General features: G+C 52.4%; 2 protein-coding genes across 6 annotated transcripts; one reads left to right on the forward strand and one right to left on the reverse strand.

Annotated features, from left to right (window-relative positions):
* Nucleotides 1-18,155: 18,155 nt before the first annotated feature.
* LOC119107213 (metallo-beta-lactamase domain-containing protein 1) lies at nucleotides 18,156-22,102 on the forward strand. The gene is made up of 4 exons (XM_037230611.1): nucleotides 18,156-18,409; nucleotides 19,405-19,580; nucleotides 19,652-19,891; nucleotides 22,091-22,102. The coding sequence occupies exons 1-4, from the start codon at nucleotides 18,250-18,252 to the stop codon at nucleotides 22,100-22,102; spliced, it is 588 nt and encodes a 195-aa protein (XP_037086506.1). The 5' UTR covers nucleotides 18,156-18,249.
* Nucleotides 22,103-24,539: 2,437 nt separating this feature from the next.
* Nucleotides 24,540-43,359, reverse strand: LOC119103077 (ectonucleoside triphosphate diphosphohydrolase 5). Of its 5 annotated transcripts, XM_037226543.1 has the most exons (12): nucleotides 43,310-43,323; nucleotides 42,329-42,489; nucleotides 41,823-41,885; nucleotides 41,300-41,420; nucleotides 40,468-40,632; nucleotides 40,098-40,177; nucleotides 38,863-39,118; nucleotides 38,231-38,399; nucleotides 37,931-37,966; nucleotides 32,487-32,630; nucleotides 29,071-29,227; nucleotides 24,540-25,176 (listed from the first exon to the last, which is right to left on the reverse strand). In XM_037226543.1, exons 3-12 carry the CDS (start codon nucleotides 41,850-41,852, stop codon nucleotides 24,883-24,885), a joined length of 1,452 nt encoding a protein of 483 aa, XP_037082438.1. In that variant the 5' UTR covers nucleotides 41,853-41,885; nucleotides 42,329-42,489; nucleotides 43,310-43,323; the 3' UTR covers nucleotides 24,540-24,882. The 5 variants fall into 5 exon arrangements, with proteins under 5 accessions (XP_037082438.1, XP_037082423.1, XP_037082430.1 ...); XM_037226528.1 differs by lacking the exon at nucleotides 42,329-42,489 and having other exon boundaries at nucleotides 43,302-43,359; XM_037226535.1 differs by lacking the exon at nucleotides 42,329-42,489 and having other exon boundaries at nucleotides 43,310-43,340.
* Between the last annotated feature and the right edge of the window lie 27,749 nt (nucleotides 43,360-71,108).

Raw genomic sequence — 71,108 nt, forward strand, 5'->3', positions numbered from 1 at the left:
TCATCTGCACCGTTCTCCAGCGCCCTGTCTTGCCAGCTGGAGTCCTTCAGTCCTTCAGCCACTTGGAGCTGGCTGACCCGCCCTCAGACAGACAGCTGACGGTGGACATACTGGTGGGGCTGGACTGCTATTGGGATCTTGTGAAACAAGGTGAGATGAGGCTCGATGGGGGACTCGTGGCACAAGAAACCTCCCTGGGGTGGGTTTTCTCCGGAAAGATGAGTGCGCTGCCCACAGTGGCTCCACCAGTCAGCTGCTCTGTCTTGGAGATATCCACGAGCAGTCTCTCCGCAGGTTGTGGTCACTCGAGGACATCGGTGTTAGTGATCCAGGGGTGGGGAACTCGGAGTCATGAAGGAGTTCAGCGCCTCAGTGGTAGGGCTGACGGCAGGTATGAGGTTGCCCTGCCGTGGAAGGCAGGCGATGCTGGTCAGCTGACGGACAACAGACTTGCCGCTGAGGCGCGTCTGATGGGTCTGTCTCGCCGGTTGGCGAGAGACCCGGAGCTGGGAGCGGCCTATTCAGAGGCGCTCCAAGGGATGGAGCAGGCGGGTTGGGTGGCCACAGGCCACGAGCTGGGTGGTCCGCACCCGAGGCTCTACCTGCCCCACCATCCTGTCGTGAAGGAGTCCAGTGAGTCGACACGGGTGAGGCCGGTCTTCGATGCATCCGCCACCGGTCACAATGGCGTCTCGCTCAATGACTGCCTGGAAGTGGGACCGTATCTTATCCCGAGTCTGGTGGATGTGCTGCTGAGGTTTAGGCGTTGGCGGGTCGCAGTGACAGCCGACATCAGCAAAACCTTCCTTCAAATCAGTCTCAGGAGAGAAGACAGAGGCGTCCACAGGTTTCTATGGATCCATGACGGTCGGAAATGCGTGATGCGCTTTCGGAGGGTAACATTCGGCGTCAGCAGCAGTCCGTTCCTATTGAACGCCACAGTCCGGCATCACCTGTCCACGTGTGCTCCGTCCCGTGCGATAACTGAGATGGCCGAAAACTTTTATGTGGGCGACCTCTTCTCAGGTGCGGATTCGGAGAAGGAGGCCAGCCCTCTATTGACTGAGGCCCAGGTCGTGATGTCTGGAGCGGGATGACACTGACCAAGTGTAACTCCAACAGCGCGGTAGTATTTGACGGGACCCATGCAGCCACCGACAGCGGCGATTGCGAGAGCGCCAAGGTTTTGGGGGTTATGTGGAGCCCAGGCGAGGACACTTTCACGTTTGAGGGCGTGGTGGTTCCCCCTGACCGACTCCGACCAAACGAGTGGTGCTGAGCTGCAAACCTGGGCTGTTCGATCCGCTGAGGTTCTTGGCCCCGTTCGTGATGGTGGCGAAGAACCTGTTCCAGGAGCTGTGGCAGCTGGGGCTCGGCTGGGACGATGCTCTCTCGGCAGACCGCAGCCTGATCTTCTCGGACTGGCTGAGCGGTATTGGGACGCTGAAACAGCTGCGGATCCCGCGCTGCTACTTGAGCCGCGGCTGGCATCTCGGTGAGGACGTGTCGCTGCACAGCTTCGGTGTCGCGGCTCCAAAGGGGTACGGAGCGGCGGTGTATCTCCGTACCGCCCGGCCACACGGCTCCGATGAGGTCTCGCTGGTGTTGGCTAAGGCACGGCTCGCCTCGCTGAAGCGGGTCACGCTGCCGCAGCTCGAGCTTCTGGTGAGCCTGCTGGCGCGCGCCTGGCCGCACTCGTGCGGCAGGCTCTGCGGCTTCCCGAGGACACGGCGACTCGGTGCTGACCGACTCGATGATCGCGCTGGGAAGGATCCGTGGTGAGCCTCAGCGGTGGAAGCAGTTTTTCGCTAACTGAGTGACAGAGATACAGAGTTTGACGGCTCCGTCCGACTGGTCGCACTGTCCAGGTGAGGAGAACCCGGCCGACCTGACAATCCGCGGGCTGTCAGCAGAGGAGCTGGTGGGATCGCGGCTGTGGTTCAGTGGTCCGAGCTGGCTCGCCCCTCCGCCCCAGGGTTTTGGCCCGGCGCTTGCGAGGCGCCGGTGCCTCGTGGTGAGCTGCCTGAGGTCCGTTCAGCTGACAGACGCGCAGTCCAGTAGTAGCGGAGGTTGGCCGTCAGGAAAGGTTGACGACGGTCCCTGTCTGGTGGGCTGGTGCGGGTAGTCATCCAGTGTTTGACACCGCCCGCTGGTCGTCTCTGTCGAAGGCTGTCAGACGTTGTGGGCTGGGTGCGCCGATTTGGTAACAACGGACCGGAGCGCGCCTCAGAAATTGCACCCTCGACTGACCTTGTCCTCGACGAGACCGTATGTCAGCCTGAGAGAGGATGCAGCCAGCGGCGAAGCCCCCGGCACAGCGGGCCGGTGTCACCTGCATCCTGAGAGAGGAGCTCGCGACAGGCGTTCGCAGCAGAGCTGAGAGGCTGCAGGAGGGCAAGGAGGCTCCGAGGAAGATCCAGCGTTAAGGCTGACTCCGTTCATAGGTGAGGATGGACTCCTGAGAATCAAGGGTAGACTGCAGCAGTCTGAGCGGCCGCATGAGGAGCGGCGCCCGGTTCTGCTTCCGAAGGGCCGGGTCTCTGAGCTGTTGGTTCAGGACCAGCATCGGGGCCCATGGGCCACTAGCGGTGTGTCGACGCTTATGACTGCAGTCCGAGCGGCGTACTGGGCTGTGGGCTTACGCTGCCTCGCAAAGCGAGTGAAGCGTCCCTGTGTCAGCTGTCAGAGACAGGACGCTCAAGTCTGCAACGAGCCGGCAAGCGCCGCTGCCGCGCGACAGGGTGACACGAGCCCCACCGTTCGTGGTCACTGGTGTGGATTTCGCGGGGACCCATTTTCGCTGTGGACTGTCCCCACCAGAAGTTCTACGTGTGCCTGCGCACTTGTGCTGTGACGCGCGCGGTGGCACCTCGAGCTGACGGGGTCGTTGTCGCAGGACGAGTTCCTGATTGAGTTTCAGACGGTTCGCGGCCAGGAGAGGTCTCCCGTCCGTGATGTACTCAGATAACGCACGGACGTTCTTGGGAGCTGACGCAATGTCCCCAACCTGCTGTACCGCGAGGGTCAGCGAGTCTGCGGCCACAGCCGCGTGGACGGCGCCAGATGTGCTAAGCTATCTTGCGGGCCTGCAGGAAGCGCTCGCTCGAACAAATCAGCTCCTGCAGGAGAACAGTGTCGCCGCCCACGAGCAGAGCAAGTTGCGTTGCGACGCTCGTATCGTTGAAAATGTCTATGCTGCCGGAGACCGGGTGTGGCTCCGAAAGGAGGCGCTGAAAGGTGGGGAGGTCCGGAAGCTAGCGACGCGTTGGACGGGGCCCTATCGTGTAGTCGCAAAGTTGAGAAACTGGACATATCGAGTTGTGAAGGAAGGCGGCTCGGCGGAGACAGTTGTAGACCATAACAGGTTAAAACCCTGCCACGCAGACCCAGAGGAGCCTCGAGCGGTCGCTCCCGCTCCTCCCCGGCAATCTGAACGTGGGCGGGTATACGTACCTGTCCGAGCGCTCGCTAACGGGTCGGGCCCATCGGGCATTGGAGGAGACGCGGTCCACCTCGCTCCGCATGCCGGGCGTTGGCCGCTGGAGAGAGCTTCAGCCGAGCCAGCGGAGTGCACGAGCGAAATAACAGGAGGCGCTGTGAACGCAGATGGGGTCGAGGATTCTGAAGATTGTCTGTCGCCCGCTTCAGGTCGGGCTTGTGGCGAGGGGCAGGTGAGTGGAGTTGGACCTCCCGAGCGCCAGAGCCGGTCTGGTAGGGTGATCCGACAACCAGTACATCTGAAAGATTATGTGCAGGATTAGTTGTAAGTTTAAGGTGGTAGTTGTCCGCCTGTGTCATGTCGCCACGTATTCGTTGCCGCATTGTTCCAGGTGTGATTGATAAAGGGCTTTACATGTCTGCGTTCTGTTTGGGTTGTAGAGCTCCCAACCCAGGTCGAACACGCGTGTGTAAAAGGGCGGTGCCAGTGGCGGGACTCGAACTTGCTTCCTTCCCGCAGACTGAGCTGATGAACATGCCTCCAGTCGATACAATGCGTCATGTTATCCTAGTTGTGCATGCTGGTGTTGGTTCGGCATTCGTTGGTATATGCCTGGACAGAACGGGTTCAATCTGTGCCAAAGGAATACCAGGTATGACTGATCGCGCTGGCTTGTGTCAGTCACGTGTAATGCGTGTGTGCATAAGAAGTGGCGTAAATATCTAGAATTCAAGACCGTGCGGTGTTCTGGTGCCAATGACGTCGCGATCATCACCGTGCTTAGTTTCTGGGGCGGAAACTTGCCGGTGGGGGGGGGGGGGGTATTATGACTAGTATTTAGTGGCACTGACCCCGACGGCCGTGGCGACGGCCGTGGCGACGGCCCACCCACCCCGGCCGGCAACCATGGTAACGGGCCGAGTGCGCGGGGAAGCGCGCGGAACAAATAAATAAAATAGACTTGAAGCCGAGCTGCGAGTGTGTATGGGTGGTGTGGATGGTAAGTGGAACCCATGACAGAAGAGACCGGGAAAGACAGACGTTTAGATTCCTATCATCTGCACTTTTTATAAGAGCACTGAATGCGGTAGTGCTAATTTTTTATTATGTGACTTCTTCCATTGTTTCTTTTCACCAGGCGCACAGCCAGAAGGAAGGAAGGGGTGGCGGCGCATGGTTGACAAAGGCCCCTTGATAGTGACAGACCCCACCCAAAACAAAATCACCGGAAATGACGCATTTCTCACTTAGGATAGGTTCTTATACTTCTGTTTTTATCTTCTTTCACTGGAATGGTGGCAAGAAGCTACCGCGAGATCGGTTCTGCCTGAAGTTTACAGCCAATAAATTGAAAAACTTCTTTAAACACGATATACTATTTGAAGCGACTGCATGGTATAAATCAACAGTGCAATCCAGTTTTCAATGGTTGAGTGAGCTTTCCTATCCGATAGAGCTCAGAAGCGTGATCAAAACGTTTATCTGGGCTCTACAGACATTACGAACCCCGCGAATGTAGATCGAAATAGGTCAACAATTTATATTGATTTAGCCGAGCCATGCTTTTCAGGTAATATTCAACATTCAGTCGAAGCTCGTAAGTGGTAGAAATGGTTTAATATGGTTTTAAACAACATCTTGGCAGCAAAACCCACGGCATCAGGCGTTGCAGTCTCGATGGGCCACGCGGCGATGACACGTCTGAAAGGAGTACCTTCGAACGATTAAGGACATCAAATATTGCAGTTCAAGGTTAGTCCAGGGGTATATTTCATATGCACGATTTTTGTATTGATAAGACCGGGCTGGCCTTAACAGCACCGGGAAGCGGTACTTGAATCTGGTAGTGGAATTGGAAGAGTGAAGGTAGAGGCTCTATTTTTCATGTTGCTCAATTGTTAATCTATCCGGAATATGACATAAAAGTCGTGAAAAGATACACCGAGCACTCTGAACGATACGCATTAATTTTGAAAGACATTGGTAATCACAATTTCACGACGGGCGTTTTCCCACGCACAGCAGCCGCCTTGTGCCACTTGCAGAGGCCAACGCCGCGCGATTTTACCAATGTAACGCTTCAGTCTTGTGGGTAGCGTTCTTCCTTTCACCAACGTCCATCAGAGAACGGGCGTGAAAAAGTAACTGTATTTGGTCGAGGTCCCCTTCACGAAGTACAACGTCGCGACCCTGGTCGTCGGGCCCGCGTCCGCCTCTCTCTGACCGTCACTGCCCGTCTGACGCTACGCAGGATGCGTCAGGTTATAAACGGTGGGGCCGCTGGGGGGCGCTGGCGGACGCCCTCCAAGCACTGGGGATAGGGCGTTCTCGGACCTTCGACGTTGTGCAATTCTAATGCGCATGTGAGCCCGCATGAAGCAGCAACAGAGACGCGCCATGTCGCAACCCTTGCAAAAAGTGACTACGGCCACGGGTACCCACATCCGGTTTATCAAGTAATTATGATACAGAGTAAGCAGGGCAATGCACCCGCGTCAAACGAGGCGGTCTAAGTGCGTTGTTCTCGTTAGCGAGCCGAGCGTCCCGCTGACGAGTTGACAATTGCGCGGCACCGACGCGTATTGGGTTACGCGTTACAATAGGCCCAGCTAACAGCAAAAGAATGATAGCAGGGCAACAGCTATCATTAGTTGGCAGCAGTGCTGTCAACCAAGTACGTAGGGGCTCGGGAATAACGGCTGACGCATCGCGGACTTCGTGAGCACGCACTGAGACGCAGCATAACCTAATCAGCGCACAGCGCTAGATCTACAAGCCCAAAAACATGTAGCATAATCTAATCGAGCAGAAAGCCAGTACCAAAGAACGCAGGGCACAGAGCGTGCGTTCCGACGCAAAGCATACATACAATACTAAACACAGGTCGCACACGCTCGGGTGACATATGCATACGTCAAATACCTACATTAGTACACCAGACGGTGCGCAGCGCTACATAGTTGCGGCGGTTTGCGTAAACACTGCATATCGATCGCACATGTATCAGACACCGGATGACAGCTAGATAGACGTACATTAACTTAGGCGCGCGGCGGTATATACATTGCTAGCACATCTGGCACGGGAGAAATGCTGGGGAACGGGGGCGATAAACAAACGTGTAGACCTCACATCTCGGGTCGAACCGATCGCGGCGTGGCACGCGGTTGCGCGGGGCGACGAGCCACGGCGGCCAGGACATGATCTGGCGAACCACTCGCGCGGGGAGTAGTAGCGCCGACGGTGATCACTGCAGACCCAGGCACGGTAGACTGAGACGCTGCGTGTTCCGGTGCAACAGGGGCCAAGGGTATTTCTTCGGCCGGTGCTGACTGGGTTCCGGTCATTTCATCGGTCTGGGCTGCAGGGGAGTGGGAATGACAGCGGCGTGAGCGGCGAGTAAGGTACAGGATCAGGCTCCGAATAACTGGACAAATATGACGCATGGCGCAACAGCCAATGACGACAAAACCAATGCTAATTACCAAAACGTATATGCTATATTTGAAGGACGTCGGACTGTCACTGCTCAGCGCGAAAGCGGAAGGCAAATCGAAACATTTGGCAGCGGGTAGGCCATGGACTGTGAGTTCAGGCAATGCGGAAATGTTGGCGGTCGTACGATTCAGCGAGGCGTTCCAAGATGAGCGCCAGATAGGGGTCGGCTGATCAGGGAGTGTAGCTTGTACGTGAAACTGAGGAAGCTGAAGCTGAGATTCGCCAAAGTGATATGGGGGCATTAAAAGTATATCACTATGGGCTGAACATCCCGCATCGAGTTCCAGGACGTTTATGTTATCCTGAACTACGAGAGTTTGACTCGACTGGTTTGCGGCGCAAACCGTAGTGAGCCTAAAAGGGTTGATAGAGACCAGTAGCCACTGACCATGTCCAAGATAATAACCCTTTGGATCGTGGTTTCTAAGTTGTACCATTGGAGAGCATAATTTATGGATAAAAGCCTCTCCTTTCCGAAACAGAGCGACTAGACATGATACAGAAGATGCCATGGAGTACGCAGGTTTATGTAATTGGTAGAATGGCAATTTAGCAAGCAAACATGTTTGGATCTCGCTGTCCTCAGGAAAGACGTATTGTGGCCGATTTTCAGATGCCATGAGGAATGAAGACGTTTCCACGGTATATTCCAGAGAGATATTATGTACATCGTGTGGGACGCGATATTTAAAGAATTTGTAAACGTCAAATGCATGCGTAACATGCAGTCACGGGATATAGAAAAGCACATGAAAGACCAAGTCTTTCTGTACCACTTTAGGTCGAATGAAACGGATGTACTGACCGAGTTCCTGTCGTGGAAACGGTAGAGCGAGAGTCGTGGGAAGTTCTTTTTCAATTGTCCACAGGATTGTTTGGAAATTCCTTGTTGACAGCAAACTAATGTGTAAAATTCCAACTTTTGCGAGAGCCAGTTTCTTGTCCAAACTATTAAGTCGATATTGAAGCCTACGCAAAACTTTAGATAGCCCAAGAACGGAACCTGACACGTATTCGATATACGTGGCAGTAATTATGACGTCCATTGCCTGGTCCATATGATAGATTACGTCATCGCGAGACTTTGCAATTTTCCGTAAAGCATGCGTTACTTCAATTAGCTGTTTGCGGTTCGTTCGGACAGCGATTTGTGTTGAGTTTAAAACAGCAAGAGTTCCGTTGAAACTGCGCTAGAATTTTTTCTTCTTTGCCTAAGACTGAGACTTGGGCTTGGAGATGATTTAACTCCTGTTCGGTAGCAGCGCCAAAGAGGTAGGACATGACGTTTCCTACTCCGTTTATCAATCCTCGACGGGGTCGGCGGGGAAATGGTTTCTGTAATATCTGAGGAAAAGCATCATAAAGATAGACGGTTTTGTCATGTAGTCCTTGGATAACATCTACCAGGCGTGTTATTGCTTGATTGACCTGCAGCGTGGCCTTGCTAGATAATTGTTGGTAAAGGTGGTCCGCGGAGCCTTTAAGGTTATGCGTTGCCTTTTCTACTGAATGTAGCTGTCATTTTATTAACGAGGTGTTGACGGAAAGAGTAATTGCCCACGAATTGTAGCTTGGGTTAATTTTGCCCATTGGTATAAATACACGACCGGGACCACCTGAGGAAAGGGTTAAGGGGTCGGAGGAAGTGATGCATAGCATCAGGATAACTGCTGGCTGCCAGAACATCCTGTAAAAGTCAGAACTTTCTTAGGATTTTGCGATGAACATCATTATCAGAGATATGGCGGTAACGACAGCACTTTGCAGTTTACGCCAGCTACGAATTTGTGCCGGAGCATTGGTCTCAGCATGACCAATGTCTGGGTCGTCTTTTGACTGAACGGCATAAATTCGTGGCCTTTTGTCCTCATGTGTATCATCATCCGGTAAAGGACTGCTCATATCTCATCGTTTGTGACCGGCTAGACGGGTGCAAAAACCATCCTCATGTCGTCGCGCGGGGATTCGCGATCGCAATGCGTAGCCATGTGAGGGTACAGGATTACTGTCTACTCTGTCCGATAACAGTGTAGCCGTCTGATCGGTAGTCTGTTCCTCACAGGGTGGTTCTCCGTCATTAATCGTTTCCTGGTCCATATTGATATCGTCAGCACCATCGTCATCTACTGGTGGTACGTCTGCAACGGGTGTGTCCTGCTCGTGAGCGGTTACCAAAGGATTGTCGTTGCGAAAAGCTAGCTTTGCTAGTCTGGGGGGTTGGACACGAAGCGATTCTGATTCAGGTCTCATATGAATTTCAATGGGACGTTTCACGGTGTTGTAGATATATTCCAAACGTCATTGATATCCTTATTTCGGAGATTTTCAGAATAAACCAACTTGGTTTTATGGGTTGCCATATTTTGATGATATAATTTTCTTCTCCGATTTTTGCTACAATACGAAAGTAAGGTTTCCAATGCAGGGTGAACTTCGAAGAATTCCCTGTCCTGATCGTAGGATCGTAGTAATAAACCGGATGGCCAATTTGAAATGATGCTTGAGCACTTTTGTCAGCTAGCCTTTTGTTGTGATCCCGTGCTTATTGAATATTTTCTGTGACATGCTCGAATGCGTGATGGAGATTTTCGAACATTTGGGGAACATACTCGTTGCCAGAGTACTTGTAACGGGGTTGCATCAAAGTATCTACAGGTAAAATCGGATCTCGGCCGTACATGAGAAAATAGGGCGAGTATTTAGTTGTTTCATTTTTGCTAACCCTGTAAGCAGCTAAACATGGTTGTAGTATTTGTTCCCACTTCGTGTGTTCCTCAATAACCTTTTTGGCAATTGTCTCATTCAAGACCTCATGGAATCTTTCTGTCTTTCCGTTGGTATGCGCATGGTAGCTACTCGTGCGTATCCTTGCTATTCCTAACTCTTTGTTGACAGTATGTATAACCGCGTTGCAAAACTCCGTTCCCTGATCGCTCAGAATTGATCGAGGGCATCCATGGCGGGGTATGATTTCATCCAAGAGTATTTGAACTATTGTATCCGCAGTTTTGTTCGGGATGGGGTAAGCTTCCGGCCATCCAGATAATAAATATACTACCGTACAGATGTACATGTTTCCTTTGGACGAGATTGGGTGGGGTCCTGTCAAGTCAGTGCCGAGGTCAGTCATCGGACCACTTGGCATTGGCATTTCTTGTAATGGACGTCTTTCCTTTTTGAGCTTTTTCATATTACACTTTTCGCAGGTTTGGACGTATATGTTAATCTCCTTTAACATTTCCGGCCAAAAGAATGACTTCATGACCTTGTCAGTGGTCTTTTCGATGCCTAAATGGCCTCCAAAGTGTCCATCATGCGCCTCTCGAAGGATGGTATATTTGAATTTTTCAGGAACAACTAGTTGAGCTCGGGTCAAAGGACGTGTTTTTGTACCTGACGCTAAATGCTATAATAAATCATCGTCCACGTAATATCCTTTTACTTTATCATCGTCTCCCTCAAGTAATTGTTGGATGATTTTTCCTAACAAAGGATCTTCTTTTTGAGCATTCTTTAACTCTGTATCTGTCCAAGCCATAGTAACGCGTTCGATATACGAAACGTCCTTTATTTCCTTCTTTTGTATCTGGAAATTGTCAAGTGCGTTCATTTCTAAAGCATCAATTTGTTGGTCATGCCAATCTAGCCGTTTGCCATCTGACAAAGTCTCTACTTGTTATGAATTTGGAAGTCTAGAGAGGAGATCTGCGGGAACATTTTTAGCACCACTGATATACTCCATATCGCAACCGTATTCACTCATCATGATAGCCCATCTTTGTACTCGAGGACTCTGCATTTCGCTTGTTAAGATATGTTTCAGCGTTTTATGGTCCGTATAGATTGTTAGCTTGGCTCCTAAAATGATAGGGCGAAGTTTTTGTAGGCTGTGCACGATAGCGAACGCTTCGCATTCTATAGTCGGCCATTTCTTTTGTGCATCAGTAATTGATGAGATGCATATTGAATCACTCTCTCTTGATCCTCTTGTTTTTACATCAACGCCGCGCCTAAAGCGTATTGCGAGGCGTCTGTAAATATTGAAACTGGTTGGGTGACGTCTGGAAAGGCCAAAATTGGGGCTTCGACTAACCGAGTCTTGAGGGTATCAAATGCGTGTTGCGTTTGATCACCCCATTCGAATCCCGCATTCTTTCGCGTGAGTGCTATCAAGGGTCTTGCAATTTCGCTGAACTGTGGCACGTACTTTCTGTAATAGGATGCCATTCCAATAAATCCACGGACTTCTCTAAGGTTTCTAGGCGGTTGCATGTTGTTGATGACTTTGACTTTGTTTGGATCTACGCTAATTCCTTCATTTGATACTATGTGTCCCAAATAATTTGGCTGATCTTTTAGGAATTCACACTTTGATATTTTGACGTGCAGGTTCGCGCGTCGTAATCGGTCGAACACTGTTTCGAGATGCTGTAAATGTTCCTCGAAAGTGGCGCTATGGACGATAATATCGTCGATGAAGGCAACTGCAAATTATTTGACATCATATGACTTTGACGGCGTTTATCAGATTTTGGAAGACTGCTGGGAGCCTGCTTAACCGAAAGCCATGCAATTGTGCTTGAATACACCTGCATCTGTCCTAAAAGCGGGTTTTTCTTTATCTTCCTCTTTGATCGGAACTAGCCAAAATCCCACTTTTAAGTCCAAACAGGTGCGGAATATATATTTTCTTAAAAAATGAAGGATGTCTTCGGCGTTAGGTATGTTGGGGGCAGGTACTACGGTAACGGCGTTTAGTTTTCTGAAATCTACACAAATTCTATGTGAGCCATCTTTTTTGGTACTACAATCACAGGCGATAGCCATGGGGAGTTGCTTCGGCGAATGATGCCTGCTTTTAGCATATCGTGTACGTGTTTATCCGAAATGGCCTTTTGAGTCAGAGGAATCCTATAGCGCTTTTGTCTAATGGGTAGTTCGTTTTGAGTGTTTATTACCATTTCGGTAAGTTTGTTGTTCTGCTTCTACATGATTGACTTCAATCTGTTCTTCTCTTTTGAAATTGAAAGGCTTACCTAAAATTTGACCTTTCCGAAAATAAAAATGCCTGCCTGTCTCATTCACAATAGCCCGGGGGACGTGCTTGTTTTTAGCCATTTGAACAATTGCATTTGGTAAGAAAATTCCAGCCTCATCTTCAAAGCATGGGGAATACGTAAGTTGCGTCAGAATAAACTGTTTTCCAGCAGTTTTACTTTTCGACGGTCGACATGTAATTTGAGCTGATGACCTAGGATACAGATGGACGGTTTCTGACAGTCTTACTATATTAATTTCTTCTTCCTGACAGTTTTGTTTTTGCTTTAGAGGAAACAGCGCTTTTCCAATTCACAGTACCTGATTATTGAAATCTAGGGTAGCTTTTCCTTCATTGAGGAAGTCCACGCCTAAAATAATGTCGTGGCCTAGTCCTGTTACCACACAAACTGAATGATACCTTCGGGTTTTACCCAATGTAATTCGAATTTTTGCCATTTTTGTGACCTGAGGTCGGTCGCCTGAGGCAGATACTAAAGGTACTCTTTCCTGACATGCTTCCTTTATTAAAGCGTCGTCACATAATTATGAAAATTCGTCGCTCACCAGCGAGAGCTGAGCTCCACTATCCAAAAGAGTACAAAACCTGTTTTTCCCTTTGCAAACGTCTATGAAAGGACATTTCTTGTTCACGTCTATGTTGCAAATTTCACCTCTCGACTGAATGGAGGTCCTACTAGTTTTCCGAACGTTCCCGTTCGTCTGCTTGCGGGGTCTGTCTACGTAGCTGTGCGGCATATTTGCGACACACACGTTGGATGTGGCCTGGAATGTGGCAAAAATGACAAATGAGCCTATGGTCTTCAGTAAACTGACACCTAGATCGTGCCGAGTCATCTCTATAAAACCTGGGGCTTGGTCCGTGATGGGCTTGCGTCCTGTGAAAATTTCCTTGCGGTGGTCTACCTTGTCCAGAATGGTTGTGCGGCATGAAACGTTTTGGTTTTGGTACTGCTTTTGAGGCATGTACTTGTACTGATCCGCTTGTTGCAGCTGCACTCCTTGGGACGCTTTCGTTTGGTTTCCTTGCTCCATTTTGACTGCTAGCACATTCACTGTCTCCGTAAGCTGTTCAATTTTTTTCTGTAAGGGGTCTGTGGCTAGTTTGACCAAATCGATTTCCATAGGCTCCTCTCTGTCCCGCATTTCTATTTGCCTGTAAAATTTGTCCTCCATGAGTGCAACACCTAAGGCGGCGTTCAGAATCAAGGGCTGTTGGCGAAGTAGTTTGTTGGCAATCCGTTTGTCTACGAATCCTTTCATGAACAATTTGGCCAAAGCTTTCTGTTTGTCTGGGGTGTTTATATGGTTTCCATACACTTCGGTGGCTAATTGGTTTAAGCTCTCATAAAAGGACTGCACAGGTTTGCTCGATTTTTGAGTGGTACGGTTCAGTTTTTGTTCCAAAATGTCGGGGTCACGCAGGTTGGAATAAAAACGTCTGAAGAGGTCTTTCATTTGGAGCCACGTGCAGTTGTGCTCTCGGTTGCATAAAAAAAAGGTGTTGCTGTCTCGGTTACGAGACGTCCTGCCGCGGTGAGCGTGATTTTATCGTTGCCATTGCAATCCTGATGAATGCGATCCACGTCATCCATGGTGCAAGTTTCCAGCATTTAAGCCGTCAAAATGTGCACAACCGGTAATGATGGAAGTTATGTTAAAGAGGTCGCACAGATTTGCCAAGTCTTTTGACACATTATGCGACAGCTCTGTCGAATGCAAGAGTTCCTTCGGCAAGGGAATTTCCTGAGGTGCATGTGCCATGGTGTTTTGAGAGGATTGTGAAATGGAACACAGGATAGTCAGCGCCGTACCTTATTGATGAAGTAGCCCGATGTACCGGAGATCACCAGTCCTGGGCCGCGTGCTCGTAGATAGGGGAGATGGAAGGCTGCACGTCGAGCTCGGGTTCGGCGTATTCAAACTGCGTCGTCCTTCCGGTCGTGTTTTCCGAAGTTGCAGCGCTTGCCTGGATGGTAGAGGCGGTTGCAGCGCTTGCCTGATCGGCAGAGGCGGAGATGCTCGTGGCCTTGTAGGTGGCGAGGAGTCGGCGGCTGCGCTCGCTTCTTGTTTCGTTTACAGGTGGGTAGATTGTGCGGTTCGAGGACCGTTCCGCTCCAGTTTCGATAAAGACGGGTGTTCCTCTTCCTATAGCGATGCTTCTGTTTTCCGAATTTTCTTCATCCAGTAACGAGACTTCAGGAGCTTGATAGTTGTGGTGAAAAATAATAGGATTTTGGAGCTGTCTGAGACATGTTGTGCAGCGACGTTGGGCTTTTTGATAATGTTTTTCAATCAGTTTATCGAGGCCTGCTGCGGAGTGATTGGCCAAGGAGAAGCCACAACGGCGTTCGAGGCAAGGAAGGCAGGAGCAACGGTGGTAGGCGTAACAAGAGGTAGTGATATGATCACAGTGACACGTATGACAAATGCCAAACAGTTGGCAAAACTCCCGCTTGTTGGGATCGTGGCAAGAGCACAAATGCTGCCTTTTCTTTCGGTAGTTTTCTGACTATGTGCAATCATAGGCACACAGATTGTCTAGAATGCTGGTCTGGTCAGTTGCAAAACTGTCTTGTAACAGCTTCCAGCAAGTACATGTACCATAGGCCAGAAAATCCAGTTATTTACCCGTTATCCAGCGACTCGAATGGCTTGCGTGGATGGGTATTCGGTGTTGATAATCCGCAGGTTCTTGATCCGGGTCACGGCACCAATGTAACGCTTTGGTCTTGTGGGCACCGTTCTTCCTTTCACCAACATCCATCAGAGAACGGGAGTGAAAAGGTAACTATATTCGGTCAAGGTACCCTTCACGAAGTGCAGCGGCACGACACTGGTCGTCGGGTCGCGTCCGCCTCTCTCTGACCGTCACTCCCCGTCTGACGCTACGCGGGATGCGTCAGGTGATAAACGGTGGGGCCGCTGGGGGGCGCCGTCGTGCGGCCTCCAAGCACTGGGGATGGGGCGTTCTCGAGCATTCGACGTTGTGCAATTCTAATGCGCATTTGAGCCCGCATGAAGCAGCAACAGAGGCGCGCTACGCCGCAACCCTTGCAAAAAGTAACTACGGCTACGGGTACCCACACCCGGCTTATCAAGTGATTATCATACAGAGTAAACAGGGCAATGCGCCTGCGTCAAACGAGGCGTTCTAAGTGCGTTGTTTTCGTTAGCGAGCCGAGCGTCCCGCTGACACATTGACAATTGCGCGGTACCGACGCGTATTCGGTTACGCGTTACACCAAAGCTGCAACCCAGGCCATCGCCGTTCCTGTTTCTGATATTGCGGGCGAACAAGCTCAAACCCTCTGATATTAATTGTTTCACTAATGGATTTAGCAAAAGAATGAACGTTCTCAGGCGTGCACGGGATGGGCTTGTTCGTTTTTTTTTAAAACTCATTTCGACCCACCCTATTCAACAACAATGACACCCTTTTTTCGTTGCACGCAAGGGGCCCATTTGAGAAGAACACTAGGGACACATTATTGTTTCCGGTAAAGGACTGAAGAGCCATTCTGTCCCACCGAGGGGCGTCTTTCGGCTGCCATTCTGGCGACACGGGGCGCCGGACGGCATCTCCTGGTCTATCCGGAAGCCTTCGAGGGATGCATCATGCCACGTCGTTCCCCTTCCTGACACTGGAGGTCTTTTAACCCGCGCTGTTGACTCCGGATAGACGCAGGAGTCCTGATTGACTAAACAACATTCCCAATTGCTGCAGGTGGTCCTATAATTGTCACATGGACTTCAGTGCTGCAAATGTTGAAAGACTTATTGCTCGGTACTTGGTCCCTGGCTGACAAAGGCTCCTTCCATTGGCTCAATGTGAACATTCATCATCATTCATTCATCAAGTTCTCAGGTTTCCTTTCATTTACAAAGGGCCCCGACCAACACAAGAGGCCCTCTAGTGTTCGGGGTTCCGTTCCCGTCCCCATTCATCAAATGTTCACCCGTCAGACTTGAGTCCCTTTGATGACACAGGACACTCGATTAAGCACTGTAGGCCCCTGACCGATACAGGAGCCCGGACTGTTGCAGGAGCCGCGACCAATGTAGATCGCGGCTCGCTTTTGTCTCTGCTAGGAAAATGGGCCCGACAGCTCATACTGGCACGGAGCAGACTGTTGGGTGTTGGTGACCTCTGAGCGAAATTGAAAACCACTGTGTTTCAGGGGTTCCCAATCCGTGCAGGAGGCTCTCTTACTGACATTTGAGATCACGGCCCTACGGACGGGGTTCCTTAATGTGACCTACAGCCAGCCCACTCGGCCCTTCAGCCATCCAATCGGGTCCTTCATGTTTGGTCTCGAGACCTTTTGGCCCCTCTTTGGCCTCCTCAAACACCACTCACAGCTGACTCAAGGTCACTTGTCATCACGTGACCTCTATTAGGCACTGTGGCCCATGACCGACACAAGAACTCCTCACTGTGTCAAGGACCTCGAGCATTGCAAATCGCGAACCCAGGTCTTCATAGCCTGATTTTTTCCAGTGCCTGTCATTCCTGCTTGGGAAATGGGCCTCCTGGGCTCAAATTAACAGCGAGCTAACTGCTCAGTTTCACTGGTCTCTGGCCGACTTAGACAGCCGCATGGTTTCAGGAGGTCTTCAAACGCTCCAAGAAGGCCGTTCACGAATATTTCAGGTCACGGCCTTACGGGCCGGATTATTTATGTGACCCACAACTAGTCCTTCCGGGCCTCATGCACTCAAAGCCCTTAATAAACCTGGATGGTCGGTTCAGGCGGGCCGCCCGAGCCCCTCTTCGGGCCTCATCGAAGACTGCCCTTGGTAGGCTCGGAGCCCTTCGCGAACACTGGACCCTCTATTAGGCGCCCTGTAAACCTCCTGCGGCCCCGGCCAGTGTAGATCACTGGCTCCGGCTTTGAGGCTGATTAGAAAGTGGGCTCTCGGGCCCACACTGACACGAAGCCAACTAGGCGAAACCGGTGGTGCCAGAGATCTCCGATCGGCGCAAATGACCATCTGACTGTTGTTTGAGGACACGTTCCCGCAGGCCGCGGCTCCTCAATAAGGCTTCGATCAACTCTTCGTGCCGTAAGACCCTCCAATCGGGCCCATGATTGCCGGAGCCAGTGGACCTTCCAGGCTCTTCGGGCCTCCTCGAACACTGCCTTCGGCCGAATCGGGGCCACCTGCCAACACAGGCTGTAAGGCCCTGATAGACACTGGGGCCCTGATGGACGCCGGGGCCAATGTAAACCACTGGCTCCAGCTTTATTCCTGTTGCGAAAAAGGCCCTCAGGCCATGCCGCCACGGAACCGACTGTGCGTTACTGTTGGTGTCTGACCGACTTATAGCCCTTTTCAACTCAAGGGGCCTCTGATCAGCGCGCAGGGACCTCTGGCTGGCGTTAGAGTGCCGGCCCTGCGAGCCGGAGCCCTGAATACCACCTCCGGCTGGCCTTTCGGGCCTTAATTGTAGGCCCCGAAGATGGCATGTGCCCTGCGCGTTCCCTCTCTGCCTGCGGTACCGCATTGGACAGGATATCGTCCAAGCGCCATTGAGTGGTAAACGTTTGGTGCCGACCGGCTCCGTGAGCCCAGGGCGTGGGAATATCAACATGTTTTAACCTAACCAACCAACACAGGCCCCATTAGGCGTTGTGGGGCCTTGATTGACACTGAGGCACTGACGGACACTCGGGCTCAGACCAATGTAAATCGCTGGCTCCAGCTCTGTCCCTGTTGCGAATAGGCCCTCACGCTCATGCCGCCACGGAGCCGACTGTGCGTTACTGTTGGTGTCTGACCGACACATAGGCCCTTTTCGACTCGAGGGGCCACTGATCAGCGCGCAGGGACCTCTGCCTGGCATTAGAGTGCCGGCCGTGCGAGCCAGGGCCACTGAATAGGACCTCCGGCCGGCCTTTCGGGCCCTTAATCGTAGGTTCGAGGGGTGGCACACGCCCCTGCGCCTTCCCCCTGCCTGCGGTACTGCATCGGACAGGACATGGACCAGGCGTCATCGAGTGGTAAACGCTTGGTGCTCACCGGCTCCGTGAGCCCAGGGCACGGGAATACCAACATGCTTTGTCAACCGTTTTGTCCCTTCCTTCTTGAACCTGTTGGCGCCAACAAGGGCCAAGGTGCTAGGGTTGGCGCACGAACGACATTTTGTCCACGTGAAGTTCTGCCGCGCTGGCCATCGTGTTATTAGATCACGCTAGTTGCATTGTGTTTGTTAGCCACATATTTCCTGGATATAAGCAACTACATCGAAAATGTCGGCCCCGAAGGTGCACGTTCTTGTGGATGGATATTCTGTTCTAGAGGGTGACGGGAAATCAATGCGAGCAAACTGCACTTGTTCCGTTGTGGAGGGACCTCCACACATTATTGTGGATACCATGACTGCCTGGGATGCAGAAAAGGTACTGCAAGGTAAATACATTGACGTTAAAAAGGCAGCGTAAATATCAAAATTGAACACTGCCCTTGAAGAATATTGGAATGCAAGCAGGTGTGTAATGAGCTAATTTTACAGGTATCTGTGTGATGATCAGTGATGACAGTGCCCCAGTATGCTATAAAACATGCTTTGTGTAACATGTATAGGGTAGCAGCTGATTCCATGCAAAAAATTCAGAATCATTTCATAGTTCTTCCATGAAACTTAACAAGGTATGCCAACATGAAGTGCTTTCTAAGAATTGTAAGCTGTGAATACTTAGTCTTCAAATGCTATTGTGCTTATATCTGCATGGACCAGGTGAAGCTTTGTGCAGGTCTTATATATTGGATACATAAGTGGGTAATGATTTTTATATCAAACTATGTCTGCAAATGGTGAATTCTCAAAAGTTACAGGTCCTATATTAACATGTTCTGTGTGCTTTAGCTTGTTTATGGACATCTTGTGTTTGTGACAGGGTCTCTGGTAAATGTTTTGTACGAGTTTCAATTAATTATGAGCTTTTCATGAACCAGATCACCCCGGCTTTGGGTCTTGCATGGGTTTTGGTTAATGACTAGTAGGTCATAGGCCTCTAAATGTAGGATTCTGAAGAATGTGGAGTATGGCCAATGTTGTGCGCTTCATAACTGTTTTTGTGATTACCAGCAAGTTAGGCTTGTGTAGCAAGTGGAATTTTATTCTGGAATATGGATGATGATCATTGATGATGGGCATGAAGGATAGTTATTAAGGGTAAGCCTGAGCCCAATGATTACAGATTCTTGGTGCAGGTATCCTTCAATACCTTGCTTACCCACACTTAATAGTGATATCTTATTGATGGTCCCTGAGGCAAGCAGTGGCTGAAATAAGCTATGACCTGTGATGATAGAAAACACCCTTGATGTACCTGTTTTCTCTCAGGGCTATGATCATCTGATATTGAGGAGCAATGCATGTCACGTGACGACACTGTCGGCAGGCCTGTCGTCACTCGGTCTCCAGCCAGAAGACATAAGCTATGCTGTCGCCACACACGGACACTGCGATCATGTGGGCAACCTGAACCTGTTCCAGGCAGCCACCCATGTGGTGGGCACGTGCGTCTCCCGGCGGGACGTCTTTACGCTGCACGACTTTGATTCTGGTGGGACTGTGGTGGCCATCCATCCACCATCTTGGATAAAGGCACTGATGCTAAATTCAGACACAGACTACGTTGCTAACAGTTTCCTTTGTTTCATGTCCTCCAAAGCCGTCAAACCATGCAACAGTCGGTGGCACCTGTGGCAAACCCAGCATTGCTCCCCTGGTTTGTGACGCCTCTGCGCCCGTCCGCAGAGCCGTACAAGCTGTCCGAGTTTGTGGACGTGATCGCGACGCCGGGCCACACCAGCGAGGACGTCAGCGTGCGCGTGCGGAGCCGCCACCAGGGCCTGGTCATCATCGCCGGTACAGCGTGCGGCACCGCGGGCGGCGTCCGCCAGCTGCCGTGAGGGCGGCGCCGGCCCGCGCCACTGGCACAGTGGTCCCATCGCGGGGCACTGTTGGCACGGCTGTGTCACGGCATTCGAGACGACTGCACGCCTCCGGCTGTACGCTAACAGGTCCACGTCATAGCCCCATCAGGCAGCGGCATGAGGCGGGTTTTGGAGTCGCGAAGTCGCCATTTTCGGCTTTGGGTCATTTTCGACGGTTGAACGGCCTCGACCTTGTTTCATTTCAAACGGCAGGCTTTGGCTTTGTGTCGTTTTTAGAGATGGCTTTGGCTTCGGCTGAAAATTTATTTTTATGAGGACTGCAATTTCGATTGCATGCGATCTTGAGCTGGTGGCTTCTGCCTTCTCATGGTGGTTTGTTTGCTGCAGTCGCAACGTTGCCTAAAAAAGACTGCTGCCGTCAAAACACTGCGATATGCGATACAGTTTGTCGAAGCTTCGACGTGTACATGGTCGGAGACCCCCACATACCCGGCCATTCCAGGACCAATGAACGTCTGACGATGGCAGGGGAGCGAACTGTCCGATGAGTTGTGCACAGACTGACACGCCAGACGAGAACGACGTTTCTAGGAATATCGTCGGTAATGCTAACGAAACCGCCAACTCGGTTTGCAGAGTCTTTCCATGACATTGTCCGATTCCATCCAGTTTTAGCCAACTGCGAAAAGAGTTTAATATTCCCAAAACACTGCGGGAGTGGTTGAATTTTCCTACAACAACGCTGTGCACTTGACTCCGCTTCGGCTTCGGCCTCGTAATTTTAAATTGTTGGTCCGCTTTAGCTTTCCGTTTTCTAAAATCAAAAGCGCTGAGCCCGACTTTGGCCCCATGTGTGCAGAGTTCAAATCCATGCCCTTGCCTTAGCTTTGGATTTGACTTCGAAGCCCGAAGTCCGGATTTATTTCGATGCCTGTGTTCCACGCACGTGCTTTGACGTATCGTCACGGCAGACGGCACGACTTCCGTTCATGCATTTGCACTTGCTCACTTCCTGAACGCGTCTAGCGGGGCGGGCGTTTGATGTCCTCGTCATTGAAGCTTTACGGCGCACACGGTCTCAGCTGCTTAGACTATCCGGCGTCACCTGCCTCTCACCCTGGCAAGAAGGGGCGTGTTATAGGTGTCAGGGGCGTAAGGGCATCAGACGTTAATGAATGAGGCATCGGTCAACGTACGTAGTCAATTGTTCCCCTCCATTTGATATATTTCTCCTATTGTCTTGTGATCCAAATTGATGCACGTGGGACCTTTCTCTAATTTCAGCATGTTAGCACCGAAAATGTATCCTCATACGACTTATATAAGGAGTGGGCCCGAGTGGGCCCGGCGGGTGACCTCCTTAAGGAGGCCCTGGATGGTCCCAGCGGCTGACCCCTCTAAGGAGGTCCTGGTTGGTCCCGGCGGGTGACCCCTTTAAGGAGGCTCTGGAGGGTCCCAGCGGGTGACTTCCTTAAGGAGGCCCTGGTTGGCCCCCGCGGATGACCTTAGAGAGGCCCTGAATGGCCCCAGCGGGTGATCCCTTTTGACAAACCTGTTTGGCTGGTATTGGACTCTGCGACCCGACACTCTGCGACCACGTTCGCGTCTCACCCGAGCGGAAGTGCCACCTATGACATTGCTGTGACCGATGTAGACTGTTGGATTAGGAGGGTCAGTGTGACCCCAGTTTATAACCGATGCGGCCTTATGTTCGAGCATTGCGAGCGTGACTCCTGACCTTGGAACTCCACCCTCTCTGCGGTGTGGTGAGAAAGCCAACACCCCCTCAGTCTGCGGCCTCAGGTGACCCGTGCAGCCCCAGTCTGAGGCCTCAGGTGATCCGTGCGGCCCCAGTCTGTGGCCTCAAGTGATCCGTGCAGCCCCAGTCTGTGGCCTCAGGTGATCCGTGCAGCCCCAGTCTGTGGCCTCAGGTGACCCGTGCAGCCCCAGTCTGAGGCCTGAGGTGATCCGTGCGGCCCCAGTGTGTGGCCTCAGGTGATCCGTGCAGCCCCAGTCTGAGGCCTCAGATGATTCGTGTGGCCCCAGTATGTGGCCTCAGGTGACCCGGGCGTTCCCAGTGTGTAGCCTCAGGTGACCGTTGCGGCCCCAGTCTGTGGCCTCAGGTGGCCATTGCGGCCCCAGTGTGTAGCCTCAGGTGACCGTTGCGGCCCCAGTCTGTGGCCTCAGGTGGCCGTGTGAGCGGACCCGGCCCCTGTGTAGCCTCAGGTGACCGTTGCGGCCCCAGTTGTGGCCTCAGGTGACCGTTGCGGCCCCATGTGCCTCAGGTGTGTGCGGCTCATGTCTCAGGTGACCGTTGCGGCCCAAGTCTGGGCTCGTTGCTGCATGTGTAGCCGCATGTGACGTTGCGGCCCAGTCTGTGCCTCAGGTGCCGTTGCGGCCCATCTGTGGCCAGTTGCGGCCCCAGTCTTTGGCCTCAGGTGACCGTTTTCTGCCCAGTATTTGACCTCAGGTGACCCTTGCGGCGCCCCGGTCTAGTTACTGCACGGCCCTCATTAGTAACCTCCCGGTGGCCGACGTGAGCCCACAGATGCCATAGCGTGACCCGGGCCACGTGACTGCAGGCGACCGGTTTGAGCGGGAGGAAGACATACGCCGGACCCGAGCCTGTGCCGGTGGCCGGCCGGCAGTCAGGACCCGGACCGCCAGATGGCGAACCGGCGCCGCGTGCTGGCCGAGGCCGACCTCGTGGTGCCGGGACACGGCCCGATGTTCGCCGTCACAGCCGAGCACCGCAGGCTGGAGAGCGAGCGCTAGCGCCGCGTGACCCTGGCCCCGAACCAGCGCCAGATGTGAGGAGAGCGTAAGGTGAGGCCTCATGTCCCCCGTGAAAGAGCGCAGGAGGCAGTGATGTGATGCATTTTGAAAAAGGCGTGGGAGGTAACCGTGTACTTATGCGTGTTGGGCTTTGTTGGCGTTCGTGGTAGCATGCTAAGATAGCTGGGGCAGCGTGATGGTTTGCTTGTCCTAAGTTGTGCTAAAGTGGTGCAAAAATGGATACGGTGGATGCCGGCCGGGCGTTTTTCGCTTGTGTTGTTCATGATGTTAATGTATTCGTGTTTGCAAGGCGATAACCACAGCAGCAGAATCGAAAAGTGTGTGAAGGAACGTAACATTGTGTATACTAGGATGTGAAAGGAAATAAATATCAAGCAAAAAAACAACAAAGAACTACGTTAGGTGGTTTGACCGAGTCAACCGGAACCGTGCAATTATTGGCTTGATCCCCCCAGTATTGATTTTGCAGGAATTTTCGCGGGCCTTTGCTTCTTGTTGCCTCACCGACACTGTCTGTTTGTGTCATGTCATTGGGGCTTTACAACGCACTCAGCTGCTGAGGCTATATGGCGTCGCCTGCCTCCCACCCTGGCGGGAAGGGCGGGCACCGCGGGGAATCGAACCCCGTACCTCTGGTTTCCTAGGCGTGCAGTGGTTAACGCATACGCGTTAGCCACCACACTACCGGCACTCCTACATTGCCTGTTTAGTCGCAGGATTTTCAGCCAACTGGAAGCGTGCTCTTGTAACGGCTTGACGGACAGGGGAGAATGAAGCCAGTGCGTCGACCTGGCGGCCCATTTCCAAACTACCCCTTACGCGGGAAAAAGGCTTGAACTACTCACCATCTCCATGTCACCGTTCGTTTAGACCAGAATCACCTGTTTTTGTTTTGTTCTTGTTTGTTCTAGCACGGCTGCAGACGTCATCCAACCGTGTCTGCCTTCATTATGCTGACGGACCGCGCGCGACGTGCGGTGAACTCTGGCGACATAGTCATGCGGGTGTTCCTGATTCGTTCAAAATGTAGTAAGCCACGGAGAATGACTCAACAAGCCAGCTTTGTACAACGTGGACAGTCCTTGGCTATACAGCGATTCTGACCGACATAACCGATCAGAGCAGCTCGGAGGACGGAGTGAAACCCTAACCGGCATCACTGCCAGACAACTGGCGTCTGTCGAGCTGGAGACCCGAGCTGTTCATTGTGTTCTATTTAATCGAACGAGATGAATTGGAATACCTGGAATTCCAATGGCTCCGTTTGCCGACGATAGCTGACGGCCTGTTGCAGCCTAAAAAGGCAGGTGACGGATATCCGTACTCACAGGATAATAGACATTTGCGGGCATTACCACCGGCCGTTCAGAAAAGCACCGCTCGATAGATACGACGGACGAGAAGCATGGCCAACACCAAGAAGCGGAGGCTCGGCCACAAGGCTGCAGTGTTTTTGTTCCCTGCTCACCGTCATGCAGAACATCACCCACGCGCTTCGAGGCATGCCTGAGTCATCTGCTCCGGGCTGATCAGCTAAGGATGTTACTGCGCAGATTTGTGCGTTGTTAAATAGGTTGATCGCCAGGCTGTCTCCTTATGCACGGTTTCTTTTTCTATGTGCTCATGATGGCCTCATGAGCCGTGAAATCCGTGATGTGCCCAGCATTTCAGCTGAACATCTCACTGGGACGCTCCACAGCAGGCGGTTCAAGCACCATGCCCGCGCGTTCCACTCCAGTGACGTCGGGGTTCGCAGGTGTACGCGAGGGTTATCAACACCTGTGCCGCGGTGAACACGCGTCGGCGGAGAAAAGGGGTGCGTGGAGTGGTAATGGTTACGTTTTATGCATAAGGTAACAATATATTTTCTGACAAGATTGTGAACAGGTAATCAAAACGATATTGCATAGCGATAACAGGAGACCGCATCATAAAGCGGGTCGGTTACGAGGCACTTGATTCGCCGCCGCCCCTCGCAGCGATCCTCCGCCACACATCTGATCAGGCACGGGCTCTCCGCCGGGGTCCGACGACACGTCTGAAACGTCGCCGCGCCGCGCCAACTGCGGCGCGGGCGGCGCCACCCTTACCGCGGCCCACCCGAATACGGGCCAAGACGCGGCGGCTGGCGCGCGAGTATTGCGGCCGCCGCCGGGCGGCGGCTGGGCTAGATGGGCGCCACGTCACGACCGGTTGGTGAGCGTGTGGAAGGCGGCGCCCAGCGCCCAGCTCGTCTCGTGGTCGTCGATCTTCTTGTGCAATTGGAGCCGGTGGTCACCGGGTAGGCCGAGCCCGGCGTGCAGCAGAGCGGCGATGTAGGCCAGGTCCAGACAGGCGAGCGGCTGCTCCACGTTGGCCGTCTCGCAGACGTGACGCGCCGCGCGCATCAGCTGTTCGACAGTGACCACGCCGCCGTCGAACGGGTCGATCAGGCCCGCCTCTGTCGCCCGGTCAAAGTAGTAGCTGATGGCGTACACCTGCCGCAGAGGAGGGGGGTAGGGGTCAGGCCCACTTCTGGGCTCCTCGGTGTGACGTGATGGTGCGGTACGTCACGCCACCATGATCAGCTTCCGACTCCACGGATCATCGCGCTGCCCTCCGCCAAGGTCACACCCAGACTAAGGATGCCTCGGTGTTTCCGTATATGTGAGCATGCCCCAATGTGTCGGCTATCCTGCCACCTCGTATTCATAACCAGCGAACTCTGACCGCAACTGTGAACGGCTTAAAGCCCACAGCACTGCTTCACGAGGTGACGCAGCGCCCATTTTCAGAGTTGGTTGTCCGCCCTGAACCAGTGCGGAAAAGCACGCAAGCTCCGCTTCCGGTTTCGGGCGGTAGGTGGCCGGACGGCCGGCTGGAACTGGCGCCAGCCACGGCCGGTCGCGGCGTCTGCGCGGGCGTCAGCCGAGGCCGTGTGTCTCGCCCGCACTATTTGCGGCGGAAAACCGTCGTTTGTGACCGAGCCAAGCGCCATGCGTCTGGCACCATTAACATGTTTCCGCAAACCGACCTAGAGCGGGACGAAACTGGAAGCTGGCAGCCAGCAGCAGCTGGGCAGCTGGGCCGAGGAACCATGATGCGCTAATGCAGCCTTTGCGATTTTCTAAGAAACACGTTAGCGGACACCGCACAGCGAGACGTATACCACGAACCACTCCTTACGAGATACACATAACAGCCGCGTACTTGTTTTTCCCGCTTTTAAGCACCAACGCCAAAGATAGCTACTTTCTGCCTACGAGGGGTATAACCGCCAACACGTCAAGCGACCGTAGAAAGCAATCATGGAGACATTCAAACCAGTCACTGAATGCAAGTTCAACGTTCACTACAGCGCACATCACATATTTAATGATTGTTTGACGCCTTTTAACTCGCACCTCGTGACACAATGACGGCCGGTTATCTTCGGCGGGGGCAGCCAGCGCCCTGCGCGAGGCAGGCTCCGGCGGGCGCCGCTCGGTGGCACTCGAGCCGCCAAGGTTGCGAGTCGGCGCGGCGCACGGGCGGCCGCGCCAGTCAGCATGACGCGCGACAATTGCCGGCCGCCGCCCTGAGCGGTGTTCCGTCCCAGCCGGCGGCCGGCTGCGCTGCCCGCCAGCGGATCGCCCCCCCCCCCCCGCCCTCCCCTGCCCAGCGGCCCGATTACAGGCGCCTGAGCATCGGAACCAAATACATCGCGGGTGAAATGCATCACTTGCGCTTTCCCGGAAAACGGCCTGCGTGCTGATCAGGCTTGCCGAAGGCGCGCATGCTCGCGCCCTTTCCTGTCTCTGTATTGTAGAAATTTGGCGCAGGTAAGGACAGGGGCAGAGGAAGGTGAGCATTTTACGAGACTATAAGAGACTTTGTACTGAACTATCATATTCAGCGTCTTCATAGTCAGTTTTTGCCAGGGCAACAGCTACACGGTTTTAATCAAATCATGCCATGGTAAACCTAAAGCCATGGTTGATGTTTCCCCAAGTGGTCGAAAATGTGCGCCTCATTGCGGCTAGTTGTGACGCGTGGGGGCCTACTCAAGCCGCGTCCTACCCTGAGAAAATTCAAGATACTCCTAGAACGGCGACATGTTCTGGCCGGATGGCACAGAGAACGAATGTTATTTTCTTACGCTAGTGAGCTCACTCTTACAACTTTCTCCACGGGAATCGCCAAGGTCTATTTTGATCCGGTATCCCGCGGCGTCCAGCAGTGCATGGTCCACCAAGTGCCGGTACACTATGACATCCAGGTGTCACCAGCCCGGATCGACCCAAGAACGGCTGGTGCCGACTGGTTCCGCGCGTTTCTAAGGTGGCGTCCGGCTCTGTCTCTGATGCTGCCGAAGACGCATGTCCAGGCCGAGCGCCACCGCTCAACAGAGGCACTGTGTCGCTGCTCTTCGCCAGCCTGACTGATGCTACGCAGCGATCCGCATCTGAGCACGGCCAAGTCTGGAGCACAGATCAACAGCCGTGGCCACGGCGTAGAAGCCGCGTAACCTCGGCTGACCAAAGACCGGAATAGGCTGATGCCAAGACCTCAGCGGAATGTGGCCAGTTCCCAGCGCGCGTGCGGCGGTGGGCACCGCCCGTGACGCCACCCCGCCCATGTCTGTATTCCCGAGGATCGCTCCCTCCGCGGCGGCCCGACAGGCTGCGTCCCGACCCTCCGCGGCGGCGGCCGCACAGGCTGCGTCCCGACACTCCGCGGCGGCCCGCCCGACTGCGTCCCGGCACTCCGCTGCGGCGGCCCGCCCGGCTGCGTCCCGACACTCCGCGGCGGCGGCCCGCCCGGCTGCGTCTCAACCTTCCGCGGCGGCCCGCCCGGCTGCGTCTCAACCCTCCGCGGCGACCCGCCCGGCTGCGTCCCAACCCTCCGCGGCGACCCGCCTGGCTGCGTCCCGACCACAAACAAAAGAGAATGGATAGCCCGACAAAACTTCGCAGTAGCCCCTGGCTACTGGCACCTTGCCCGATGCGTAAGGCCCTGCAAAGAGAATCCCGTGCTCCTGGTCCTCAACAACCACAGCTCGTACTTGGGTATTTGAGCTTTGGACTATGTAAAATGCAAAAATTGTGCATTTAGTGCCGGTCTCCCTCATTCCTGATATGTACGCATAGAAAGTTCTCAGACTGGCCGCGCTCTGGCGTGCAACGGTCCCTGTCGACTGACTGAGCGGTCAGGAAAGCTTTCTGAAAACGCGAACAGCGAGAGGTGCAAGACGATAGCTTCTTTTCGCAACGTTCGGATATAAATATCACCATTTCCCACCATACCATGCCACCACTGTCCCATGGATACGAAGGAGGGGCAGGCTGTCATCGATCGTCCGTCACGAAACCCTCGGATTCTTGGGCGGACACTGACGGATTCCTCGCTCAGTCGCAGTCGAATTAGTCGACATAACAAAACGTGACGGATGGCCTCAGAGTGGTGCCAGCTGAGACCATCTGTCACGTCTCCTCTCGGCAGGGGGACCTGTGACACGTGCCGGCGGCGACAGGTGCCGAGGCACGGCGGGCCGCGGAGCTGGCTCACCGCGCCCTGGTCACAGCAGCCGATCGAAACGCAACCTCACAGGCCACCACCGAGCCCTGCAGGCTAGCGCCCATGAGGTTCACTGATAGCGGTCTTGTGTGAGCTCATCTTATATGGGGTGCACTGATAACAGCCGTATGCGAGTGCGTATCATCCTCAGTGCGCTCACCGCCTCTGGGGCGAGTTCCGTACATGCTGTGGCAGCCTCCTTTGGAAGCCAAGGATAATGCCCGGAGAGAAGGAGGCGGGGTGGGGCCGTGGCACACTTCTGTTTCGGAGCACTGTGACGGAGCGACCTACCCTATCTCACGGAGCTCTGTGGCGTACGCATTTCTTCCAGGTTTTTGTTCCTGCACATATCCGTGACATACCTTCCAGTTCCGAAGTTTTGCAACGCACTTCTCGTGAACTACCTCCCTTCCAGAGCTCAGTGATATAGCCCTGCCACGGAGCTCCGTCTTTCATCTTCGTGTTTGTGAGCTCTGATCGTACTTACCTGCTCCCAGGCTCTATCGGCGTGCCTGCCTGTTCCGCAGGTATGCAGCGAACCTTCGTCTACAAGCTCTATGAGCTGTGACGTACCTCTTCACGAGCTGTGACGTGCCTCTCTGTAACAGAGCTCTACGAGCTGCGGCTTACCTTTGTGTTGCTCGGCTCTACGAGCTGTGACGCACGTCTCTGTACCAGAGCTTTACGACTTAGGACGTACCGCTCTGTACCAGAGCTCTAGGAGCTGTGACGTGCCTCTGCCACGGAGCTCTAAGAGCTGCGACGTACCTCTCTACCAGAGTTCTACGAGCTGTGGCGTACCTCGCTGTTGCGGAGCTCCACAAGCTGTGACGTACCTCTCTGTTGCGGAGCTCCTCGGGCGCGTGCACCTGGCCGCTCAGGAAGCGCACAGCTGACTGGTAGCACTGGACAAAGTCCACGATCGGCTCCGTCTTGTCGAGCAGGCCGCTGATGCCCTTCACAAACTTGTAATTTTTCTTCGTCTCCACCCCGCTGCGGGCGGCGGGACGAGGGGTTACTGCACAGGCGTCTGACGTATATCGAGGGCATGCTCCGGTGAGCCGGACCGCTTTGGCCTAGGGCTCGGCCATGCTGACGCTCCGTGTCGGCATGGCCGGGTCCGGTCCTGGTGGGGCCACAAAGGAGGTCAGGCCTCAAACCCCACCAGACGGGCCCGGCGCGTCAGACGCACCAGACCCGACTGTGTAGTCCAGTATCGGCCAACAGTCCAATAACGAGATTCACGCATCCGCACACACGTAGTAACACCATCACACAACAATGACTTCAGTCATAAAGGGCGAACCCATCAGTGGCAGTCACCTCGTGACAGTTTCAGTTAATGTGATCGCCTCACCCCCTTCCCCCTCATTTGTCCTTCTCGTGAAGAGGGAACCTACCCGATCCGGGTGGCGGTGGCGACGTGTTTTGACATCTATCCGCGTTTACTGTATACAGGCACATCCACGCGGTGGTTGCTCTGCACCTATTCGTCCAAGAAAACCACAGACACAGTACTCAGAGATACACATATACGCACAGGTGAGAGCAGCTGCTGTGAGTGAGACGCCGATTTAAACCAGTCAGGAACGTCCACGCGAGGGGGCGCGGACGGCCGCCGCAGGCAGCCGGTTACGCAGCTGCGGCGCGGCACGACAAATGCCGCTGGGTGGCCGTTCGGACGCGCGGCAGATGTAGCGAGCCGACACCGCCCAACATAAGCCGAGTGTAACGTTGGGAAGGCTCGGCGCGCGTCACGAATAGAGCACACAATGTACTGGCGGATTCGGGGACGTCCAGTGCCCTGTACACATTCAGGTAGTTCCGGTGGTGCACAAGGTGCGCGACGCTACACCAGCCGAGTACTTCCAGAACTGGTGAAATGTGATCGCTGCAGCGGACACCACTCACAAGCTTGGTTGCAAAATGCATCACCCTTCGCATCCTGTCTAGGTGGGCTCAGCCGCTCCATCCCAGATGGACAGGTGGTGAGTAGGACGTGAATTTCGACAAGGAGCTCCCGGACCTAAGGAGTGAAGTGGTGTAGAATTTTGAACAGCGACACGAGGACTGCATCACAGCGCCGAGCGAGAGAGGAGATGTGGGGCTCCCAGGTGAGGTGGTGGTCGAGGAACACACCCAGCACCTTCACTTAAGATGATAGATGAATGTCTGTACCAGAGGCGGTACTGTGACAGTTGCCGGTGCTTGTGATGGAGGGTTTGGCGCCCGCGGCGCCATAACTACATAATTTTAATGAATCACTGGCAGGAAGAAAAACATACAAAACAGATGCCTGTCTGGGCAGGAGGACTGCAACCTAGACAGCAGGCCTGAACAACGGATGGAAACTGAACCCAGTGTCCCTCTGCCATCCCTGCCGTCCTCATAATTGGCGTCATCACTGGATGCTTGGACAGGAGCTTACGATCCTGCACGCAGCAAATTGTTGAGAGATGTCCTGTTTGGATGGCTTGAATGCCATTGAGTAGTCTGACAGTGCGCCAGTCAGAGGCCGTTATACTAGACAAGCTCAGATTATGCCCTCTTTGCGGCCTTGAACAAGTGTTATCTGTTGAAGTGGCAGCACGCCGGCTGGCCATAACATATATCCCAGTGGAAAATGACAGTGAAAAAGCCGATGCCAGAAGATTAAGATCGCACGAAGCTGAACCTGGAGTCATCCTGAAAAAGTCAAGCAGAAGCCGATGCCGAACAAAGTCTGAAGAATGACACTGAGCCAAAGCCGAAGCCAAAGCCAACCATGTAAAAGGACACGAAGCCGAAGCCGGATCCAGCCACGGAAAATGGCTTAATGCCGGAGTCCAACACGAAGACATTGGGAGAGAACCGCGGCTTCGCAAAGTCGATGCTGACGCCGAACCCAAGCTCGGCTTCGCCCCATGTCTGTAACCCTGGTACCGGATTGTCCGGGTTCCCGTCCCCTTTGCTACCGGATGAAAACATTTAAGTACACCAGAACAAATAATACATGGCTCTTGAGCCGTTGGCACTTTTTGTGATTGTAAGCATTTCAGACGAGCTGAGGCAACCCGTGGCGCCATGGGTCCGGTGACATTCAATTCAACGATCCCTGGGTGAGAATGACCAGTCGGTAATTATCTTTTCAGAATATCCCATCCGTCAATAAGACCACGTGGGAGGGGTGTCTTTACCCCAGACAGGCGCGATGAGCGAAAGATCACGGACAGCACAGGGTAAACCAACACTGAATGATTTATGGCCTGGTAATTAGTGTGCACTTAGCGAGACGTATCCATCATTATCTGGCCCTAGCCTTTAGAACCTGCTGAGTCATGTATCCCCGGGATCAGGCTACTCCCGGCGACTGTAACGGCTGCCTTCCGCCCGAAGTGAACCATCGCTGAGCAGAGCGAGGAGGAGACTGCCGAGGCTCTCCGGCCCAGCTCCGGCCTCAGCCGACCGTTCGTACGCGGCTGGCCGGCCGGTGGCGCCTGGCGCCGCGCCACACCCATTTGTTGAGGCGCGCCATCCGCCGACGGCGGGACACACACAGCAAGCCGGGGAGGGGCCGGCACGTCTAAATCTGCTGACGGCCGGCCGCCGCCACTCACAGCGGGACACACGGCGAGCCGGGAGGGGAGGGCGGTCCACCCCGTCTGTGACAGCGCTGAAGGCCCGCTGACGGCCGTCGCCGGGCGGCGATAGGGCCATCTCCGGTGGACGTGATGATGGCGGCGACGTCAACCTCGCCAGCGATGATGGCGGCGGCGTTAGGTTCGCCAGCGATGATGGCGGTGACGTTAAGCTCGCCAGCGACGGCGTCTCACCTCGACAGGCTGAGCCAGTGTGGCACCGACGCTGACCACCCGCCAGCTACACGACCACCTCCGGATTTGATCACGCTCTGGCACGCTGAGACGCTCGCCCCGAACGAGCCACACATCCTCAGGCGAGATAAGAGTGCGCGGGGTGTCGTCGCCGGCTAAAGCAGGCGCCGAGTGGTCGGCATCCCGTGCCGCCCACATCACCTGATGTTGGTCGTGATGCCGCCCACATCACCTGATGTTGTACGTGTTGCCTCCCACATCACCTGATGTTGTACGTGTTGCCGCCCACATCACCTGATGTGCGTGTTGCCGCCCACATCACATGATGTTGTACGTTTTGCCACCCACATCACCTGATGTACGTGTTGACGCCCACATCACCTGATGTTGTACGTGTTGCCACCCACATCACCTGATGTGCGTGTTGCCGCCCACATTACCTGATGTTGTACGTCTTGCCGGCGTAGCTCCACGTGGTGGCGACGATGGGGTTGACGCAGTCGCTGACGACGGAGCGCTGCTCCCTGGGCAGGCCGGCCGTCAGCAGGCTGTGCCGCGCCGCCATCAGGCCCACGCCCAGGTAACTGTCGACGCGTCACAGTGTGACACACTGCCGTCACGCGCGCACGCACACGCCCGCGCGCGCGCACGCACGCACGCACGCACGCACGCACGCACGCACGCACGCACGCACGCACGCACACACACGCACGCACGCACACACACCACCCACGCACGCACGCACGCACGCACGCACGCACGCACGCACGCACGCACGCACGCACGCACGTCTTTGCGATCTCAAAACATCACACGTTACGCGATGACGCGTCGCCTGGAACCCGCGCCCAGAGCCCGTCAGCAGGTCACATTGTGACGGCTTGATGTCGCATCACAGCACGGCAGACTCCCAGAGTCTGATGAAACTCAAGCGTTGTGTTGCACTTACATATGACACCACTGAGACTGGCAAGGTTAATGGTGTCCCCCGATAGCAGTTGACGTCAAAAATGACCTGCTTTTGAATAAATAATACTGTAATATAACACAAAATGCTCGGAAGGAACAATGGTGATAACTGTCATTAATCTTACCAAAAAATAATAAAGTGAACAACTGTACAATAAATATGCATCGAGCAGCGTTGTATAAAATGCGATCAGGCGTACAAGATGCTCACCTCATTCCACATGTACTTTATTTACGTCGTGGAGAACATGCCCGTGCTCAGAGAAGCCGCATTTTTGCACACCGTCTCAGCAGTTATGGCAATTCTATTCCGAGCTACTTCATGCACCAATACGATCTATTGAACCATAAAAGTAAAGCCATGACTGTATTCTTCAAACTATCCGTTTGCAGTATGATTACTCGGCTATACGAGGACGTAGACTACCAAGACAAGTTCCCAAGAAGCCCAAGCAACATGACGACTGCATGCCAAACCAGCCTGTCAGGGCCACTTGCAAGCTGCGCTCATACTGATTACGGCGCGTCCGCAACGCCGCAGACCGGGGTGGATGTTGCTTTTGGGGTCAGGTCAGGACGCTCTGGTGGCCCAGCCGGCCACCCGCTGGACACGGGCCCGGTCAGCGGCACACTAACTCCGCGTCGAGGGTTAGTGTGCCGGGCGCCGGACCCGCCCTGGCCGACCGTTCTGGGCCAGCGGCGCCGGCGGCGACGGGTCTCCTGTACCGCAACGACGCGCGGTGCCGGGTGGCACCCACACACCAGTAGCCGGTCCGGAGATGCCTCTGCCCATGTCTGCGCCGTGAGCGGCACGTGCGCGCCGGTACATGGCGATGCCGGCGGCGACCTGGCCGTCCGGCACGTGACGAGTGGACCGGCGCCCCGCCCCTGGCGTGTGCGGCGGCGGCGGCAGTCCGTCTAAAAACAGCCGGCCGCCGCCCATTGTCCGGCGGGCCCGCTCCCGGAGCCCGGGTCGACCCGGCGGTGTTCCACCCGGGGCTGCGCCGCCGCCGCCGCCCAGCTGTTTTTGCGGCCGTCGCCGGCGGCGGTGTTGTTCCGAGCGTGGGACGGGGGGGGGGGGAGGGTGCCCGCGAAGGCCCGGTTTCCGACGGGAGCGGAGGGGGAGGCGACATCGCCCGACCGGCTCCGGCCGAGCATGCCCGTCACGCCACGCCAGGCCGCGCGTCCGCCCGCCACACTGCCGGGCCGACGGGCCAGCTCTGTGGGCAATCTGACCGCGGTCTACCTCGGCCGTTGGGCAGTCTGGCCATGATAACGATGTACCATCTGTATGGTTGTATAGAGCCCATATTACCGAGGAGTCTGGTAAGGGAGGGCTGCTTCGCCGGCTAGGAATGTTCGACGAGGGTCCGTTCCTCTGCTTCGTGAGCCCACCATCCCTTGAAACGCGGCCGGGAGAATACTAGGGCGTCTGTCTCAGGATCGCGAGATGGTGGTCCGATTCCACCGCAGGGACTTTGATCAGAAAGTGACAAAATTCTCTTTGAAAGACCATTGAAAATTATCGGCAAAAATGCATCTCGATCTACAACCTACGTTCAAGATGCCCACTATCTCCGCAGACCCTAGAAAAATTCTGACATAGCCTCTCACTGCTATTATTTCAGAACAAACACCCTGAAACATTTAAAACGAATAGCGCCGGTCGTTTATTCCATGTAGTCAGTTAATGCCTGCTTTCCTCAGCTTTTTTACCTAAAAAAAACAGAATTGCATTTCCCGGCCGCTTCCGGCTTCTGTTCCAATAAAATTACTGCAACAATGAAATACCGCCAGAAAAATCGTACCTCTTCGAAATCAAGCAGGCCACATCAGGTAATTTCTTGTGGGGGCCTTCAACCTTAAGGATTATTTTGTCAACCCTGTGCTCCCGCTTACATAAACTGGCCACGCCCCTCGCCTCCGCGTTAGCGATAGAAAACTTACAAAAACAGCTTCAGGCTAAATGTTTGGTAATTCCCAGCGTGCTGTTTTGGTTCATTTCTTTCCTTTCACGAGCTTTTCTTTTCCCACGGAATTTTCCCTTCGTGACAATTCAACAAAGAACTGATCAAACACTGGCCAAATTGGTTTATCAGTACCAGGGAAGCACCACACGGCCATACTTTATTGATGGTAGCGTTTTCGTGCTTAGTATTAAGGCCAAAGACACAGCGCAAAAATAGCAACAATTCATGTGTTCGAGGTGTGTTAAGGTTAAACGCGTGTTTTTCGGGATCGAATTTCCTGTTCATTCTATAACACAGTCAGAGTACAGGGATTGTTTGGCAGATTCATTCAACCCAAGCAATACTGGATGTTATAATCCGACGTACTCTTGCTCCAGGCGACCCAAACGAAGCATATGGTCATACCCGACCTCCCTGCACGCATACGCCTCCCGATATCTCTTACCAGGCAGGCTCTGATGGGCTCACCCTCCGGGCACGCGCAACGCACCGCGCCCACCGCACCCCCTCCCCCCCGCCACGCTGACGCAGCTTGGCCCAAAGCTGCAACAGGCTCACGTTAATGGAATGCAAGCAACAACTCGGCATGAGCTACGCTGCGGGGATTTTGAGGCCTCTCAACAGCACGGCTCTGAGGAGCTCTTACAGCACGGCTCTGAGGGCCTCTTACAGCACGGCTCTGAGGATCTCTGAACGGCACGGCCATGAGGACTTCTTAACAGCACGGCTCTGAGAACCTTTAAGCCCCAATGGCCACTTCGTCCTTGTTACGCAGAGACAATGCATTTTTAGACGTTGATGTCCTTGGGGCTTTACGGCGCCAGTTCGCCCCCCGCGCCCTTCCCCCTTAAAACAAGGAATCAAAATAAAAAAAACAACAAACGAGAGGGGGTGTTAGAGCAGAGATTCTGACAGGAACGGACTTACATCCACCAAGACAGACCTCGTCCCAGCCAAGGTAGAGTGGTAGGGAGCATCATGGCCCGCTCGAGATTCAACTGTCCGCTATCCGTGAAGTAAACGCGGCTGATCACCGCACGGACCCGGTCCCATCCGCAGCTGCACTGCACTGTGGTGCGACTGCGCAGGGAACTGGATCCGTGGGGTGAATGAGCTGCGACCGCAGCTGCACCACTGGTGCGGTCGCAGCTTATCACCCCACGGATCCAGTTTCCTGCGCAGTCGCACCACTGGTGCGGTCGCAGCTGATCAGCCCATGGACCCGGTTCCCAGAGCAGCTGCACCACTGGTGCGGTCGCAGCTGATCACCGCACGGGCCCGGTTCCCAGCGCAGCTGCACCACTGGTGCAGTCGCAGCTGCTGCGCTGCTCACACCGTTCTCGGCGTCGGTGCCACTCAGGCGGCTCGTCTCGCCCCAGGCGGCCGATGCGTGCCAGGCCTGTGCTACCGAACGCTTAGCGCAAAGCTGGGAGCGGACGCATCTCGGTCCGCGCTACAGAATTGTCCCGTCGGGCGGCCGACTGCCCGATGAGGCCATTACGTCGTCGGTGTTCGCTGCCCCGACGCCGAACATGCCCGGTGGACTGGCGCCGGGCCGCCGCCCTCCAGCACCGACGGCTCTGTCGGGGGACACGGCCCGGTCCAGTCCGGCACACACGCCCGGAGGCCGCCGCTCTCCAGTACAGACGGCTCTGTCGGGGGACACGGCCCGGTCCAGTCCGGCACACACGCCCGGAGGCCGCCGCTCTCCAGTACAGACGGCTCTGTCGGGGGACACGGCCCGGTCCAGTCCGGCACACACGCCCGGAGGCCGCCGCTCTCCAGCACAGACGGCTCTGTCGGGGGACACGGCCCGGTCCAGTCCGGCACACACGCCCGGACGCCGCCGCTCTCCAGCACAGACGGCTCTGTCGGGGGACTGTCTGTTTGTCGAGTCAGCTCATCCAGGCCAGGTCAAGCCAGCCAGGTCCACCCTGAACATGTGTCGCCAAATTTGGCTATTTGAAATTTTCACGATTTAAGCCTTAGTGGCAGCTATCTTACGGCTTTAGGTCTTCCTAACGGTGTTCTCACTGGTATGGCTTGTTTGGTTTCGATATAGCCGGGAGAACTATTGAAGTAATCTCATTTCGCCGATTTGACCTGACACAGCATATCACAGGTCAAATGTATCGATACTCACCAGAGCTTATTGAACAGCTATCCAAGACTATTCAACACGGTCTTCTTCATTGCCGTGATGTGGTTAGCTCTTGAGATAACAGGAAGGGTCTATAAGATGCTGATTTAACCACTCTGACCTGATTTAAACTTCCAAGGCCAGAATCAATATTGTTCAGCCGCTCAAACTATCGGAAAGAAGTCTGACGGGAGCTTTCCAACGCCGTTTTTAGCATAAGCCTAGCTTGCTTGCTCCTAGAGCTCTTAAGGAGGGGGGGGGGGGGGCGAGCGCTCTGGGGCCTCTTGCAATGCGGCGATGAAAAACTCCCGCTGGGTGAGGTTGGAGCGACAGATTACCCCGAGATTATTACGTCAACAGATTACCCCGAGTAAACGGCCACCGCCACGCCGTTCCACATTGTTCGCGATGGGCAGCTGACGAATATACGCAGCCCGGGACGTGCCACGCGGCTGCTTAGTCCAGGGGCGATCACAAAAAGCAGAAGCAGACAGAAGAACGACTGGGGCCGGACGTGAGACGGTTCGGCGGGTGGGGAAAGGGGGGAGGGAGAACCACTGTACGAGCACCGCTGAACGGGACGGCACGGGGGGGGGGGGGGGCGTGAGGCAACGTCACATCCACCGACGAAGAGACGGCACGGGCGGAGGCGGGATCACGACACCGAAGCGAAGGACGGGACCGCCGGCCACGGGTCGCGGAGCGGACCAGCACGTGCAGAGGAGCCGCCGCTACAATGCTAGTACTACCCCGCTACCGACGCTCCCAGCTACGGACAACGGGCCGGAGCGGCGAGCCCGTTTACCTGCGACTGTAGAGGATCGTCTGACCCGACGACGGACTAAAAAGGGCAGAGGAGGGCGTCAGTCGTGCGCGCTTTCTCCGTGACACAGGCAAACACGCGCCGCCGCCGCAAGCGGCTCGCCACCGCACAGCTCACACGTCTCAGCTCAACGGCGGGAGTTAATGGCACTCGGTTACAAGGCACGCCGGCGATGGCCGAGGTCGCTCTGGCGCACGAGGCGCCGCGCTCGTCCGGTGTTAGACGCACAGGCTATTGCGCCCCGGCACGGCGGCGGCGCCGGCGCAGCTCGGGGTCACTGACCTCTGAGTGTAGACGCCGACGTCAGCCTTCATGGCCGAGACGTCGACAATGGAGCCGGCCGGCGCGTGCTGCACTGTGCCCGCCTCGGCCGGCGCGAACGTCACCTGGGTCGAGCCGCCGCCCAGGTCGAACACGGCCACGGACCGGCCCGGGTCACCACCCAGCCGGTCTGGGGAGGTCAGGGCAGACGCCGGGTAGGTCAGGTCAGACGGCGGCTAAGGCCAGACAGCGAGTCGGTCAGATCGGGCGGCGAGCAGGTCGGGTCACGCGGTGGCGATGGCAGGTCAGACGGTGGCAAGGTCAGGTCAGACGGTGGCGAGGTCAGGTCAGACAATACCGGTGGGTAGGTCACACGGCCACAGAGCCGGCCAAGTCACCGCCCACCCGGTCTCAGAGAGGTCGGGACAGATGGAGACAACAGGGCCACAGCGGCAGCGGAGGGTTCGCCGCTACCAGTCGCCGGCGAACTCAACAGTCTTGCACTGCAACACTGTCACGGATCATACTGACATGGCTGCCGACCAAGGGTTTAGTCGACACGGACGCGACGAGTCTCAAGCCATCCACGACGTGACCAATCAGCGCCTCTGACGACACGTGACAGCCGGCCGAGCTAGCCGCGCACCGCGTACCGAGCAGAAAGTTGACGGTGAACCACGAGAAGAGCCCCTCGTCGGTACCGGACATGATGGCCACGGCGTCGGGCCGCACCAGGAAGCCGCTGCGCGCGGCCTCGGCGCGCGCCGTCTGCAGCAGGGCCTCGGCGCGCTGCTCCGGCAGCAGTCGCAGGCCGGCCGTGGCGCGCAGGATCAGCGGCGTGTGCGCCACGTCCGCCGCAGGCACGAACTGGCGCGCCGCCGCCAGCAGCTCGCGCAGGGGAGCGCCCGCCTGCCGCGCGCAAGGAGAGGAGCGGTGTGGACCGCGTCAGGCCGGGCGCGGCACGGACGGACGCTGTGGGCGGGACGCGGGGAACCCGGGCGGAGCCGGCCGCACTCCACTGATCACCGATCCCGTGTCGGCCAAGCCGGGCACCTGGCATGGGTAACAGAGCAAAACTGACAGACACGTGTGCCCGGACTCCGCAGGAATTAGGGGAAACGGAAATACGCCCTTCCATATAATACAATACGATATTAAATCAACGGCGATGGCGTAACAGGACAGGCATCTGCGTCAGTGCGTCAGCGCTTCACACAAATAATGACAGCAAGCGCCGAAACGCAACAATTACGCACATCAAGGTGACCGCGGCAGGGCTGGACAGCGCTCTAACGTCACGTCAACATCCCGCGCCACTGAACTAGATCCTGCCGCCCGCGACGATCAATGGTCGGGGCCCACTCGACCGCTGTTCGTCTGCCACGCGTGACGGGGACAGGACGCCAACTGCGGCATCCTGCCCGCGCGTGCCGTGGTGACGTGCGGCGCGCCTGTGCCAGAGCGGCGCGCCACGAGGTTCGCAGCCGCCACGGCGTCCCCTGCCGCGCTATCGCTGCGGTGGCCGCGCCCGCCGGCTCAGCGCACGACCGGAGCAGCGCTGGTAGGAGCCTAACAAGTGGCCGGTCACAGCCATCGTACGACAGGCAGGCGCTCTGCTAATTATAACACTGGCCGCTCGACACGCTCAGCTTCGCGAACGAAGATAAATCAATTTCAGAGGCGAGCGAAGCAACATCATAGAGTTCGAGGCAAAACTTAAAAGATGTGGCTCTTTATGAGATGTTTTTGTGAGAGAACAGCCTATCAGGAGCGAGCCGCTCACACAATCCGCTAGCCATCAGTAGAACCCACTAATCGCCACCTGCGGTTCACCGGCGTACCGAGCTACCTGGATGTCTGAGTCGGTAGCCGAGCGTCTCGCACTCACCGCCTCTGGGTCTTTGACGTAGGAAGACAGGCCAGGCTTCAGCTCTTTGAACATCTCCTTGTCCAGCTTCAGGCTACCGTCTACCGGGGCAGGTGACAGAGGACTCAGCGTACAGTTAACATCCACTCATTACACATGCATCGCATACGGAATGGGCAAAACCAGCGCCGTAAGGACAAAACACCGACACTGGAGAAGACATCACAGCGGCCATCATGAAATGTCCGCTACAGAACAAAGTAGAAGAAACGAAAGCCCGCCGTTAGAGGACTGTGTCAAGTATTCTGACATGCCAAATGACAAGTCGCTACCCGTCGACAAACCCGAGCTTACAATACAAATATCAAGTGTGCCGAGCGAGAGCCCTCACCGATCTTGCTCTTGTGGAAGGTGAAGGCAAGAACGCGCGTGCCAGTGCTGCCAGCGTCTATGACCACGGCGTGCACCTCCTCCTGCATGCCCAGCTGCGTGGCCAGCGCGTCCAGCATGTTCGTGCCGTGGCTCATCCGCCAAGGCAGCGTGTTGTTGTATGACACTGGGGACGGCGAAGCGGGACTATAGCTGCCGCGGCCGCATGTTGTAATAGAATGTACACGTACATGGTACAGGGCTATTTTCGCCACGTCACTGTGTTGTTATGTAACAATAGATATGGACAAGAGGCAGGGATTTATTCGCCTGGGCAGTATGTCGAGTACCGAAGCAGGTGGCAACGTTCGCAGGGGCGGCAGGTTACACAACAAGTTATGCAACACAGAGAACGGACACGAGAGCGGGTTACGCCCCCCCCCCCCCCCCCCACGACAGCACGTTGCTGCACGACGCTAGGCACAGACATGGGGCAGGTATATCCAACACCGACATATGTTGGGCGTGATGCTGAAACCCACTCCATACAGGAATACTATCATCAAACCAGTCTTTCTTGTACGCTGAAGTGGGAGGCACTACCTGAGAACCCACATCCGGACATAACACAATTTCGCCTACCACGCTTCCCTGCATCACCACACAGGTCGAATGTCAGTGTTACGGACATGGACGGCCGTAGCATGATTTCAGCTACAAAGTGCAGGAATGTGGACCATCTCACATTGGTCACATACTGCCTTCTTGTTAACACAAACCCTTTATATTGTACTATTAGTCAATGATTCCAAAACAGGTACAGATACATTGTCAATCAACTCTGCTTGGCTTACATGAGACTAGGACGAACAGCAGTACCACCGTCAAAAAGATTGTCAGATTCTTCACCATGTTTAGAGCCGAAGAGGGACGGCCGCTCACGACCGCGCGCCCTGGCGACGAGGGACCTCCGTTCTGAAACGCAACAATAGCAGTCACAAGATGGCCACAAGTCATGCTGCTCTCAATGCTCAGTTGGTTTGAGTGCTGGATGCCTGATCACTAGGATGGCAGACTATGTGGGTTTGTATCCCAGACTGGCTCCATCATTTGCTAGGTTTGTGAAAGATGGCCAACTGACAATTGACCATGGGTGCACCCAGTCAACACAAGGCAACCATAACACAGTGCGTGCGTGTTAAAAGCTAATGGGCAGTGCCTCATTCTCTCTGAAATTGTGCAAGAAGGGCACTGGATGACATCACAACCAACTGCACCTCAAAACAAAGCTATTCAGTCAAGTGCCATGAAGACAGTCTTCACAAAAAACAAATATTTACAATGCTGTTCTATGAGAAAAACAATTCTAAAACTTACCCTCCTTTTTCGAACATTGTTGCTGGCCATGTTGCACGTGCCTCTTTAAGACTACGAGCAAAACTGGAACAAAACAAAAACATCACAACAATGGAGATCAATCAAGTGTGAATTTTACTTGAGCCAAAGGACAAATTTTGATATTGGCAATCCAGACCAACCCGAAAGTTATCTTCTATTATATCAATTGTACTGACTGATTGCAGCAGATTTGAGCATTTCAACCAAGTGAAAAATATGCCACACCTATGCCACAACATTTTTAGGGGATCAGAATGCAACTTGTTTGAGCAGGATGGGTTTACCAGTAACATTGTGATCTGACAAACAATGATACCCCATTTAATTATCACAGCAAAGCCCTAGCTTTGCAAATTACTGGAATAATTTCTATGTCTTAAAAGACTGAACACAGACTTTTACCACCTGGGTTTACCCACAGGGATGGACACAGTATGGCTGAGCAGAGTTCTGAACTGAGCCTGGCCAAGGACATGAAGGAGCACCTGATGGCTTTTTCAGATAACACAGCAACAGCAAACTTGGTCTCTGGTCTCTTCAGATGCCTGCCAGTTGTGTTGGTCCCATGATGACATCAGTAATGTCATGGATAGTAATTTGCCATCATAGCAGATGATGAGATGAAATGATGTCATGTTTCTTTTCGCTGAAAAAATAGCTAAGGCAATGTTAATCTCAAATATCAGCCAATAAAATCATAAGTACTGAATGCATATGAATATGCCTTTAGATTGAGCCCCACACCAAAAAGTGGCTGGGTAATAATACCATGCTTTATTTTTCATGGTAATGTTTATTTCTTAGACATAATCATTAAGCTTGAACTGATCCCTTCTTTAATCTCCCCTTGAGATGGCATTTGGTACCCTAAATAATAACATTTTACACTCCCATTTGGCACATCTGGCCTGAGAAATGGTCACCATTGCTGATCTGAATCTATTGCCATTTTGCAAGAGACTGAACAGCACACTATCTATTTAATTACACTGTCTACCTGCAGGGAACTGATGGGGTCAGCATATGCACATTGCTGTGTCATTGATATTAAGAGGCTGCAGCATCTGCAAATAGTCCCAAAAGTTAACTTGCTTTTTATGTGTCAATTCAGCTCAAAGCATAAATGTAAACATCACCCCATAACTCACGAACCTACTGACATAATGAGAAGATAGACATCAAACCAGACACGTGTCCTGAGAGAAATACAAGAAGTTGGTGGGATATACAGGCAAGGGCTGTAGACTGTGGGTATAAAGGTTCTTGGATAAGAGCTACAATGGCTGCATTTGCTTGTTTCATGCCACTCGGCACAATGGTTGCTCTCAACTTTACAGTCTTGGAGGGAGGGAATTTAACAGAAAGGTACAAAACCATGGAGGAGGAAATGCAGTCCCCCAATTTGACCGTTCATTGACCTTTGGCAACAGCTATTTCGCACAACAGTAATTCATGCACCTATTTACCGCCTCCACACCGCACACCACGATTCGCGACACCCCCTGCGTTATGCTAGATACTAAGTACAATAATACGATCAACACTTACTAGACACGTAGAAATCTCAAGTTGTCGCAGCTGCGCCAATATCCCTCCTATCGTGAAAGCCAATGAGCGCCCGGTGCATGTGTGTTTCCAAGTCGCTAGAGACTTTTTGCCTAGATTTCTATGAGTATTTGGTGGCATCATGCCCAGTCCTCCAGGGCGGGCTGCGGTACTGGGGCCTTGGCGATGGTGGCAGATTCAAGGTGGTGGCGGGTGGAGCGATTGTCGGACTGTGCATGTTTTCTGATCCCTCTGCATTATTTCAGCTCCAGATGCCGATCTCTATCAAACACGTTGAATGTCATTTTCATGTGCCACAAACCCGGTGGCTACCCTGTACCGCCATGCAGCCAGTGAAGAGACGGCCGTGGAAAGCGGAGCCCCAGAGCAGAGCTGCGGAAAACGGAGCCCCAGAGCAGAGCTGCGGAAAACGGAGCCCAGAGCAGAGCTGCGGCAAGTGGAGCTCCAGAGCAGGGCTGTGGAAAGCGGAGCCCTAGAGCGGGGCTGCGGAAAGTGGAGCCCCAGAGCAGAGCTGCGGAAAACGGAGCCCCGGAGCAGAGCTTCGGAAAACGGAGCTCCAGAGCAGAACTGCGGAAAACGGAGCCCCAGAGCAGGGCTGCGGAAAGCGGAGCCTCAGAGCAGGGCTGCGGAAAACGGAGCCCCAGAGCAGGGCTGCGGAAAGTGGAGCCCCAGAGCAGGGCTGTGGAAAGCGGAGCTTCAGAACAAATGTAAGGTGCCTCCATAGCAGGCGCGCAGCTAGAGTCTTGGCGAGGGAGCGGTGAGCACCGAGTTAAAGAAAGTCCCCTGGAGGTGAAAGACCCCCAAAAGACATCACTGGATGTGGCCCATTTGTTGATATATTTTTGTATGATGTTCTTTTTTCCTTCTGGAACTGGAATAAAAGCCAAAAGCTACCGCCAGATAAAGAATACACAAATGCTGTAACCAATAAGGCGAAGAGAGTATGTCTTGGCTAATTCCATGAAATAAGCTTACAGCGCTCTCCATTTTACAATGGTCCAGCGGGCTGTTGAAAACCGATAGAACTCAGAAGCTTCGTCATAATGTAATAAAATAATACATCTGAAAGGAGAATCTTTGAACGCTTTAGGACATCAAATCATACTCTAATCAGGTAGTTCTGGCGTTGGTTTTACTGGCTTTAGATCGAGGGTAATAACGGATTGGTCTTGTACTAGAATGTGGTGGTGAAATTGGAGAAGTAAAGTTAGAGCTCTATTTTTCGTGCTACTGTGACTGTTTATCTGCCCAGACGGCAACCTCAAAGTTGAAAAAGATAAGCCCAGTCTAATATTTGAAAGGCACGAGTTCGGTTTTAAACTGTCATTCTTTCACGACGGTCGTTCTCGCGTGCGCGGCGCCTGCCGTTTGGTGTTGCTTACAGTTGCAAACACCGTTCAATTATACAGGAGCTGCAACCCTGACCATCGCTGTCCCTGCTCCCAATATTTCGGGCCTGCAGGCCCAAACTTTTTTATGTAATTTGTTTTCCTAATCCATGCTGCTAGATAATGCACGTTCTTATGCAAATATGAAATGACTTTGTTCGTTTTTGACTCATTTCAATTCACTCTACTTAACACTTATGAGTCTCCCTATTTCTTTAAGGGCAATGATCCCCTAAGTAGAATTCTAGGAGGCACATGCTGTTCCCGGCCAAGGTCTGAAGAATTATTCCGTTCCACCGCGGGTTACCTTCCGGCTGCCATTATAGCGACGTGGGCGGGATAACCTGGTGACCCAGAGGACCTTAGAGGGATATATCATGTTCTATTGGTCCCCTTCCTGGCACAGAAGTCCTGACCTGCGCAGAGATATTTATGATCACCGTAGGTACTTCAAAAATTGGACCATAAACTTCAATTCGGCCCCACGGGCCCACGCTGGAATTGCGTTTGAGGACCCACCGTTCGGTTCTGGAGGTTAGGACTGGCACAGAGCTCTTCCATTGCCTCAATGTGAACACTCGTCAAAAGTTGGCGTGTTTCATCTTATTGCTGGAGGGCCCCGACGAACGCAAGAGCTCCTCTGGCATTTGGGGTCCCGTCCCTGTCCCTGTTGAGCAAATGTTCCCGTGACCAGCTCGAGGTCCCTGGTTTACACGGTCGCCCCGTTACGCACTGGGCCCCTGACTGATACAGGAGCCCCGCATTGCTGCAGGGGCCCAGAGCAATGCAAATCTCTGGCCCGGCCTTATCCTGCTTGGGAAATAGGCCCAAGAGCTTAGACCGACACGAAGCCGACTATCTGGTGTTGGCGATTTCGGCCGAAATAGAGGAACACTCTTTTTCGGGTGTTCCCAATCGGAACACGAATAATTCTAACTGACATTTGAGATCACAGACCCACGGCGAATGGCCTACAGCCTGCCTGCTTTCCAATCGAGCCCTTAATGTGTGGTCTCGAGAGACCCCTCGGACGCTCTTCAGGCCCCCTTAAACACTGCTCCTGGCCGACTCGGGGCCAATTGCCGTCACAGGACACATGTTAGGCACTGTGGCCCCTGACAGACGCAGGAACTCCCCGTTGTGTCGGGACCCCAAACATTGTAAATCACGGGCCCTGGTCTCGTTCCCACCTAATAAAAGCCCTCGGACTGATATTTCGGGTCACGGCACTACCAATGGGTACCGCGTCCGTTTCCAATCGGGCTCTTCGGGCCCCTCTCCGGATCCGCGCGAACATGGGTCGTGGCGACTAAGGTCACTTGCCGACACAGGACCCCCTGTTAGGCACCCTAGGCCCCGTGACCTACACCCTCATGGTTTCAGTGACCCCAACTAATGCAAATCGTGGACTTGACCCTGCTCGCGCTTGTAAAATGGACCACCAGGGCTGCGACGGACAGGTGCCGACTGCGCTGTGTCGGTGGTCTGGCCGAAACAGAGGTCCGCACTGTCCCAGGGGTTCCCAGTCGATGCCAAGAGCTCTCTGAACGCCATTTGAGGTCACGGTCTTACGGGTGGGTGGGCATCCTACATGGGATCTTCGGGCCCGTGATCTCCAATTAAGAGAACAATAGGCGTTCCAAGCGGGCTCTTGATCATTGGTCCCGAGGGGCCCGTAGGCCCCTCTTAGCACCTCCTCAAGCAAAGCCCGTGACCGACTCGGGCTATTAGCCGACACCTGACCCCCTATTAGGCACTGTGGGCCGCTGACCGACACGGGGATTCCAACCGTTTCAGGGATGCAGACCAATGCAAATCGTGACCCCGGCCTTGCTCCTGTTTTGGAAATGTCCCCCCCCCCCGGCTCAGACTTCATACTGATAGAGAGCCAGCTGTTCGGCATTAGTGGTCTCTAGCCGACTGAGACGCCTACATTATCTTAAGTGCTCCTCACACGCTGCAGGGCGATCTCTACCCCATACTGATAGAGCCAACCGTTCGGTATTAGTGGCCTCTAGCCGACTGAGACACCCGCATTGTCTCAAGTGCTCCTCAAACGCTGCAGGGGGATCTCTGACTGATATTTCAGGCCACGGCCCTACGGTCTGAGATTCTGTACGAAATGCACAGCCCGTCCTACGGATCATTATGTTCTCCAACCGAGCACTTGACTGTGCGGTACTGGGGGTGCCTGACGGCCATATAGGTCTTATCTTTTAGGCCCTTATCGACAAAGGTGATCCCCGATCGGCGCAAAACGTGCTCTGTCATTCCAGGGCCCATCTCTGCCGGCCGACTACCCTTAAGCCTTCTGGTTGGGCCCTTGATCGCCGGCCCCGGTAGGCGCCCGGCCTCCGGCTGACTAGCGGCCCCTTGCCGATACAGTACCCCCTGTTACATGCTGTGGGTCCCTGACGGACGCCGAGGCCTCAACCAATGTAAATCGCTGGCTCCTGCTTTCCCGTGCTTGGGGAATGGGCCCTCAGGCTCATGCCGACACGGGGACGATTATGTGTTATTGGTGATGCCTGACCGACCTTATGCTTACCGTCTTATCCTTACCATACCTTATCTTTTAGGCCCTCATCGACTCAGTGGGCATCTGATCAGCGTGTAGGGCCCTTTTTAGCCCCGTTTTGGTCCAAAAAACTTCGTTGCATAATTTCTGTTGCTTTCCAAAATTTATCCCTGTGTGACATTTGTGCTTTTCCTGACGTCGAAAAAACGGTTATATAAGGTATACGGTTTGTGCGTACAGCATGGTCTCGCATTTAGTAGCATCATTCACACAAAGCTGGTAGCAATTTGGTAGCATTGCTGGTGAATTTTATCTAGAACTTCCAAGTTTATCCTGAGATATTTCGTTGGCAAAAGTCTTCAGCGACTTGGAAAAAAATATACCCGAGCGCCCGGGAAGAGAAAGTCTGTCAAGTTGTCACCAGACTCACCTTCAGATGCCTTTGGGAACAATTACAAGTCCTTTCCAGTGGCGAGCAAATAAGAAGGGCTTAATCGCACCCGTGAAATTTATCAGGGTGTGAGGCGCCAAAATTCGCTGACGATATGAAATTTGCAGGGGTGTCGAAAAATACCGACCAAGCAAACCAACTTCAACTTGATTTAGAGAAATTAGAAAACTGGGCTTCTCTGTAGCAGATGTTATTCAGTTACGATAAGGGTGAGGTGATGCGATTCGGTAGTTCGGGCAGTGGGGGCAAAAGCTATAAAACTGGAGACTGGGAGTAAGCCAGATCGGAGAAGAAAAGGACTTGCGGGTTATAATTCCTAAGGACTTAAAAAATGAGAAAACAATGTGGCCCTGCCAGGAGCAAGGCATTTCCGATGCTGGGACTTATTACCAGGAATATCCATTACAAGAATGGGAATGCTAAAAAGCTGTAGTTAGCTTATGTCAGACCTCACCTAGCACATAGTGTACAGGCTTGGTCCCCATGCTCCTAAAAATATATGGATAGGTTGGAAAGTACGGCGAAAAGCAGCCAGGACGCTATCTGGGATTGGCGACTTGGACTGTAAGGATAGGCTTAGGGCCTTGTATTTGTTTTCACTGATATATCGTATGATTATGGGGGATCTGATAGAGGTATTCAAGATTATGAAAGGGAGAGACCACGTATAACTACATGGAGCACTGGAAATCAGGCCGAAACATGGAGGAAGCCGGTTTCATATAGCAGAAGGTAGGAGCGGAACTCGGAAGAGGCGGGTGTCATTTAGTCAAAGAGGAGTAAAGCAATGAAATGAGCTGTCAAACGAAGTTGTAGGAAGTTCCTCTATATCAGCATTCCAAAAACGTTCGGACAATTCCTATTGGACTAAAGATCTCATAACTGTATTCATGCAGGTCAGGTGGTAAGGTAAGTTTCGAGGATGTGTACGGAAGCTGAGGTAGGTCAACCTTGATAGGCCATTGTGGCTCTCTGCTAGCCGGTTGTCTTTATGTTGATAGCCCCACCCAGCCACCAAATATTGGATTGTGACATTCAAACGTGCGTCTTCCCGAGACATTCAAAACTTGGAAACAACAGCCACGCGCGTGTTAACATATAGGCACTGCATCTCAACGCAACGCAAGACGCAGAGATTCCTTCGATCAGCTTTAAATTTGATACAAGTACGTAATTGTCACGTAGAGGTGTGATCTGCCAAACGTCAGGAATCGGTGTGTGCGGCGGGCTTGTGCGATGGTTTGGCCCGTGAGAGGTCCGGTGACACGGCCCTGGCGTGTATGTGCGCGCGTGGATTGCTTACACGGCGCTGCAGTGTAAACGAAGCCCCGGCTCTACTGATGGGCTTATGGCTGCGTGATGTACGTAGGATGTAAAAGATCGCCATGCTGTGGTTTGTCAGTTCAAGGAGATGTGATTCCCCCAGTTGTCATTTGAACTTGCGCCTGCGTCCGACTGCAATAGTCTGACGCTGAAACCAGAGTTGAAATGCACTAGGTGGCATTCATCTATATGCGTGTGAGTAAACTTGAATAGCCTTAGACGGGCTCATTCAAGAAAAGTTGAAGCTCAGCTGAGGCACGTCCGCTCTCCAAGCGCAGATTGTCGGACCGGAACATCCAGACCGTCAGACAGGTCGTCGCTGTATTCCGTGAGAACTGTATGTGCCGTCTAGACTCATGGGTTTGTCGTGAGAGAAGTTCACCTTTGTTTGACATTACCGAGCACGGGACAAGCCAGGGTTCAGATCAGCGCGACAGTGGTGATGGTCTGGAGAGAAACTGGACGGATATCACATGTAAACTGACATTCACCTCTACGGTGTGTGCGAAGCGTTGTTGATGATTGTCGCTTTGAAAACATTTCAAGAGTGCAAGTTAGCCGACAGGTGAAGGGATTCATCCCAACAACTAGCAATACTGGCGGTCGCAGCTCTAGACGCTGGCATCAATCATGCAGACTACCTGGTCCTGGGGTCCGCCTCAAACTTCTGAACCGCAATTCATCTGCCGTGACCGAAATTACAGTGAGTTGGAAGATAGGCTGGTAGACTGGAGACCACGCCTGGGCCTGTTGGGGACTACATCTTTCGAAAAAATAAAAGTCCGCGGGTTAACTGTGCTGGCCAGCGTCTATCCATACTAATGACAGATTACGTCGGATTGACTACCATTTGCGCGGGGTAAAAAGCAACGCTTCCAGATTATTACATTGGGCCCAATTAATTGTGCCCCGGCCAGACAAACACAAGGCCTGCGCCAACATGTCGCCGGTATAGGCGACGGAACGTCGCAGTAAGTGGGGTACCGAAGGCAATTTTGCAGTCGATTCGTTCCATGCGCCGCCATGGAGTTAATGCCCAGGGTTGCCGGAAAGTGGTGGTGCCTCGGCGCCAACGGACCCCTGGTTCCTGCGCCTATAATGTGGCGTACCAGTAATCTTGCATCCAGTTTGACTGCAACACACAAACGGATATGACAGTCATCGCCGGCACGCACGAAAATAGAACAACGTTGGTTGTTGCACTGCGGGCTGTTTCTAAGTATAGAAGCTTACGGCCACAAAACTGTCGACTGGAATTGGAAAACCTCCTTTGCTGGCAATCATGCAAAGTCAGTGACAATCCGTGGAACGGTACAATGAATAGGTTCACGTCCTAATGCACGTCACTGTCCCCGCCCATTATGAGGTAAACCAATCATACCAACCAATTCAGCCGGCATCACGGCCATGACTGATCTACACCATGCCATGCCATACGGTTTTGATTTGATTTAGTTTTATGTTGATCTTCGATTATGGACATTAAGCAGTACATAACATGAACAGTGTGTTGGCGCATAAGCGGAACGCTTAAACCTGAGCGCCTCTCCTAACAATAACAAGATATGGTCATCGCCGCCAGGGAACCCACGACACGCCGCCCACCCGCCCGATCCGAAAGCCGATACGGGCCAGGCGCCCGCCGCCACTCCAGTCTACACATATAGCCGTCTCGGGCCGGCGGCGGACTCCCGGCCCGGCAACGCCACCCAGTGGTCCGTCTGCTGCTCGCGCCCGCTGGAAGCTTTTAGGCGAATCGTTTGGTCTGAAAAATAAATGTTTGCAAAATTTTTCATATGTGCTGCCCATTGCGATCCTATAAACCGTTATCTCTGAGATAAATACTTATTTGTTCGTTGTGAGCGAGCTCAGAAAAGTTTGGAATGATACGACTTGTTTTACGTAGCATTGAAATTCGGTTTTCATGCTAGCGAGGACAATTCAGTACAAAGTGTTTAAGGTCTTCATATGGCTGGCCACATAAGCAAGAGGGACTAGGTGTAGTTGGATTTTGAATTTCGAAAAGGTGGGCATTCAGGTTTGGCATTCCCAATCTCAGCCTAGTATTTGGGACGTTACCATGCATGGATCCAAAGCTGTGATACACCGGAGGCGCGGCCACACCGCAGAGCTGGCATAGTTCCCGTTTGAAGGAACGAGAAGACTGGAGAGATGATACCTCAAGCGGGAGCTGGTTCCATCTTCCCGTAGTTGATGGAATATAGGATTTTTGGTATGTTGAGGTTCTGTTCGGTGGTAATGTGAGTGTCATTGCATTGCGTAGTGGGCGTCCTGTTGCAAGTGCTCGTGTGTCAGGTAGAAGTGCAGTGACGTTTGTTGGCTGTAGATGTTGGTTGCGATGATGAGGGTGTGGTTGACTGTAGATGAGGGTGTGGAACAGCGTCAGTTTGTGCATGTTTCTTCGTGATTTGAGTGTTCCACCCCAGATCGTCCAACAGTGAGCGGGAGTGTGTTCCGTACAGTGCACCGGTGATTAGTCTTGCTGGTCTGTACCGTAATCTGTCAAGTCTAAGGGAGTCGCTGGTGGCCAAAATTCCGTCGTATACTACGTCACAATAATCAAACAACGGAAGAATGTAAGTCGTATATATGTCGTTGAGGATATGCCGAGGCGGAAGTCGCAATAGTGGGTAGAGAGGTCCAAGGGCTCTACTGATTTTGGAGATGGTGTCATTAACGTGCTGATGAAAGTGCAAATCAGTAGATATTGTCTGGCCAAGGTGTTTGTGGCTTGTAACGGAAGGAATTCGTTGGCCGTCAAATGCCACCTACGGTGGATTATGTGTTTCTGTCGGTGAATGTTTGTTGAATTGTTTTCGGGGCATTGAAGGTGATAAGCCAGTCTTTGCCGAACTCTTGAACGGTATGCAAGTCGTGTTGGAGTGGTGCTTGTACAGTAACCGGGTCGTGTGAGTGAGCTGTGTGTAGCGTAGTATCGTCGGCAAAGAACAATATGTCATTATCAGTCTTGTCGGCTAGGTCGTTAAGATATATAAGCGCAAGGGGAGGTCCCAGAACAGACCTCTGCGGGCACCCAGCATGTATGGCCTTAGGCGTGCTGAAGCTGTTGCCTACATTAACTACCTGCTTACAGTCTGAGAGATACGATTCCAGCCAATTTAGGAGAGTTCCTGGCAAACCACAATAGTTCTTGCACTTTATTAGCAGGCCCTCATGCCATATCTTGTCAAAATATTTACTTATGTCCAAGTAAATGGCTGTAAAGTCATTGCCTCGGTCCAAAGCTGCATAAAGATTGTTAATTGAATATACCAGCTTATCCACTTATCCATATCAGAATATACCAGGTATCCACTTCGTTTCTCAGAGAGCAGCCTATTCTCAGTTAGGTGTTGGTAAATATTATTAAAGATAATTCTTTCAAGAATTTTTGACACACAAGGAAGTAAACTGATTGGTTTGTAGTTAGCAGGATCCGAGCTAGACCCTTTGTTTTTGAAAATGGGATGAACTTTTGCTTCTTTCCAGGTGGAAGGAAAAATACCTTGGCTTAGTGGCATGTTGAATAGTTTAGCGAGTGGAGTCTTTATCAATATGGCAGTCATTTCTAATATTTTGCTGGGAGATTGTCAGAGCCGCATGATTTGTTTGGATCGAGAGTGTTGAGTGCGCTCAGTACTTCATTCTCTGTAATGGTTTGCTATCTAATGTGGGTGGGGGATCTGCAAGCGCGGTCTCGGGGACAGGTAGATCGTCAGTTGCGAGTTGTGATTGCTGGCAAAAAAGTCACCTAGTAGGTTAGCTTTATCTAAGTCTTTTGTCAGTGGGGGTTAAATCAGGTCCTACGAGCGGTGGCATTGTCTCAGCTCGTGTCCGTCCTATCACTTGTTTAGGAATGCGATGGTACTTGTGTGGGTTTTGCTCTGCATGCAAGAGGTTGTTTACTTGATGCCGCAAGTGGTTGTTCTTAAGTCGTCTGTTCATGAATGGGGTAAAATTTCTTTGTTGTCGCCAGCGGTCCCAAAGGTTATCAGTCATATACCTCCGAGCAAGTCTGAAAAGTCTGTCTCTTCTCCTAATCTCTCTCTTTAGTGCGGTATTGACCCAGGGTTTGTCACAGTTTGTCATCCGGGTTATCTTTGCTGGGATGGCTTCAGCAGCTGCTGCGGGCATGGCCTGCGTGAAGTTATTTGTCGCTGTGTCCATGTCAAGATCAAGTGCTCTGTCCCAGTCTGTGCATACCAGAAGTTGTGAGAGTCTGTCTGCATCCATGTTTGTGTAGTCCCATACTTGTTTGGCTGACGCCTTTAGGGGTGACGATGCAATCCGTTTAGTGACCAAGGTAGGAATGTGATCTATTAGTGAAAGGGGGGGGGGGGGGGGGCATTGCCTGCAATGATGTTTGTGTTCGATGTCAGTATTAAGTCTCGTAAGTTGGCTGTGTCTCGTGTAATGCGTGTTGGCTGATCAATGAGTTGTGTCAGATTGAGTGATCATACTGTGTGTTTTAGACTGACTTCAGACAGAAAGATATCACTGTGTTTAGTAGAGTGAGCTTTAGTTAGATAGTTATTACCAGCATTAAAATCTTCCAATATCAATATTCATGCGGGGTTACATGTTTGTGCCAGGTCAATACGGTCTGAAAAAAATATCTAAAAACTTTGTCAGTTGACTGCTAGAGAGATTGGGTGGGACATAGGACAGCACGGGCACGGGACGGTACTCGGGATTGGAAAAGTCCTTTGGCCCTTATGCCCCGTCCAGGCAAGCCCAAAGAAGTTATAACAAGCTGCTGGTCTGGGATGGGAGTGTGCACTAGCAAAGGTCGAGCATGACCTTAAGCTGGGAAAAGGACGTAGAGTGAGCCGCATCCGGGCAAGGGAGGGGGGGGGGGGGGAGGAGGTATAGCAATCAAATGGATAGAAAGCACGTCAGTCCCAATCGCGCCCGGGTTACCGGCTGAATACGACGGCGCCCGGTTGGAAGCAGCTCAATTTGACCCTCTGAGATCGTTCTAAAAAATCTAAGAGAGCTCGAGACACTGCATTCGCAGGATGTGTAGGCCTTGATGTGTGCTTAATTGTGTAAAATTGTGACGTGTCTAGGTCTTGATTTTCGTGTCAAAACACGTCTAACAAGGTCAAACTCCAGATCGGTGTCCGAAGTTCCCTTAGATCTTGAGAAATCACCTAAAACCTAAATACCTTCACCAAGCACAAGGTCAAAGGCGCTCAGTTCAGGTCAGTCACCTTTTTCAACCATCAGAAGGTTGAGGTAGCACAAAACTTGCGAAATTGTTTTGATTTTGATAAGTCTTAAAGATTACGCTAGCCGGTATGTTCCTAAGAGCAAAAGGTTGGTCGTGCCATTCTAGGTCAGTGACATCCTCTAACCTTTATGAAGCTCAAATAACACATTTGCTGGCCTCTCTGTAATCCATTACCCCACTGCACCGGGAGGTCAGACCAGGTGGTCATTTTGGGACCTGTCCTTTTACTCCGTCCTTCGTGGGCGCGTCCAGCATGCCGATGACTCTCCGCGATGGAGCGCCTCGCACTTCTGCCACCATCGCATCTCAGCGAAAACATGAAGGTGTAATTTGATAAAACTTCCTTGCCAAATTGATCATTCACACTCCAAACGGACAAATGCCGTCACCTATCCAACGAGCGTTACGCTGCGCTCGACCAAACACGCGCGGATGCTGCGACGGCACGCGCCGAACGCCGCAGGAGCGCGGGTTCCCGGGTGGCGCCTGAGGCGTCGTGCGCGCGAGCGTCACGGGTGCTCGTGATCTGAGAGGCAAGGTCAGTATGTACCAAAGCTCACTGAAACCGTGTTCGTGGCGAATGCTAGGTCAGTGCAGGATTGCACCCCGGTGCTAATTCGTGAACTTGTAAAATCTGACTGTTTTGAAAAAGTAGAAAAGATGATCAAGATCTGTTCCAGTAAAAAGCAGGAGCTCCTTCCCAAACGCTGACGTAGAGCACAGCAAAGCTTAAGTTAGCTTAGGGCTAGTCTCGAAGGGCATTGGTTCTGAAACTCACGAAGCCAGAACACGGTCATTCGTGGTAAATATTCATTCAGTCAATGGGCCTGAGAAGTGGATTGGAAAGTCAGTCAATCACAAGAGTTAAACGAGCAAAAGCTCAATGATTTGGCGTTTGCGAACTAATTCATAAATCCTATCGCTTGCAAGCCAGATGGCTGAGTCTGTCTGCGCCTCGCAGTTCCAGACAACGAAATCGATGAAGTGGTTATTACCCACGTTTTTCGTTACTATAACCAAGGCGTGGCATCAATTTATATATCGACAGAATGCGTACATCGCGCATATTTCGAGAGTGGATACTGGCCACAGTGGATTTGGCTTTACGCGTGTGTAGCCTTAATGTCTGAATCGTTCTCAGCTTAGGTCAGGGCGTATTGGACCTGAGGTCGGTTTCAAAAAAGCTGGTGCTGGTCGCTCCCCGGCCAATTAGCATCCTGCACTCCTATGTGTCGGGCAATGTTGAGATCGTTTAGTGATTTGTGGACGGTACAAACATCCCACTGTGCAGTTGATTTCCCGTCTTCACCCTGATTTGATCCGACCTTTTGACTGATTTGACAGCAAGTATACACGACATTCAATGCGACCAAATCCACAGTCTGCGATGGGGTGCGCTTGACCGACTACTGCACTCAGGCCCATACGTCTGTTAACACTATCCACAGTCTGCAGTGGAGCGCGTTTGACTGACCACTGCACTCAGATCCATACGTCTGTTGACACGATCCATAGTCTGCGGTGGAGCGAGTTTGACTGACCACTGTACTCAGATCCATACCGTCTGTTGACACGATCCATGGTCTGCGGTGGAGCGAGTTTGACTGACCACTGCGGCTCAGATCCATACGGTCTCTTGACACGATCCATAGTCTGCGGTTGGAGCGAGTTGGACTGCCCAATGCACTCAGAGCCTTGCTTCTGCCGACACGATTGTTCTCGGCCCTGTCCTGGAGCGTGCTCGACCATCAGTGTTGCGGCGCTTTCCACTAGGGTTTTGCAGATTGTTTTGCGGTTGGAAGGTTGTCAGCAAATTAGATGTCAATTGAAGGTGGAAGGGTACATTTTTCACGTTGCAATGTTGCCTCAAACTGTTTATACAAACACACAGATGTGCTGTGAAATCGTATCTAAAACGTTTGCGAGTGTCTGTGTTTGATGTATGTATTGAGGTGTTAGGCGTGCAAAATCAAAGATGAACGAGATCTTAAAAAGAGGGGCTGCCCGCCTTGCGAAAAAGTTTGGTCAGACGTCACCAGATCAAGCAGCTCCTATACTTAGGCAGTATAATTTAATGTCAATTGAATGGCGTGAATGGCGTGAGGCTCTAACCAGTGTCGTCAAAAATGTAATGTAATGAAGAGCGTGACGGTGGGACAGGCAAAACAGAACAGTTCGGGTTCACAATTTCCACCCAGTTCAAAGAAGAGTCGCTGGCCTGTAGACTCTCCTCTAATTGCCATGTAAATGTACGCAAGCCAACAAATGAGTTGTAATGTTGCCTGCTCACAAGGTTCTTGCTGCTGTAAAGGCAAATAACTGACGAAATGTGGCACGCTTCAGCATTTGTGTGCATCTACAAGTCAAGTGCGACTCGATTTAAGTCATGGCGTTTCAATGAAAACTAGAATTATCCTTTTAGCGGCGTGCACTACATGATGTTGGGGTAGTCCGGACCATTAAGAATGATACTAACTTATGCAATTTGAAAATGGTTCAGCAGACCATTATACAGCCAGCAATGCTCCCAGGCTTCACTGGATGTTTGGATCCCCAAAAAACTAAACTCACCTGGCACTTCAATGCTACAACAAGCTTCGAAAAAACCTCTAAGTCACCTTTGAATCTGGCGTGGAAGTGAACAAAGACTTCCACTTCCATGGACAAGGTGGTAGGGTGAAATCACGCCCCATCGCGCGATTAGCACCCAGTACCGACATACCAGGGCAGGAGGCCGCGGACCCGACAAACACCTGTAGCCCGAGCCCGGCGCCGTCCGCTAACGACGCTAATGGGGTCCTCGAGAACCTGGTGTCGGACAAACAGCAGCTCACTTGCATACAGGCGTCAGCCGTAAAAACGTCGCCGGCCGCCGTGCGCCTGGTGGCCAGAGAGAGGGGTGGACAAGAGCCGCGACGCCCTCACGTAAACAGGCCACAGGAGAAACCCCCGCTGCAGGTGGCGCCAGCCGGGGTGAAACGGAACGCACGATGTGGGGATAGCAAAGAAGCGGCGCGTTTTTTGGGACTTCTTCGATTGGTCTCCACCCAGCTGTGCGGGCGAATCTGTTACGAAGGAATTTACTGCGATGTAACACCTCCCAGCGGGCTCTGATCTCTCGCGGCGAAGAGGCAGACGGTCCCAGCTATGCGCTCACACGATGCGGTCGTCTTTCAGGGTACCCCGCGCCGCACTACTGGCGTTCAGAGACTGCGAAGTCAATGCTCTAACGTTTTACTCATTGCAAACAGCAAACGATCTTGAAAATCGCATGAAGTGACTCGATTACAAATGTTTTGTAAGTAATGGCATTATGAGTTCTTATGCTGAACGTAATCAGCCTTCAGGTTGATGAGTCACTGTAGGTCTGTTTTTCAAAGCAAATGGATGAAATGGAAACGAACGGGAGCGTCAGGTTTTCCTTGCTTTATAAAATTTGCGGGTTTTACTCGAATCGTTGTTTCACATGGAATTCACCGAAGGTGCTAACCAAATTTGTGACGTCTGAGAGAAAACACGATTACTGCGAATGGTGTTAGCCTGACGATAGGTCATAGCCTGGGCTAAGGTCATGCGCTTCTTGGTCATATAATTGTTGTACATGTAAGTTATTACTCTATTCGTCATATACAACACCGAGCCTATACAACGATGCGTACAAACTTCCATTACTTACGATAACCTAGCCAAACTTGACCTGACTGCATGTCAGTGACTAGTATTTTCCGACAAATTTGAAGCAAGTTAACTGTAGGTACTAGCATGTTTTTTTACTCCAACAATACTGAACAATGGTAAAAGATCCACAAAAAAATTATTTGTAGTCAATAATTTTTAGAACTTGACCTCTTTGACCTTTCCTGGGTTACTGATCTTGACAGATGAAAGCTTCAACTTTGTGCAATGAATACCACATTGATAAATGAGCAGGAACTAACAAGTTTGTTACTTGCTGCAAGCGCTCATTTTTACCTTTTGCTTAAAACCCGTTACCCTGTGCTGTTGGTAGTAGGAGAAACCAATTCCCCGGCCGGGCGTGTGTTAACAACATGAGCTAAACAGATTTAACCTCAGCTGTCCAAAATTTAGCACCGCGCTTAAAATGGCCCAGAAATTATTCCAGAAAGCTCTTAGTGAGACGGCGACCCCCCTCCCCCTCCCCACCTTTAAGACTAAGGGTGAAGAATTGTGGGCAGGCTGCATCTCGCGAGATTGCAAAATGGTCGCAGTGTAACGCACGCCAGCGCATCGAATGCTGGCGTTGAGCCATTTAGTTTCTCTGTTCCATTGACAGGCGACCCTCGACCATGGAAACGCTATGCGAGTAGTAGGCTTTAACAAGCATTTGTAAGTTGCATCGGCATCCGATTTTATCACTAGAGAACATAGATATCTTCTGAAGCTGCTGAAGATTAGCCCCTCTTGCCAACTTAAGGCGCATCATGTCTGCTGCCGGAACTCCGCAGGGTTTCTGTAGTGTCTGAGTAAAACACTTCAACAAGGAGTTGCTCTGATCACACCCGGAACTCCGCAGGACTGTTGTAGTGTCTCAGCAAACTACTCCAACAGGGAGCTGCTTTGATCAGACCCGGAACTCCGCAGGACTGCTGTAGTGTCTCAGTAAACTACTCCCACAGGGAGCTGCTACGATCAGACCCGGAATTCCGCAGGACTACTGTAGTGTCTCAGTAAACAACTCCAACTGAGAGCTGCTCTGGTCAGACCTGGAACTCCGCAGGACTGCTGTAGTGCCTCAGCAAACTACTCCAACAGGGAGCTGCTCTTGATCAGACCCGGAACGATGTGACGCCTCGTCTGACCGCATACGTCGGCTGAGGCCGACAGCCACAACCCGTCCACGCAGCACGGTCTGGTGATGTCTGTTCCTCATGTCGGCGCACAAGGCGGCCTCAGCCTGCGGCCACTGATCCGGGCTGTCGGTCACGCGCTCTGGGCCGGCTCGAAAGTGCATTGATTCGGTCACGGCAGCCTGCAGGGCGCAGGCGATCTTCTTTATTTGTGTGGGGCTCGATCGCCGCCGCCCGAAGGATCAGGGCCTAGATCTGGTCGGTGGGAGGAGCGGCCAGCCTCGGCTGGGCTGGCCGCCTTAGCTCTCGAGCACGTACAAACGTCCGGCACGCTCCTCTCGTGACGCGTTGCCCGACAGCCAACCAACCAGCACTGGCATGTCGCGTACTAAAGATGTCCGATTCTCTCTTTCTTCTCCTGAACAACATTCTGGCTCGCTGGAGATTACTTGTAAACGTATCTGTGGAGACTTGACCCAAAATGGGCGCCGGGTGGAATAATTATTTGGAATTCAGATATAGAGCGATTAGGTTTTTGGGCACCACAATGAGCGCAATTCCAATGCAACTGGCCATGTGGAAGACGGATCAGTCCTGGTATCACCGGTTTCTAAAGCTCTCACCAGTCTGCTTTACGGGAGAGATTTTTGTGCTGGTGGGTGACGTTGAAATAGTTGATGCGACGTGGACAGGTGCAACTGAACGTCGGCAGATACAATGTCATGGAAGCGTGATCTCCGGGAAATCTTTAACACGTCCGTTCGGTTAGCTTATAGAAAGACGCCCATTTCCTGCTTCGAACATGGCATCAAAAAACTGTGGAGCTTTGTATCTGCTTAAGGGGACCTTGTTGCTGTACGCCAAATGTTGCCCCTGGCCTTAAGGTTTGATCCGGCTTGCCACAAAAGTTGTGATGAGAAAAACGTAGAAAACATAGAGAAACTCACACAGAAAAGCCGCCATGTTCGAAGGAAAATGTAATTATTCGACCCCTACGCACTGCACTTTCTGATGCCACGCCTGCAGTGTCGAAATAGCGGGGTGCCGGTGACTTGATTGCAGTATTGCAATATCAAATTTTCATCCATCCTTTAGAAATATCCGACCATTTAAGTAGCAACTACAATGCGGAGGATGGTACACTGCTACATGTTTTTGCAATCCGGTCCCGACATAGGAAAGCGTTCATATGCTTCGGTTGGGGCCAATTTGATCTGCTGATATATCAAAAACTAAAAGAACTAGAGGCGCCAAATTCACAAAGTGGGTTTGTCTGTATGTGGAGTCACTTGTATCAGAATATGAGTTTCCTAGCTCATGACCTCTGAGTCAAATAAGGTCAAAAAAGGTCAAACTCAACCTTGGTGCCCATAATACCCCAGGCCTCCTCATAGTCCCATCTTGAACCTAAGTACCTACCGTAAGCAAGAAGTCAAAGTTGCTCATTCAAGGCCAGTGACCTTTATCATGATTACCAAAATCTTAGGGGATTGTTTTGACTTTTGCATTTCAATAAGCGTCAAAAATTAGACAGCCTACATGTTCCTGAACACAAAATAATGGCCTGTGCCATTGAAGGTCAGTGACCTGCTCTCACCTTTGAGAGTACCATGGAAAACGTCCGTTTCGGTCTCTGTTGTTAATAAATACGAAATGAGCTCCAGAAACTAGCCCATACAATCCAAAAAAGTAAACAAAAAATCAGCTTGGTTTAGACCTCAGTCTGACATTCATACCTGACCCTACGACGGCGGAATAGACCGTAGTCCGAATTTCAACTGTGTTATTGCCTGCGAGATTATCTCAGAGATGCACCGCGTCGTCCAACACTCCGTGGTCGCATCGGATTGAACGAATCCCCAGAAATTGCCTTCGTTGACAGCCATGGCCCGACTCTGACCTGCGTTAGGTCAGTGAAGTTACAGGGTAAATTCAACTATACATTCCAAAATATCTGATACTCAGTTTCCTACAGCTATGCAAAGTTTCGCTCGGATACACCGCGCTGTTCGGAAACTGGTGCTTCAAAAATTTCAAGGCGGTCAACTTGACCCCACAGTTGGCCGCGCCTTTAAAACAGGCGCCCGGGTGGCCAGCTGGATACTCTTCGCTCGGGTGATGGTCAGTTTGACCACCCCCACCCTAAGATCTCGAGAACTGAGAGAGGTGGAGACATCAGATTTACAGGGTGTGTTGACCTGCATGTGAACTCACTTAGGTCAAACTTTAATGATCCTAGGTCATGACAATTGGGTCAAATAAGGTCAAACGGGGTCAAATTCCAGGTTGGTCTCCAAAGTGCTCCCAGAACCTAAATAACTGTTTCTAAGCAAATGATCACATGCTCATCTAAGGTCAGTGACCTTGATTGACCTCTTGAAGGCCATGGGGACCGGACTTATGTACGACTGCTCTGAGTTTTGCATTTGAATAAGCGACAAAGAGTGCGCCAGGCAGTATGTTCCTTGAAACAAAATGCTGACCTGGGTCATTTTAAGTCAATGACATATCATGATCTCTAAGAAGTTCATGGAAGATGTGGGATGCGGTTTCTGCTATCAACAAATTCGAAATGAGCACCATGAACTATCTAACTATGAGAGAAGAAAATATAATTGCATAAAATCTGGCTTTGATAATGAAAAAGTGTAAAAGCCTGATGTTTTTGCTACCTGTCGTTAGCGAATGCTCGTTTATAAGAATATGTTTTCTTTTCCCAACGGGCCCCTGACGAATGACAGACAGGCGGCGACATACAACGGGACTTAGACCAGGGCTCGGCTCTAAATTCCAAGACAAAAGATACGAATATCTGAAATAGACACGGCGTCTTGCGAAGATATATTAAGTATTCTGCCAACCAGAGAAGTGTCTTTGGTTGGCAGTTTGGGATATAGGGCGCTTTGACAACATAATCAATAAACCCCATACGGAGTCGCGTTCTCAAAATGGATATAGTGGCTTGGAAGCTGGGAAGACTCACTTAATGTAACACATTTTCAGACGCCTTACCAAAATGGAAAGATATGCGTTAACAGCAGCGATCAATAGAATCAGGCATCATAATATGCCACATCGGAAGAAAAACTGCGTTATCCGCGCTTATTCAGGAAAAAGGCAAAAAGCACTGCCTCTAACATGCATGCATTCAAACAGCCATCGATTTGCTGAAATTACTGTCGGTTGCTCCGCCGTTATTTTTCCCATGCAGTTTCTCTTTTCTTTTTCCATTTATTTTCTGTTTGCCTCCACATTCGCAAAATGCATTGACAATTAATGATAGCTGTTGACATTTTTCATTACGCTCTGCCGAGTCTAAATCTGAGGGATATCAATACATTTAGACTAAAGCCAAATAAGAATAGTATATTCTCAACACCTGCCTGAACGCATGCAGCATGCAAGCATACCATAATTGGACAAGGCCATAAACACTACACCAGTTACGTCGTAGTTCTCAAGCTGTACAAAAACTGACTCAATAACATGCCATTGATTCTTAAGTCGTTGCAGCGACTGACGCGTGGGCAGGTGAGATATTCAGCGTACAAGAACATGCTCAGCGTGAATACTTAAGGCACATTTGCATGCAAGCACGATGTTTTCCTTTTTGCTCGAACAATGTGCAAGCGTCACAGCGTTGGCAGGACTGCCGCTTAGTTCGTGAAAGGGAACCACAGCGACGTGTCCGTCAGAATCGCCGCTGCGTGTTGCCCAGACAAAAACAGACCCCAAAACATGCTTGTGGTACCTTCCGCGTGCTCGGCGCCACGGCTATGGGCAGAATGGGTGCAAGGAGGCATCGCTCAAAACTGGGCATAACAAACGGGCATCTGATTATTTGTGGAAAGCGCTATAGCTGTCATCCACGGGGCGGAGCTAGGGATTCAATCCGACAAACTTGCATAACTGTTCAGCGACAGTAGTATATATATATATATATATATATATATATACATATATTGGCGGTCGGCGCTGCAGAACACTTCATGGGATGGGAAAAAAAACATCACATCATCAAACAGGAGGAAGCTTTATGTTCTTGGAGGCTGTCACGATCAAAATATCGTGACCGAAACTGAACAAACCAAACAACTCCTCAGCCAACCTTAAGCTTATTGAGAAATGATTATTACCATCAGTATATATGGTATATCTTACTTTTTAGCACGTGTATTGCAACTTGAATTCTTATCCTCCCAAAACTGTCAACCACGTGACAAAGCTCTACAACTTGACGATCAACTGAACTTGATTATGGCTAATTGATATAGCCAACTGGTTTGACCTAACTGTACCATGTAATTATATATTTGTCAGTTGTATGTTGCATGTGCATGCCTTTGAAAATGGAAAGTAGTGATTACGAAACGTCAGGGCAAACAATAGATACGAAACATCAGCGAGAACAGTCAACCGTAATAAGAAAACCAGAGCAAGTACAGGAAAGGCTTATGAAATACACCTACGCCAATAATTTCAACAACACTGAATTATGCATATATATATATATATATATATATATATATATATATATATATATATATATATATACATTTAAATATCAAGCACTTTTTTCTTCAGGATACACTCGTCTGCCTTACAGCCATGAGACATTTAATTCTGATAGAACATTTAGATTTGCTTTGTTTGACTTTTGACGGCGTCAGTTTTCGCCTGATATCGTGACATGAAGCTGTTAATCTCATTGCCGATGGCGCGTTGGCGTATTGATCATAGGAACTTATTTGATGCGCTGCAGTTGACTGTGTAGTTGCGTCCGGTCAGAGCAGGGCTTCAAGTCCGTTTAGGAGCACACTTCACTGATGTTGTACCGGTCGGGACGCTTGCTTGTAAAGCTGAGGTATCATCCAGCATTAATTGGCTTTTTGTGCACTGTCGTCACGAATCGTTGTTGATCGGCAGTGATGTTCATGTCTAAAAATAGAATGCTGTTAGTGTCGCTTAGTTTGTAGGTGAATCGGAGAACTGAAGCTCGTTCCATTGCATTTTTTCGTTTGGTCAGTTGGCTTTTGTCGCCGACTGTACGACAATTTCGTCGGCACATCGCACGTCAAGAGCGGGACGGAGAGATGCGTAAAGCCAACAGATGCTGGACAATGCTTTAGCGCCACAAGCGAGTGCCCGGACCTGTACAAGATCAGCGTAGTGTGGTCATAACTCCGAAGAATCTGCCAGCTCTGGTCTGATTGGATGCAACTACACAGTGAACAGCGGCGCATCTAACACGTCCGTGTATATAATGGCTACTCTAACAGTGTCATCGACCATGAGACCAGCAGCTTTATGCCACGATATATACCAGCAGCTTTATGCCAGATAAAAACTGGCGCCATCAAACGTCAACCAAATGAAATCAAACTGTTCTGTCAGAATCAAAAGTCCGATAGTGACAAGACAGAAGAGCGTACACTGAAGGAAATATTATCTGACAACGTCAAGCCAGTCAGCCAGACAGCAGGATGACGCTCACTGCCGGGTACAAAAACAGAAGGGCTACTTAACTCATCACGAGAAACAGCTTCACGGCCAAATCTGACCCCTTGGAACGAACCAACGTACTTTACCAGTTTCGTTGTGACAAGAGACTGCATACTTCTAAAGTGATCAAACTACGTTTGTGTCAGTACCACCACACTTCCAAGGCGGTTGACGATATGCTTGGTTGACGGTGCTCCAAAAGAGCACGTGATAAAAGAACACGGCCGAAACATCACCCGAGGGGACCTCACCAAGAGCACCGGTATCATAACACCATCATCAAACAAAAAGAAGCTCTCTGTTCTTGATGCTGTCACGATCAAAACATGGCCACTGGAACTGGACAAACAAACGAACCCCTCAGTCACCCTTCATCTGATTTAGGGACGAATGATATCATCCGTAGGTGACATATCTTACAATTCGGCACGTGTTTTGCCGCTTGAATTTTTGTGGTCCCAAAAAAGTCGACCAACAAAACGTCTGTACAATTTGGTGATTGAACTGAGTTTGGTTATACCGTAGATGCAGGAACCGTGGCTACAATCGCTTGCACGTTGTATATGTGTATCTTTGAAAAGCGGATAAGTAACGATTCTGAAACGTCAGACCAGCCAATGAAAACCAAATATTAGCGAATTGTTTTTTAGTGTCAATTATCAACAGACAAGCGTAATAAGAACGCTAGAGCAAGAGCAGAAAAAAGCTTCTTAGATACACCTACGCCAAAGCCTTTAACAACACTGACATCTAAGATAATTCACTGACCTCATGCACCAACATATACATACATGTATATGCATATATATATATATATATATATATATATATATATACACGTAGATATGCACACGCACATCTGTCGTTTCTTCCTTTTCACGACTTGTTTACGTATATGGGTGCATTTCAGGGGTACCGTGGACAAAATGGGTCCTCCTCACGGGGTAGGGGCCTCGTGGGTCATGTCATTGTTACGGGGAGCGGCACGGAGAGCATGTGACCTTTTGCCAAACCGTTTAAAGCATTATATCCAAGTAATGTCCACAATTTTAGAGTTAAGAATGGGGACCTTCTGGGTGTCCAGTAAAGGACTTCACTGTCCTAAAACAGGGCAACCTATTTAAGAAAAGAGCATCCTGGTACGTATAGGGCCTCATAATCCGGAGCAGAATGCTTCCGACGCACAAAGAAAGACTCCAAATCAAGCCCAGGGGCATCGCTATTCCAAAACAGGTGATCATGATACGGAACTGCGGCCATCTGATGCATGAAAGGGACCTCCTGTTCCAGAAAAGGGCCTTCTGAAAAAGATGGTGCGCTCTAACCCAAAACGGCCCTACTAGTTCGTGACGGGGACCTCCCGAACTAGCAAAGGGGTCTCCTGATCTAGAGCAAGGGCTATCTTACGAATAAAGGTGGTTCCATGATCCAGAAACCGGGCCTTTTAATTTAGAATGGGTCTTCTGAACCTGATGGATTCCTCGCTCGCTCAGTGACGGTGGCCCGCTTGCTCTGAAGTTTGGTAATTTACGGGTAGTCACAGTGCCTTTGGTTTGGGTAAAGGGCCTATCCAGCTTTTTGGTGACAAAAACACGCCCTTGTTTCGCTTGCTTGCCGACAGGGGGTGCTCCGCCCTTGCTACATAGCACGATAGTGCTCAAATCGACCACACATATCTGAATTGGGATATAGGATTGTGCATTATGACATCAAAAATCCACATCACTAGGCACGGCCGGCGGTGAATGTTTTCCGGACGGGAGCATCTGCATTACCTCCCGCGCCAAGTGTTGTGACCAACTCGCATACCGTACAGTGGGGGGACGCCACGGGAGAGGGGCGGTCTGCCTCCCCGTCCCGGCCCGGCAGGGCGTCGCTCATTTCCACGGGCGCCGTCGACCTGCCGCCCGCCGGACCCACGTGAAGGGGCCGGCGGAATCTGCTCACAGCGGGGTGCAGCCGAGCCGCACAGTCGTGTGTTGGCAGCATTTACTGCTGGATGGGAGCGTGGGAAAGCCAGGAGCGTGGGGTGCTGCGAACCGTGGCTGCTCGGTGAGCGCGCTGCGCCCTGGACAGGTGAGGTGTCGCTCGGGTTGCTCGGTGAGCGCGCTGCGCCCTGGACAGGTCAGGTGTCGGTCGGGCTGCTCGGTGAGCGTGCTGCGCCCTGGACAGGTGAAGTGTCGGTCGGGCTGTCCGGACAGGCTGCTCCGAACTATCAACAGCAAAACGTCACAAATGATGAACAAAGCATCCCCCTACAGAAATCACCACTAGTCGGTTTGAACGGTCTGGTCAAGCGGATTATCGTCCTTCTCTCGACCTTGCATACATGTATGTATCTTGCATAACCACTCGCGCATCCATCCAGTGCCTTCGACCAAGTAGCAGGCATCACATGACAGCCGTTGTACCTGCCACATTTTTATAAAACATGCATGCAAAGGTCCCTATCAAACGGCGCTATTCGCGGCTCATACGTCGCACAACACGACGCGTGATTAATGTCAACATAGCTTACAATCTACACCGGATGGAGATCCAAGTCCGAAGGCAAGTCAGGTGAAGTAAGGTTCCACGCAAGCATGCATTTCCTCCCTGGTGTTGAGCGTTTTGCTGCGTCCGCATGCGTTGCGGTTGCATCCCAGCCACATATATTCACCTCGCTGCACTGCATCCACCTGCACACATGCATGCATATGTATGCTTCATCTATCTCATCACCACACAACTTCCGAATAGGCTGGACAAATTACTGGTGCAAAATGCATATATCCTGATTGCATGCACATTTAGATGCAGTTTTGGTTCAATTTTACGACTAGTGTTGATTTTCCAAACGCCGAGACAACCCGTGTCCTTGAGCCTATCCGGTAATAGTCCCATGTTGTCCAATAAACGAACACTACGGCATTGCCCTTGAATCCCATCAGTCAGTCCTATAGCATGAAATACCTGTAGTGACTTCACCGTGATGTGATCCACACGATCCACTGAAGTTCACTGTCATAATTATTTGGAAAGTCTACGGCCATAATTTTTGCTGAATGTTTCATTCGCTATTCGCTGATAGCGCAGTTTGCTTCGCCGTGCTTACATTAACGAGAGATTTGAAACCAAGCAGGAAGAGAGCGGCAACGTTTTACTTCTCAACGCTCCCCTCACATCCTCTCACTTTAGCCTTTCCCCAAGAGGGCATTTTTACATCCTCGCCAGATGGGGAGGAGGGGTAGGACAGCCGCTCTCTACTCGCTGTTTCAACTAAGACATGTCGAGTATCGGGACAAAGCCAGTGTTCTGATCATTGCGTCTTAGCCTTTTAAGTACACCCAGTTTTTCGGTTTCAGGTCAGTAGGTTACTTTCCAGCTGCGATGATGACTTTGAACCGTCAATGTCCGAAGTGATGCGAAATGCTCTCGCCAGGGACAATTCCAAGCTTTAGGAACAATAAGTGCTTCCGTAGGCACCAGCGCGTTCTTTGTTGTCCTGCATCCGCACTCTGTGCGGTTTGGGTCAGCTGGGTGACTTCCTAAATCGCGGAGACATCACCACAATTGAGATGTGTTTCGGGGACCATGTTATGAAACCGCACTGCAAGTGACTGTCATACTATACAAGGTAGGGTGGCGCGGAAACGACCGATACATTGGTCGTAATCTGGGCTGTCCGACTGCGCTTGCATCTTTTTGATATTAACCATTCGTTGCGGGCATTCGCGGCGGATAACGATGTCTTGATCGCTGTCGCTTACGGACAAATGTGCGGGATAGCGAAGCCTTTTGCCGTAAGACGTTGTCGCACGGATGTCGTCCCTGGCCGAGAACTATGTGACGCTATTGCTCATCCCTACCGCACGCGCCATGGAATTGGCAAATGACAACATCCCCTCGTTAAGGTGATCGGAATGAGAACTAGCAAGCCTGGCTTAAAAGCACAGCCACACCCATGCCTCCCTCAGCCGAGTGCCCGGCGTTTCGCTGACAAGCAGATTTCACGTCCAGCAAGCCAGCGGCCCTTGCGCTGCCTCATGACTGATCCTGGTCCCGTGTCGTCATCAGCTCAGCCTGCAGTATACCCAGTCTCACCGCCTGCCTCGCAGCCGCGCGGTCGGCGGTCCCGTGGCGCCATTCCCTCAGCCCGCGGTGTCCCAGCCCCCTTGTGTTCCAGTGTTATTGTGCGACGGTACATGCCTCCACCGCCCTTTCACCATGTACCGAGCCCCACCCCGCACCGCTGTTACCACGCGGCCGGCGGTTCCGTCCGCGCCGCATCATCCGGCAGAGCTGCGAACCGGCCCCGAGCCGGGGCCCAGGCCGACGCCAGCGTCGCGCCGGCAGCGCCGCGCTGGGTGCAGCGCCGCGCCGGGTTCAGCGTCGCGCCGGCAGCGCCGCGCCGGGTGCAGCGCCACGCCGTGTGCCGCGCCGCGCCGGGGTGCAGCGTCGCGCCGGCAGCGCCGCGCCGGCAGCGCCGCGCCGTGTGCAGCGCCGCGCCGTGTGCAAAACGCCGCGCCGGCAGCGCTGCGCCGGGTGCAGCGCCGCGCCGGTGCAGCGTCGCGCCGGGTGCAGCGCCGCGCCGGGTGCAGCGCCGCGCCGGGTGCAGCGCCGCGCCGTGTGCAGCGCTGCCGTTCCCGCGGCCGTCGGCTGAGGCGTGGCCGTTTGTGGGCCAGCGGTGCAGCGCCGGCGGGCGTGGCGAGGCGGCCGCACCCGCCGCCGGCGAGCGCGGCACCGCCGGCGGCCGGACAAGGCGGCGCGCGCCGCGCTGACCGGGCCAGTGGAGCCAGCTCTGCCCCGGCACGTGGTGACCCGGCGGCCCGCTCCGCGACCCGCACCGGTGAGACAGCCGGCGGCGCACACAGGCGCCCTGAGGCGTGCTCAGCCTGCTTAGGGCAGGGGGACTAGGCGTAAGTTGTCCGTAAGTTGTGCATATGCCTGACGTTTGTTCTTTTGCAAGCGCAAATTATGCTGGCCGGAAGCAGTTAAGGTGATAAGTCGCTCATCGCATGGTTGCGTGTGTGACATGCTAGAACTGTGATTTTATGAGTTCACAGTTTTATACTGGGTTATCGACTTATATATACCAGGATGTAACGTTTAAATGACGTTGTAGAGCGAACATAGACTATCTTGTCAACACTTAACGTTTAAAACTGTGGTTATGATCACGTGTGTGTGTGATTACACGTGATCATACGCACATAAGCCCACTTTGATTACTCGTAATCACAAGCACTGAAACGTACATAATGAACAGTATAAACTTTAGTATTTTTACGTTGCAGATTAAGTAATTCATGCTGCTTCTTTCTTACAAAGACAATTAATTATATATTTCTTACGTTGAATTCATGAGGGTCAGGGATGGTCACCGGTCTACAATGGCCTCGGTGGATATATTGCTTTGAAGAATTCGCCACCTTGGTAGTTCTTGACGCTGGTTTCAAATCTAAGTGCTAAAATTGTCTCCAGATACTTTGGTCATTTTAGCCTTTCAAGAGTCAGGCAAGGTCAATGATCTTAAATGCGCTTGACTGGCCGTTTGCCTGGAGGTACAGCTTGGTTAAAGCTGGTTGCATGAGAAGGTATGAGGGCACCTCTGATACCTATTTTAAGTTTGACCTTGTTCGACCCTGTGTGGTGCCAAGGCCACAGCCCAGGAATAGAATTCCACACAAATGCGTTCACATATAGTCCTAACAATTATATTAATTTTGTATCTCTAGCTTCGTCGTCGTCATTGGGGCCTTACGACGCACTCAGCTGCTGAGACCATATGGCGTCGCCTGCCTCTCACCCTGGCAGGAATGGCGGACACCGCGGGGAATTGACCCCGCACCTCCGGCTTCCCAGACGTGCAGTGGTTGATGCAGGCGCGTTAACCACCGCAGCATGGGCTATCTCCAGCCAGCTCCTTTTTATGCCGGTGCGGCCAAACTGAATCCTCTTCCGCCCAAGCTTGTCATGTTCAACGGGCCACCGAGCACGTGTTAGGGCTCAATACCGCGGTGTCCGGGTGCTGTCATGCCGGACAGACGGCCGCCAGTCGACAGCCCTGCACCACTCGGCCATAGCATTCAGCACGAGTCAATTGCGGCTTGTGTCCAACGCTTCCGGGTCAGGGTGGGAAAATCGATTCCGCCAGTGTTTGTAGCGGGAGCAAAACTCTCACCATAGGCGTTCCATAATCTCCGGATATCGTCGGTCTGCTGAGCATTGATGTCATCAGTGTCGACAACAGACGAGCAGAATATTCATTGTTTGACGGCTTTAAGGCGCTGTGCCAGTTGCACGATAGACGTAAAAACTAAACAAAAATATGTCGATTTGCCTTTCCTTGTCCAACTGTTGACAGTTAGGCATACTCGGGAGAATGGGCATTGCCTTCACATAATGTTCTGCAGTGTTAGGTGTGTCCGACGGTAAAGTCAGGCTTCTTTAGATGAGATGTTAAGGAATGACGT

Source organism: Pollicipes pollicipes, unplaced genomic scaffold (assembly GCF_011947565.3).
Source record: "Pollicipes pollicipes isolate AB1234 unplaced genomic scaffold, Ppol_2.1 Scaffold_2555;HRSCAF=2994_pilon_pilon_pilon, whole genome shotgun sequence".
Lineage (NCBI taxonomy): Eukaryota > Metazoa > Arthropoda > Thecostraca > Pollicipedomorpha > Pollicipedidae > Pollicipes > Pollicipes pollicipes.

Excerpts from the sequence above, each read along its gene's own strand:
- LOC119107213 (XM_037230611.1), top strand. The coding sequence starts at position 18,250 with ATGTCGGCCCCGAAGGTGCACGTTCTTGTGGATGGATATTCTGTTCTA. Across the intron at positions 18,410-19,404 it reads TGCAGAAAAGGTACTGCAAG|GCCTGTCGTCACTCGGTCTC; the intron begins GTAAATACATTG and ends CACTGTCGGCAG. Across the intron at positions 19,581-19,651 it reads TTGATTCTGGTGGGACTGTG|TTTCCTTTGTTTCATGTCCT; the intron begins GTGGCCATCCAT and ends CGTTGCTAACAG.
- LOC119103077 (XM_037226528.1), bottom strand. The coding sequence starts at position 41,852 with ATGGCCAGCAACAATGTTCGAAAAAGGAGG. Across the intron at positions 39,119-40,097 it reads ACGTCAAAGACCCAGAGGCG|GCGGGCGCTCCCCTGCGCGA; the intron begins GTGAGTGCGAGA and ends TGCGCGCGGCAG. Across the intron at positions 38,400-38,862 it reads CACCGTCAACTTTCTGCTCG|ACCGGCTGGGTGGTGACCCG; the intron begins GTACGCGGTGCG and ends TGACCTCCCCAG.